The sequence below is a fragment of the Myxocyprinus asiaticus genome, chromosome 34, assembly GCF_019703515.2.
Source record: "Myxocyprinus asiaticus isolate MX2 ecotype Aquarium Trade chromosome 34, UBuf_Myxa_2, whole genome shotgun sequence".
In the NCBI taxonomy this organism is placed as follows: domain Eukaryota; kingdom Metazoa; phylum Chordata; class Actinopteri; order Cypriniformes; family Catostomidae; genus Myxocyprinus; species Myxocyprinus asiaticus.
Genome location: NC_059377.1, coordinates 3,436,853 through 3,508,941, shown reverse-complemented (window position 1 = coordinate 3,508,941; position 72,089 = coordinate 3,436,853). Strand labels below are relative to the sequence as shown.

Sequence of the window (72,089 nt, the reverse complement as noted above, 5' to 3'; positions counted from 1 at the left end):
AATTCAAACTAAGTAACTACTAGTTAGTTTGTAACTAATTGAGTGCTTAATTTGCTTGTACCACCAGTTCTTAATGCAAGACTTGGCTAGTAGGTCGTAAGCTCTCCGTAAAGTAATGCATAGTTGCAAATTTGACATTTAGCCTACCTTTATTGATCCCATAAGCGACCTTCAAATTTGTATACAGAAGAACATTTGAAAAGTCCTGAATTTCAGTGTTATCTTGGTACGGTTGATGTTCAGACCTTTTTTGTCTCATGCAACTGTCAGTGATAATAAATTACATTATATTAAAATACAAAATGTAAAAAAAGCAAATAATATTTTAATTGAAATATGTAAATAATAATATTCAGGAACTGTATCTTAAATTAGGGGCAATAAAAAAAAAACTAATACAACAGACAGGAAAAATTTATATTTATTCATTTTAATACCCTATATATTTTGTATGTACTGTATATTTTGTATGCCAGCTTAGATCGGTTTCATGCAGAAGAGCTGCAAAAATGTCAGTTTTTTTTACATAATGTTCTCTCTCATAAACGTAAACATGTAAATGTCAATTTCATCTTATACGGTAGGTCTTAAGAAATTTGTCATGCCAAACATGAGCTCATTGATGTCATTTAATCAGTTTACAATTTTATTCCAACCATTATTTCTGGTCAGAGACTTCTGTAAATGTTATCATGTACAGTTATGTTTCATCTAAGTTTAATGGTGAGATACTCAAATATTTAGTAGTGCATAACTGTGAACCCATTTACACTATACAATAAATAGTTTAAGTTGTTACTTACACATGGCTGGTGCAACTGACCAAAGAATATCATAGTGACTTGGGGGTGAGCTCTTTTGACTTGGGACAATAAGAAACCACCCAAAACACTTTAGCAACCACCTAGCAATGGCCTACCAACATTCTAGAACAACCTAGCAACTGCATAGCAATGATCATACTATAAAACAGACTTTAAAAAATCCAATCTACTTACAATGAAGGAGAGAATCAAGCCATCTAGAGACTTTTGGGCCAAATGGTTCTCATTGCAGAACAGTGCCATTCCGTAATGATCTGGGTTTGTTGACACAGTTACGGTTTCTTTCTCCATTGTGTGTGAAATCAGGACTGGAACAGACTGACTGAACAAGTGACCAATCATAAGTATCCACATCACTACAGGTGTTCCAGCAGCACTGTTCTCTGTCATGACAATGGTTATCTTACTATGCTGAGAAATTCGGGCCGGGAATGGTTTGCATTTCATACCATATCGAACCATGCTTAAGTGGAAATGCTACTGGAACCGTTACTCACCGGGCTCAGAACCGTTCAGCCTGATGATGGAAAAGTTCTTATAGAGACTTGAGGTGGGCAATTTTGAATTGGGCTAGTAAGCAACCACTCAGAACTCTTTAACAACCAGACACTAATTTCTTGGCAATTACCCACAACTCCTTTTCCATTGTGACAGCAACTAGTGCATGGGCAAGCAAAACTCAAATTTTCTTATATATAATAATATAATAATACTGTATAGTTTTTCTTCTTTAATCCCTCTGCCCTAATTAGTGTAATGACTTCATCTCAACTTTTCTTTGATTTGCTAAATACTCTATCTCTTTTATACACCTCCTCACCTTGGTTGTGTCAAAAAGGGAACCCTTGGGCTGGGAAAGTCTCACGAGAGTCACAGGGTTATGGTTACAGGTTCAGGGCAGGGGTACGTGCAGGGTTCCTGTGAGACTACAAACAAAAGCAATAAACACAGTGTATGAATGTTGCATGCAACTCTCATGATACTTTCCCCTGCCAGAGGGTTCCCTTACAGACACATCCCCTCTCTTTTACATTCAACTTAATATATTTTACATTCATTCTTAATATATTCATCACCCGTCTTCAATCTCTTTCTTAACATCTCTCTCTTTGACTTTCCTGGCCTTGTCCCATTTCTCTCTACATTACCCTCTGCGCTCCCTCTAATCTATCTTTTACTCGTCCTCTCTGACATGTCCTCAGTTGCCATCATCATTACCTAGTTCTCTGTCATTCCTTATTTCATCAACCCTCCTTCCTCTCTCACTTCCACAACCCACTTGGTGTTTTGTTACATAAGTCATTGTTTTTGATTGTTTGTCTGAGTGAGGCAAAGTGCAGGAGAGGGGGCGGTTGGGTGTTTCTTCCCCGGCAGAGCTGATGGCCATCCCAGGAATGCGTCTCCACCTCACACCTGGGACGCCGCCAACAATGTGGCCTCCCAATGTCACCACAAGTGAGGGAGGAGGGAGGGTAAAGCATTTGGCTCGGGGCTATGGGATTCTGTCCAAAGAGAGAGTGCTGGGGCTCGCTCCCTCTGGGTTGGCAACACAGAGTACTTTGACTAATACTTCCTGCTTGCGTGAGTCGAGTTCCAGTTTCTTTTTTTTCTTCTTAAGATGTGGAAACCACATTGAAATATGGCCTCCCACTTTATGGGGCTCACATTCATGATTTAGATCTGGAAGTGCACTTAAACTACAAGAATAATAAGGGTTGAGATGATAAAGGAGGAGAATTGAGGGGATCTCCTTCTCTGTGGCTGTCTGAGAGAGCGACTTAGCATGTACAATCCAACACAAGCGATTAATCCCTTTTTTAAATCTCACCCCGCAGGAGAGGAGGGGATTTTAAGGAGGAAGTGGGATGTCAATGCATGTCCTCTGTTTTGCCAACTCACTGTCACCATGATAATCTTCCATAGCTCAGTGACATCACTATATCTCAGATGGGAATCTAAAAGAGATGTACTGACAGTCACAGACAACCACGAGAGAGAGAGAGTAAAGCAGGAAACTCTACACGAGCACTCTACGCAAATACAGTGACTTTAAAGTTAGTTAAACTGTCAACATGTTCATAGCTGGCTAACTGAATAATAACATGTTCAGTTTAATGGCACAGAGATCTGAAGGTAACTCTAATCACCCCCTTGAGTACTGAGGTTTGTTAATGCCACAATAAAGGCCAATTCACACCAAATCAGAAACAAATTTGCCAGACGAAAGGTCCATTCACACCAGGAACGAGACGTTTTTCTCTCAGGCTATATGAAAAGAAAACTGGCTCCCAGAAATACAGTGAAACAGTGTGTAAGGGCCATAGATTGAAGAAGTATCGATTCTGGCCAAATTTTTTAGATCATCCGATAAAGATCTCGTGTTGCGCCAGGCGAGGAGCAAAGGAAAACTTTCTTGTAAGAATTACAATATTTTCTTGTTCCCGGACTTTGCGAACCCGACAAGAGAGAAACGCGATCGGTTTAGGGAATGCAAGAAACTCTTACATCAGCGGAAGATCACTTTTGCTCTGATATTTCCAGCCAGACTGAGAATAAACACCAAGGACGGCAGCAAAGTATTTACATGTCCCAATCAGGCAATGTCTTTTATTGAAACAATGGGTGAGTAACCATTGGGTGTTTTTCTTGTGAGTGCATTGACTCACTGTACATACATTTTGTTTCCTTTTGCGTTGGCTCTGCCGAGTGGTTGGAGTTTGTTTTGTTTTGTGGATTAACACTTTTCCTTAAAGAAACTTTTGTATTGATGGAACATCACTTTTACAATGAACGGATGACCGCAAAATATCTACATGCCCACACAAAGGATGTCTTTTATAAAGTTGGCGGACTGTGTAAATCATGGGATATACTTTTATGTGGCCTCCGAGTGAATTGAATCTTGACCATCCGAGGAACCGGGATGCGTGTTTCGTTTCCTTTTGTGCTGGTTCCGCCTAGCGGTTGGAGCTTGTTTTGTTAAATAACACTACTTCGGGGCAGTTATGGATGAATCTGTCAGTTCCTTGTGCTTATGCCTCCTGTTGGCTGGAGTATGATTCGTGGAGTATTTTCGTGGGACATTGGAATGATTATGTCATCAGCTGGCTCACTGAAGATTCATTTGTCTGACCGAGGAAACTGAACGGCTTTATATCGGCTGGAATTTGTCTTGTGAAGGAACACACCTTTGAGACAGTTCTGTGAATGAGTCTACATGTTCTTTGTGTTTATTCTGCCTATTGGCTGGGGTTTGTTTTACAAAATATTTGATGTTATGTAATTTTGCCTTACAAATTTGTGAGGCAAAATTGAGCAATCCGATGGCAAAGTTGTCGCGGGGGCTCTGTCGTGCGCGGGGTTAATGCACACGTTTTTCTTTTTTCTGTTTGTTTTGTTCAGGTGGAAGTTCGGGGTTTTATTGTTGCATTAATGTTGAAATGTGGTCTTCATAATTTTGTTTTTGGCACACAATTTATTTTTTCTATTATATCAAAATGTCAAATGTTAATATGAGTGTACTGTCTCTCTCCACGTGGAATGTGAATGGGTTGGGGCACCCCATAAAAGAAGGAAGGTTATTTCTTTTCTTAAACATAAGAAATATGATATAGTGTTTCTTCAAGAAACGCATCTTTCCCCGCAGGAAGCTGAAAAATTTGGGAAGATATGGGGTGGACATGTTTTCTTTATTGTTGGTTCAAGTAAGAGCAAGGGAGTCATTATAGTGATAAACATCTACAATTCAAATTTCTCAAACAGATTAAAGATAAATTAGGAAGAGTCATTATTGTTTTAGCAGAAATTCAGAGGCAAAGTCTGATTTTGGCTAATATTTACGCACCTAACACTGATGATCAGGGCTTTTTTATAGATCTTGAAGGGATGTTGCAAGCCACTGGCACCCCTCATGATATAATATTGGGAGGAGACTTTAATCTTTTGATGGAATCAGTCCTTGATCATAGTGAAGCAAAATTGTGCAAGCCCCCTAGAGCAACATTGATGCTTCACAGGATGTGTAAAATTCTTGGTCTTACAGATATTTGGAGACTTTTGAACCCATCTGGTAGAGACTATAAATTTTTTTCATCAGTCCATAAGATTTATTCTAGAATAGATATTTTTTATTTATTTTTTTATATCCAAATCCCTCATTTCATCTGTTGTTGATTGCTCAATTGGAAACATTTTAGTCTCGGATCACGCCCTGGTGAGTTTAGAGGTGTTGCCACATATAGAGAAAAATAAATCATATAGTTGGCGCCTTAATGTATCCCTTTTGCAAAATCCTGATTTCCAACAAATGTTAAAGACTGAAATCAGTGTTTATATGGAGAGCAACTGGTCCTTGGTATCCTCTGTAGGCGTTGCTTGGGAGGCACTTAAGGCGGTCCTTAGGGGTTGGATCAAACAGTATGCCTCATTCATCAAAAAATCCAAAGCACAAGAACTCATGGAGTTGGAAGGAAATATTAAAAGTGCAGAGGCAGAGCTGAAGCACAGTATGTCATCTGATGGCCTCAGAGAATTGACCCGATTGAAATATAGATATAATACTATTTTGTTGCAGAAAGCGGAATTTTAGTTATTCAGGGCAAGACAGTCATACTTTGAGTCAGGGGACAAGGCAGGGAAGCTTTTGGCTAGATATATAAAGCAGAGTCTTTTTCTACCATTCCTCAGTGAAATCTGCTGGTGGTGAAATTTTTACCTCAGCCATTGATATTAATAATGCCTTTAAAGAATTCTGTCTTGATCTTTATAGTTCCACGTCTTCGTCTACTGATGAAGATATTAGAAACTTGTGGAACTATTAGATCTTCCTAAACTGAAGACTGAGCAAAAAAACGCTCTTGATTCTGAGATAAACTTGGAGGAGCTTGGCTAGGTAATTAAGTCCCTACCTACTGGCAAGGCTCCGGGGCCAGATGGTACTGCCACAGAATTTTTTAGATCCTATGCTACAGAACTGGCTCCACTTTTGTTAGAAGTTTATACTGAATCATTAAAGAATGGAAAGCTTCCTCCAACCATGACACAACCCAAGTCTGATTCTTAAAAAGGACAAAGATCCAAGTGAGTGTAAATGTTACCGTCCAATCTCCCTGATCCATCTAGATGTAAAAATGTTGTCAAAAATTTTGGCTAACTGACTAAGTAAGGTTATGACATCTCTTATACATATAGATCAGGTAGGATTTATGTGGGGCCGCAGCTCTTCTGAAACTATCAGGCGACTCATCAACATCATGTGGTCAGTAGCGAATGATCAGTCTCCGGTCACTGCCATCTCACTTGACGCCGAAAAGGCGTTTGATATGGTAGAATGGGATTATCTTTTTAAGATTTTGGAAATGTATGGGTTTGGGAGTATATTTATTGGTTGGATTAAGTTACTTTATAAACACCCTGTAGCAGCGGTACAAACAAATGGATTAATTTCACATTATTTTACTCTGAATAGGGGCACTCGGCAGGGTTGCCCTTTTTCCCCATTATTGTTCTGTCCATTAGTAGCCGCGATAAAAAGGAGGATGATTTTCCAGGGGTGACTGCGGGAGGTGTGGCGCATAAGCTTCTGCTTTACGCAGATGATATTTTATTATTCGTCTCCGACCCCGCTAGATCTATGCCTTGCCTCCACAGAATTATTCATTCCTTTTCCAAGTTCTCAGGATAGAAAGTCAATTGGTCTAAATCCGAAGCTTTGGCTTTGACAGCGTACTGTCCAGTAACGGCCTTCCAGCCAGGCGCCTTCCAGTGGCCCAAACAGGGCATTAAGTATTTGGGAATTTTATTCCCAGCATATTTGTCTGATTTAGTCAGAGTTAATTTTGATCCCTTAATAAATAGGTTTTCGAATGATGTGGTCAGGTGGGCTTCATTACACTTATCGATGATTGGGAAGGTTAATGTAATTAAAATGAAATGTATTCCAAAATTCAACTACCTGTTACAATCTCTCCCTATAGATGTCCCCCTCCCTTATTTCAAGCAATTTTATAGCATAGTGAAGTCCTTCATTTGGAATGGTAAGCGTGCCAGGTTAAATTTCAATAAGTTACATAGGCCGATTGACAAAGGTGGGTTAGGCCTACCCAAGATTTTGTTTTATTATTATGCATTCGGTCACAGACATTTGGCTCATTGGTGCTTCCACCCAAGCGAGCCCCTCCCTGGTTTCTTACTGAACAAGAAGTTCTTGTCCCTATTTCTCCATGGCAAAGCCTTTCGATCAATCTAACCGGAGAAGTTAAGTCACACCCCGTTATTTTGCATTTGCACGTGGTTTGGACTAAAGTGTCCAGAGTGTTTAATTCGGACATTTATTTAAATGTTGCCTCAAGCATATGGCTGAACCCTAAATTACATATTAATAAATCCCCTTTCTGTTGGTCAGAGTGGATTGGGAGGGGGGTTACTACACTCGGTGACCTGTATGAGAGTGGAGATCTTTTGATAATTTGGTTCAACATTTTAAGATTCCTAGATCCCAGTTCATTAGGTTTTTACAGCTGTGCCACCTGCTCTGTACTGTTTTTGGGAGTGGTGTACACCCCCCTAAAGCGGAAGATACTTTGGAAATGGTGATTACTGCTTATGAGAAAGGTCATGAAGCTTCTGTGTATTACTCCCTGTTAATTCAGAGTCTGGGGGATGGAGCTTCGTCTTCTCTCAAGAGATTATGGGAGAAAGATTTAAACTTGGTATTGGAGGATGGAGAGTGGGCTAGGATCCTAAAAAGAATCAGGTCTGCATCTAGAGATACAAGGATCCGTCTGATGCAATTTAAGATTTTGCATCAGTTCTACTGGACCCCCTCTAGATTGTATAGGCTTGGTCTTAAAGACTCACCCACCTGCTGGCGATACCAGTCAGAAGACGGGGACACAACCCATGTTTGGGGTTGAATTAAGATTCAGGAATTTTGGTTGAGGATCCAGCATTTTGTGTGTGACATACTGGACACTCAGTTTTCATTTTGCCCCTGACTTTGTATTTTGGGTGATGGAGGGGTCCTGAATATAGGTGATAAATAAATGAAAAGCTGGGTCCTAACCAGCGTGATGATTGGCAGACAGCTAATCCTTAGGGGTTGGAAGTCAATTGATGCACCCTCATTTCGTGAGTGGAGCACCGAGTTGGGTAAAGTGACAGCTTTCGAGGAGTTGACTTCCAGATGGCTGGGGAACCTGCCGAGTTATGGCAGAAAATGGGGCAGTTATTTGTCTCATTTGGAGAGGTCCTAGTGTGGGGCAGTGGAGGGAGACAATTTTTTTCCCCTATATGTTGAACTTTGTCTTTTTATATGTACTTATGTATTTCTATTTGTGTGTCTGTTTATATGTGGGTATTTAGTTATTTTATATTGGGGGGGGGGGGGCTATAAAGGGTTATAAGTTGATTCCTAATGCATAATTTTGTGGTTACATTTATTTTTGTCTGTCTTGGAATCAATAAACAATGTTAATAACAAAAATAATTTATATCAATATATTTAAATGCATCTTGGGACACCTGCTTTCTGTTTCATTTGTTGCGCTGCATGACTTCATGTGACTGATATACTGTTAAACATGCTTCCAGATTGTTGTTCACCTGTCAAAGTTTCTGTGCTCGATGAATGTTATGCCAATGTTTTTTCCCTTTTGCTCTATTGAGCAAACAATTATTCCACAAGTTAAAGCTAAACCATTTAAAAATCCAAGCATCCCGAAGAGGGTAATAAACTGCAGCAATGTAACACCATGCTTTTGAAAATCCTAGCATTCGCTATCTCACGAAAATGTAAACCTGCCTGGGTGGAGCACATATATGGTTTAGCATTTAAATTACGTATTTACGGTTGGTTAAGAATACAATGTTGGAGGCAGTAACAGTTTAATTATTTTTGTTTGATCATTTGAAGATCTATGCTTTTTAAACTCATTGCTCACTGAAGACTGCTATTTTGAGTGTGCTTGACGAACATCCATAGTTGTTGGGATTCTGGAATAAAGAATGTTTATGGCAAATAACCATTTGTGAACCCTCGCGGTTAACCGAATATTAAAAATTGTGCACATCCTTATTTTGGACCACATTGTCTGGCATTGTATAGACAATAACAGGTGAGACATCCTTCAAACTATTTTCAGTTGTGTTCCACAGAAGTCATACAAGTTTGAGATGGCTACAGATCTACCCCGCCTGGGCAGGATGTGTCTATAGGCCAGCGATTTCTTCTTAGCTGATTGAAAATTGGAGAGAGTCAGCAGCTTCAAGTCCCTGAGGAACTCACATGGTCCGTCCACACTGAGGCCATTGTGAAGAAGGCTCATCAGCGCCTCTTCTTCCTGAGACGGCTGAGGAAGTTTGGAATGAACCGCCACATCCTCACACGGTTCTACACCAGCACTGTAGAGAGCATCCTAACTGGCTGCATCTCTGCCTGGAATGGCAATAGCACAGCCCACAACCGCAAAGACCTGCAAAGGGTGGTGCAAACTGCCAGACACATCATCGGAGTTGAGCTTCCCTCCCTCCAGGACATATACACCAGGCGGTGTGTGAAAAAAGCTCAGAGGATCATCAGAGACTCCAGCCACCCGAGCCATGGGCTGCTCTCACTGCTACCATCAGGTAGGCGGTATCGCAGCATCAGGACCCACACCAGCCGACTTCATGATAGCTTCTTCCCCCAAGCAATTAGACTTTTGAACTCTTGATCTCTCACAATCAATATACATCAGCACTGCACTTTATTAATCTTATTATCTCACACTGGACTGTCATAAATTATATTATCTTAACAACACACTGGCAACTATCAGCCAACAGCCTGAATGTCAATACAGTACAATACAACAAACTGTACATTTTATATATACTATATATCTTTTTTTTATTATTGTATTCTATATTGTGTGTATTGTATAATGTACACTGTATGTTATTATTTGTCTATTGTGTTGTGTGTAATTATGTGTATATTAGATTTTAAATTGTGTTGTGTAAATTTGATGTTTATTGTAGACTGGTATATGTCTCATCACTGTCACGACTGTTATGTTGCTCGGAACTGCACCCAAGAATTTCACACATTATTGCACTTGTGTATATGGTTGTGTGACAGTAAAAGTGATTTGATTTGATTTGAAATCTCTCAGTGAAAGCATAAATAGTGTCACAGGAGAGGCCCTGCTGACACACCAGGACATCAAGAAGGAAGGCCTTGTCCTGTTGCTTAAATGTAAGAAATTAAGCCAGATGTGTTGCTCAGCAGACACCAGGCTACCCATAGATCTGCCGATGACCTGAAGCTCAGAGCACCAAATCTGTGGTGCAACGCAGCTCTTGAAGGGACTCTGGGTTTGGAATATTCTCATCCAAGTCCTACAGCAGATCCGCCTGGTAGGCCTGCGTGATTACTCCGGCTCTGTAAAACCGTTAATCCAGCTGAGAGTGCTTGGACACATCAGGCATGGGCGCTCGAGCTGAAGTCTCTCCACCGCCCAGCCGAGAACCTCGATCAACTAAGTCTCTGAAACAAGTGCAGCGCTGTTTTCCACTGCTCGATTGGAAATACAGACACTCTGTTCATCAACTGAGTGTGATCAGGTCTCAGCATCAGAGGCCTCCAGTGATATAGCATATCTCTCTTTGCCCTTACTGCCAAATGGGATAGAACCATGTACATTGATTGTAGGGTGTAGGTCATCACTGGTGAACTGAACATGTGAAGATGCTCTATATGGAGGAAACGAGGTGTGCAAGGTTTGTGCTGGCAACAAATCCTCCCTCCATACTCTATATCCTCTCTCCGCACGGTCCTCCTTCATGTGGTCCCTTGGGTGGCACAGAAGGAGCGAAGCAGGAGGGAGGGGGACTGGCTTTCACTTTCTCAATAAAAGCGAGCCATGAACACAGTGTCCTGAGGCCCATCGGACATGCGTATCGATCACAAGGTGGAAAACACCTGCGAAAACATTGCTGTCTTTAAATAGATGTGTTTCAGCAAGTGACTCTTTTAGATTCTTTTCTTCAATTTACTCTTTTAGAAGTGCAATGTAAACACACTGCATACGCAGAAGTGTTTTGAAGATATGCCTCTTTAGTGGAGCATGCAAGGAGAAGAACAGAGTTCGTTCTTGCTTACCGGGTGCACATCAAACATCGAAGCGTTGGTTTTGGGGTTCCTGAGCACGAGAGGTGACTACGCAACCCTGGAAGAGGGAAATTCTGATGGTGTATGCCCATGATGACGTAAGCATGGTAAGTGCCAGGTGTCACCAGCTAATTAAATTCGTGTGATGGTATAGGGTTACAGGGTCACCGCCCCTAGGAGGAGCTCCTAAAGCATCAGATACTGATGAAGCTACTGACTTAAAAGGAAACTCCTGTTCTGAGTGATACATCAACTTGTGTGGGACACAGCAGAACATATAGATCGAGTGTGATATGCTGACAGCAGTATGTGTGCATAGTAAAAGCCGTGTAACCTTATGAGTGCACCCTGACGGCAGTGTGTATGACGTGAGGCATGGGGCCAGCGCAAGTGTCAGCAGGTGTTGTGCTGTGAGTTCTGCCTGACTGCGCCACACACTGAGTGAGTGAACAGGAGATAACAGGCCCTCACTGGCCCCTTCACTCAACCTGTCACGAGAGGTCACCTGCTGCCCCGGGTGCTCATCACTCTCTCACACACACACTTTTCATACAAGATTCATACAAGATTTTAGTGATCACATGAACACTTAAAGCAATATTCCAGGTTTGAATGTCTATACCATATGTGTGGAATACTGTCAATTAGCACAGACAATATTTTGTCCATTGAAAATTGATAGGATGATGAAAAGTGGTCTCTATATGACAGCTGGTTGTATGGGAGGCACTGAAAAATAAGAAAACTTGGTGATGTCAGCTGAAAAGTTGTTTCAGATGTGTAGCAAGTTATCACATTTTGATGAAAGATTAGAATTATTATTTATTTATTTTTTTTTAATAACGTGCACTCATGAATCATTCACAATATGATCAGGAACATCTATTAAGAGCTCAACTAACTTTTTTTAAGTTTTGGTTTCATTGTGAATTTAAACATTCCATGTGTTATCATGAGACTGGTGTCATGGAATTGTTTATCCACCCTGTCTGTGCAAAGTTAAATGCAATATTTCAACTCATGTCTTGACCAGCTATAAAGTAAACCCTGGTAACTTTCACTTAGTATCAAGCAAGGATACTAATATTGCTTACTAATTATCGCTGTCTTCGTGTCACAATGGAATGACTCGACTGGAATTACGAGATGAGTGCGTGAACGGCACCACAAAGCTGTAATAGAGTGTGCTCACCAACCTTTTTAGCCGTCTTGATTCCGGAAGAATTTTTCCCATTCATTTAATAAAATCCTACTAAGCTACCAACCAGAGCTGAGGTGAATCACAACATTACAAACTTTGACTTGAAGCAAAAAAGTATTTGAATATCAGACAAAAAGATGAAGGTACAAGACTTTCATAAGGGAATTAACCTCAATTCCATGAAGCATTGTGAATGAAGCAATCTAATTAAATATTATAGAACTAGGGGAGCCTGCGTAGCTCAGCGAGTATAGACGCTGACTAACACCCCTGGAGTCACGAGTTCAAATCCAGGGTGTGCTGAGTGACTCCAGCCAGGTCTCCTAAGCAACCAAATTGGCCCAGTTGCTAGGGAGGGTAGAGTCACATGGGATAACCTCCTTGTGGTCACGATTAAGTGGTTCTCGCTCTCAATAGGGCGTGTGGTAAATTGTGCATGGATCGCGAAGAGTAGTATGAGCTTCCACATGCTGTGAGTCTCCGCGGTGTCATGCACAATGAGCCATGTGATAAGATGCGCGGATTGACTGTCTCAGAAGCAGAGGCAACTGAGACTTGTCCTCTGCCACCCAGATTAAGTAACCATGCCACCACGAGATCCTACTAAGTAGTGGGAATTGGGCATTCCAAATTGGGGAGAAAAGGGGAAGAGTTTTTTAATTTTTATTATAGAACTATATAATAATGTTGATTCAAAGTTGTTTATAAGTATACAAACAATATATTTTAGGTTTATTGTAAAATATTAATATATGTACAAATATGTAAGTAGTTTGAGTTTGTAGAGAGAGCAACTTGACTGCGTCATTCACAGTGCGTCAAGCGAGAGGACAAGTCTCAGTTGCCTCCACTTCTGAGACAGTCAATCCGCACATCTTATCACCTGGCTCTCTGTGCATGACACCGCGGAGAAACCGCACATGGAGGCTCTTGCTATCTCCGCGATCCACGCACAACTTACCACACATCCCATTGAGAGCGAGAACTCCTAATTGCGACCACGAGGAGGTTACCCCATGTGACTCTACCCTCCCTAGCAACCGAGGAGACTTAGGAGACCAGGCTGGAGTCATTCAGCACACCATGGATTCAAACTCTTGACTCCAGGGGTGGTAGTCAGCGTAAATACTCGCTGAGCTACCCAGGCCCCCTGAGTTTTGCTTTTTTTAAAGAAAAGGATGGATGAGTCAAAATTACTTTTGGTGGTAATCAGTATTTTGCCACAAACTGCTGTCAATTGAGCTTAACTTGTATTGAACCTGGAATATTCCTTTAACAAGCACAAAAATGGCACTGTCACTTTAACAAGCAACGATCATCTCACAGACTCGCGCAGGTGCCCTGGCTTATTAACGAGAGAGAATTCTCTCTTTTTTTAGTGCATCCATACAATTTGTGATTAAAATTTATATTTGTTTTTACTTTTATATCTGGCTGTAAAGAACAGGAAGGATATTAAAAGACACATTATTCAATGAAAGTGAAGTGCACCTAATCTTTGATGGACACATTACACGTTTTAATCTCAAGCACTTTTCAACAAAAAAGGAGATTTTCCAGGTATTAAAGTACTTACATTTCTAAAAGCTAACTTTAAGCACTTCAGGGACCTTGTGCAAACCCTGTAACAGTGTAGAAAAAAGCACAGTAGGGGTCAAACCAAGTGATAGAGAGATTATGATGTTTGATGTTTGTTGCAGATTTCGCAATAACGAGTTTTGCCTCGATATGGTTTGTAATTTTTTTGTTTTGCGATATATCAAAATTTGATATATTGTCCCATCCCTAGTAGCTAGCTAGCTAACCCAGCTAACACAGAAAGTTAAATGCTACTCAACCATAGCTGACATTTAAAAGTTAACAGTCCCATCACACCTCTGTCTGTGGGTTTTCAGATGCCTCACAAAATTGGACATGGTTGATAAAGTGTAATTTTTGTACCGCAGGTTCTACATGTTGCAATCCTTTTGTTGCCTTTGATATTGTATTCTTTATATCCAAATGAAATTAGCTTTGGTATCATTTTGGCTGTGTCGCCCTTGAATGCGTGATCTTCAAACTTGGTCCTACTCTTGTGGAAGTTGATTGGTTGGTTGTCTAGTTGGTTGAATGTGGAGCATGGAAATGCAGATTTGTAAATAAAATTAATTGTTTATTGGGTAAATGAATCGTTGATTTGCTGCACATTTTTATATGTACAAATCTGATATTTGGTTTTAGAAGGTATCAAGTCGAGGGCTCGAGTACTAGTCAAGTCATTGTTGTCAAAGTCTAAGTCGAGTCACAACTCTTCTTTGATTATCAAGTCGCAAGTCATCAAGTTTGTGACTCGAGTCCAAGTCAAGTCTAAGTCATGTGACTCGAGTCCACAACCCTGATAGGTAGTGTAGTTCTCCACCAGGAATTCTGCTATTAAAAATGTTTTTTTTTTTTATTTATTTTATGAAGTTGAAATAACATGGACTAATAGCTTCAGGAGAAGCATACCATCAATTTACAAGCTCAGTTTGAGGTTTTACAATAAGGTTTACAAGTTATTGTAAATAATAAATTCCCCTATTGAATAAATTAATGGGATTTTTACTTCGGGAACCAGATTGTTGCACTCTATGACCAGTGAGAAACTTCTTTGAGCACTGACTTTCTGAGTTGGGGGCATGTCAATTAAAGAATTATGGTGAACGTAAATTGATATTTGTCAAATTAAGTTTTAATTGTGAATGTTACACAAACTGGTAATGTGGACACAAATGCAGGAATGAGGTAACTAAACATTTATTAAACAAAAACAAAGGAAGACAGAGAAACAAAACTCACAATGGAAAAAAAATAACTTCGATAAAACAGAACAAAATAACAAGCAGGGAACAAAAACAGGAAAACAAGGAACTTTCACTAACAACCAACTGGACATGAGGAACAAAACAATCCGACAACATAGACAAGACAAAGAGGGAATATAAAGGAAATGGATGGACTGAAACCAGGTGCTGCCCATAAACACAAGCAGCGCTAATCAGCATTGCCATGGAAATGCTGATTGCGCTGGGGAATGACCTCTGTGGACGTGGGCACTGGCGGTGACAGGGAAACGGCCTCCGTGTCCACAGGCGGTGACAGGGGAACGGCCTCCGAGGCCATGGGCACTGGCGGCGACAGGGAACGGCCTTCGTGTCCAGAGGCGGTGACAGGGGAACCGTGGCCCAAGCACGAAGATAGGACCAAAAACTCGATTGCATAATCCCTCACTGACATCCTCCCCTGCCGAAGCTCAAAGAGCCTTTCAGCCTGCATGGCTCTAAGTGATGGAGTGGAAGTTGGGACAAAAGAAAATAAAAAAATCATTCCTGCTGGGTCCAGTTGTGGTCGGATCGTTATGTCATGAACTGGTAATGTGAACAAGGACCCAAATGCAGGAATGAGGTAACTAAAAATGTATTAAACAAAAACAAAGGCAGACAGAGAAACAAAACTGTCACGATGGAGAAAAACAATAATTTAGATTAAACAGAACAAATTAATAACAGGCAGGGAACAAAAACAGGAAAACAAGGTACTTACACTAACAACTGACTGGGCACGAGGAATAAAACGATCTGACAACTCAGATAAGGCAAAAGAGGGAATATAAAGGAAACGGAAGGATTAAAACCAGGTGCTGCCCATAAACACAATGCCATGGCAACACTGATTATGCTGCTGAGCATCACCTGGGGAAACACGAGGGAGAGTAGAAAACACCAGCACATGGAACAACCTGAGAGATGGGTGGAGGAAACTGTCACGATCCCGCCAAAGCAAGAATAACACAAGATCAAAATGGCAGGATCATGACAGAATGTTGACTGTACAATTTAGTTTGTATGCATTTTATGTATTTTTTTTTTTTTTTTTTGTGATCTATAAAGCACAGATATGCCTAATACTATTCATTTAGTCTGTTTATAAGATGCTTTCGTGACAAAACTACATTTCCCATCATTTCTGTGGCAGGCAGCACAAGAATGATAAATACACAGATAAATAATCAATAACACACTTAATATGAATAATTTTATCTTTCTTCATCACATTAGTGCTAAAAAACCTTCCTATCTTAGTCTGTACATTTCTGCTTTTAAAGTAATAGTTCACCTAAAAATTTAAATTCTTCATCATTTACTCACCCATATGCCATCCTGGATGTGTATTACTTTCTTTCTTCAGAAGACCACAAATGAAGATCTTTTATTATTATTATTTTTTATTTTTTTCCTTTTTCTCTCAATTTGGAATGGCCAATTCCCAATGTGCTTTTTAAGTCCTCGTGGTCACGTAGTGATTCTCCTCAGTCCGGGTGGTGGAGGACGAATCCCAGTTGCCTCCGTGTCTGAGATCGTCAACCCGCGCATCTTATCACGTGGCTTGTTGAGCACGTTGCCATGGATACATAGCGTGTGTGGAGGCTTCACGCCACCCACCGCGGCATCCATGCTCAACTCACCATGTTCCCCACCAAGAACGAACCACATTATAGCGATCACGAGGAGGTTACCCCATGTGACTCTACCCTCCCTAGCAACCAGGCCAATTTGGTTGCTTACGAGACCTGGTGGAATCACTGAGCATGCCCTGGGATTCAAACTAGCGAACTCCAGGGGTGGTAGCCAGCGTCTTTACCACTGAGCTACACAGGCCCCCGCACAAATTAAGATTTTTAGAAGAATTTCTCAACTCTTTTGGTCCATACAATGCAAGTGAACAGGTGCCAAAACTTTGAAGCTCCAAAAATCACATAAGTCAGCATAAAAGTAATCCATATGACTCCAGTGGTTAAATCAATGTCTTCAGAAGAGATTTGATAGGTGTGGGTGAGAAACAGATCAATATTTCAGTAAAGTTTTACAATAAATTCTCTTCTCTGCTCAGTCAAAATCTTTTTTAGCAAGTCTGTCGGCCATCTTTGGAACGCTCTAGGGAGGCTATTTCTATTCATGCCAGTGCAGCTCCTATCTACTTGAATGGAGAAAGACCAAAATCTCAAAAACGGTTGGTCAAGATTACGATCAAAGAACATATTTCAAATCAGCAATAAAATCTGACAATATTGGTATCATAATTTGTGATTGTTTACCTCATATTACATTAAAAAAGCCATTTTCCTGGCTTGTATAGCTAATGTGCATGCACATTCTAGAGTTGATTGACAGGTGATGTCTGTATCTAAAAGGTGACTGGCTCTTTTAACTGTAAGGCGGGACTTCCTTTCTACATCTGTTGACCGTTGGGCGCTCAGAGCTCCTTGGTTGAGCGTTCCAATTTCTCCCATTCATTTTAATAGAAGTGGCCCATCTCTGCTCAATAATCCCTGTTCAAACTCCACTTGAAATTTCACTTTCATACTCTTATTCTTGTGTTTTTGATGATTCAGTTTCTTCATGCATACGCCCCCTACTGGACATGGAGAAGAATTTCTAGCAAAAAAGGACTTACATATTTATCTCTTTCTCACCCACACCTTTCATATCTCTTCTGAAGACATGGATTAAACCACTGGAGTCATATGGATTAATTTGATGCTGCCTTTACGTGCTTTTTGGAGTGTCAAAATTTTGGCACCCATTCACTTGCATTGTATGGACCTACAGAACTGAGGTATTCTTCTAAAAATCTTAATTTGTTTTATTCTGAAGAAAGAAAGTCATACACATCTGGGGTGGCATGAAGGTGAGTAAAAGATGAGAGAATTTTCATTTTTGGGTGAGATATCCCTTTAACTCTCACCTTGTCAACACTCTTAACTAAGGGATGAGCTGAAATTATGTACTGTGGCAATCAACAGCTTGCTACAGGTGTTCTACATAGACACATGTGTCACAAACCCACACTATTAGATAGATTTCTCTATCACCGAACACAATCTGGATGCTTAATTTAAAAGTAAAGCTGTACATTTCATCTTTCTTTTAACCATATCTTTTACACACCTGTTGACCTGGAAGTAAGATGCAGAAATGCAGAGCTGGAACAGGACTGCACTTTAATATCGGCTGGCAATCTGCTCCTATTTTCTTCTCGTAAAATGGTGGTCACGGGTTAACAGCGAGAGTGAACAGAGGAAAAAAATAAAAAATAAAGAGGGAAAAAAATCAACCTGAATTATAGAGAGGGAAGAAACAGAGGGGAGTTCATAGGGTCGTATATCATTAAGCAATTGAAAAAGTTAATTAGGCAGCTCTGATAATTATTGCCATGGCAACCTGAGCGCACTCATGCACATTTGATTAACGAGGTGCCATTTATTCGCGCAGTGAGACAGTACAGTCATAGAGGAGAGCGTGAGACCCATAGTGAGCTTCAAAGACACACTTCCGAAAAAGTGAAACCTGAAACTGAGAGCCACCAAATGTGTAAGAATTTTAGCAACACATTAATAACGATATCCAATATCTTTGATGCATATGGTAGAACTCAAATGCAAATTAGACGTGCTGCAAATAAATGCATTTTGAGATTTAATTTGCTTTGCTAGTGCATAGAAATGCATGTATTTATCTTAGGGAAGTTTATGGATTTATTTGGACAAACATAGAGCCATTATCATAAATGGCACGTACAATCTTGAAGAGACAGAATTCCCACATGCAGCTCTTTCAAATCTTGACATATGCCCACAGCATGTATTATAGTGGCGATCGAAAGCACATTGGCAGCTTTGTCACACAGCACCCTCTAGTGGGAAAAAGCATCACTAACATCTTGTCTACAGTGAAAGCCATGATGGATTTCAATTGATGGAATCATTCCGAGCCGCCCAGCTCTCATAAATGTCACCCTGACAAGTGGTGATTCAAAACAACATAACTCACAGAGTAAAATTTCAACCACAGTCCTTCTGGAATTTGTAATGTACAGTAGGATAAAACGGTACAACATTTTATTTTCACCTGAAATAGCAACAAAATGCACCACAGCACTTTCCTAACACCTGATTGTTGCTATGCACTGCAAAATTGTCCTTTTTTTTTTTTAACTTGTAGGCAATAGTCTCTTCAATGGGTTGAACAGTTGTTTAAAGTGTTTTTGGATAATTTAGCTGAATCACAAAACAATGAAAAACTATATTTGCAAGAAATTTAAGTAGACAAAAAACTCCAAACAGCATGAATTGTGGAAAATTAGATGTGATCTAGGAGATTTTTTTGATATAGCTTTATACAGTGCATGTCATTCATGTCAAAAAAGATGGCGCTACTGTGAAAGGTCAAGTCATTTTTATTTGTATAGCACTTTTCACAATACACATCATTTCCAAGCAGCTTTACAGAAAATTATGCTGTAATATCTGTAATGTCTTAGAGTCATAACTGTGCAGTTTAAAAAAAAAAAAAAAAGAAAAGAAAAAAAAACATGATTGTAAATTGTGCCTTAAAATAAATAATTAAATAAGTAAATAATATTTGTGTTTAGACCCCCAGTGAGCAGGCTAAAGGTGTCCGTGTCAAGGAACACAAAACTCCATAAGATGTTGGTTAATGGAGAAAAATAACCTTGGGGGAAACCAGACTCTCTGTGGGGGCCAGTTCCCCTCTGACTAAACAGCATGAATATAATGCCAATATTAGTTATTTGTGTGCAGTGCAAGTCATGGTTTAAAAATAGTAAACTAAGTGTTAGGGGTCAATGTTTAAACAAAAAGATTTAGTATGAACTGTAAGATTAACGACTAAAGTTTTGAAGTCCATTCTGAATTAATTGCAGAAGTGCACACAGATGACTTGTCCTCTGTTATTTGGCTGATGAAGGCTTTAATTGGTAATTAATTTTTTATCTATGTATTTCATTCTTTGACCAATGTGATGCAGGCAGAGGTCAGTGAGGTGCATTGCAGTTCGACTGGAAGCTTGTGGCAGTTCATTTCCAGTGAAGTCCATCTTAAGTCCAAGTTTTAGGCAGTATCCAGTGAAGTATCCCATGTCTTAATGTTGGTGCTGACATCAGTTCATCCTCTGTGAAGTCCATCATAGTAGACTGAAGTGATATCTGGCTGGCACAGGCTGCAGTTAGTCGTCATCACTCGGCAACACATGTGAGTCGGACATCAGGCAGGACCAGAGCTGGATCTGGCAGGCTCTGGTAACCTCAGGATATGTATCCCGAGGTTAAGACAGGGAAACAAATAGAATAATATTATCTTAGATGCCATTCACTAAAAACCACATTATAGAATATGGGAAGTGTTTCCGATTCAGGCAGACCCAACTAATGCAGCATAACTATGAGTTGATGGATAAATTAGGTGTATGCCTGGCTGAAAATATGAGTCTTTAGTCTAGACTTAAACTGAGAGAGTGTGTCTGAGTCCTGAACCATGCGAGGAGTTAATAATATTAAGAAGAGGTTCTGAGATTACAGGAAACACCTCTTTTTAGAGCTCGGTCGGTATTGGGTCTAACATACATGTGGTTGCTTTAATTAGCATAGCAATTGCTCAATGAGTAAAGCAATATAGACATTTTTTTTTTTTTTACTTGTACCAGTCCTCAACTTAAAATCAATCTTCACCATTCACTATAATGTTAGCCACCAAAACTCCAACATAACAGAAACTCTTCTAAATAACACAAAACATTAAACATTAATGTCTCCCCCTTTACAGTCATCTTGCACAAAGACATATTATATAACACCTAATTTTAACATTTACTCTCCCTATCGAGTGCCATGCAAAGCATGCTGGGACATAGAAATCCCCTGCCCAGTTTCAGTTAAATTTAAGTTCCTGTTAATTTAAAGAGCCAAGTTCATTGAACTCAAAACAATTAAACAATTCAGGTCACTTAAAAGGTGTCAGTTTTGTGAACTCAAATGAAAAAGTTCTAAATACTCTTTAAGGTTAATTTATTTGAACTAATTAGTATGATTTAATTTATGCCTACACAAACACTTTGAGCATTAGGGCTTACAGTGAACAAATCGCTAAATCAGTTCATCGAAATTGTTCATTAAAACAAACAGTTCGAATGAACCAGTTTGCTAAAATGAGTTGGACTTCCCAACGCTAGTTCCAATGATACTGGATATTCTTTTCGGACTATTCTTTTACTAAAACTGTACTAAACACCTAATAATATAAGAGTTCTTATATAATATTTGAATGGTTATGAAAAGACAAAAGAGATTATATACACAAACTTGGTACAGAAAGTGGTTATTTTACATCCTTTTAATGTTTACTAGGTTTGAAATCTCGGTTTTCAGTTTCTTAACAGTCATTGCTTTCCCAAAGTATGCCGTTTTTGAGAGCGTTTTTGGTGTCTCCATTTTTGGTGGAAGGAAATGTTGTTTCAGTGTGGATGAGAAAAACTGACTAGTGTGGCCAAATTTGACCATATCAAAGGGGGAAATATTGCCTCCTAATGGCAAAGTTAATATCTGACACTGCTAGCAACCACCCATCATTGTGGCAGTGAGTTTTGTCCATTCAAACTCCACTCATATCTTCAGAAAATGAAAAACCTAGTTATCACTGCACTTCATCATTGACATACGTTTCGAGTAAGGAATACCGTTTATTAGACAAATAATCCAACAATGACAGGAATTCCTTTCATCTTTCCACGTTAAGTACTTTCATGTGTGCTTTCACTCACAATGGGCAGCAAGATCCATTCAGATAAAAAAATATATATAAAATGCTAACAAAACAGTTCACATTGCCTTGGAATTACAAGGCAATTCCCTGCGTTCAGATTACATAAATCGCACTGGTCTCATTCTGCACAATCGGGTCAGATGTATGAAGTTCAGTTTCAGTTTCTCTCTAGAAAACCAATACACAGCCACAGTATTTTGAAATATTTCCAAAAAAATGTCCTATGTGTACTACAAACACTCAGTCTCATAACACACAAACATGTTACTTGAACCTACAGCATTACGGTTTAGTAAGGTAACACTTGGTTGAGTTCAATGGTTTGGTTTGTACTTCAAATATTTAATACAAAAACATCTTAAACGTACAGTGAACATTTTTCCAGAGGAATAAGCTCTTAGGATTTTGAAAACCAAAGTATTAAATACATGATGTTGTTAAAATGCAATGGCTGCTATTTACCATTAGTGTGGCTGACAACAACTGCTTGTATATTTAACGTGAGTGAGAATACATTTACTCAATCACCTGCTGATATCTACTGAATATGGTCCAAGCTTTTTAAAGTGTGTTCCGGTCAGGAAAGCCTGAAACAACCAACTAGGATGAGGTGCAATTCATTCAAACATCACTTCATCCTTCCTGGATGAATCTCATGAAACCTGTCAAGATCAGGCTTAGAAGATCAACATGTCTGTTTTATATTTTAGCCCAATATCAAAAGAAATAAAGGTAACACTTTACAATAAGGTTCCATTTGTCAACACATTAGTTAATGCATTAGATATCATGAAATAACAATGAACGATGTTTTTAAACAGCTGTCAATGTTAATTGATAAAAAACATTTTTGTTGTTTATATTGCATAATCTAATGTTAACTTTATTCAATTCAAGCAAACATGGGGAGAACATGCAAACTCCACACAGAGAGGCTCAGTTGACCTGGGACCTTCTTGCTGTGAGGCCACAATGCTAACCACTGAGCCACCGTGCTGTTAATAATCGAACCTTATTGTAAAGTGTTAATGAAATAAGACATTATTTGCATAAACAAAAAGAGTTTTTGCATTGCAACATTGTAAATTATTTATAAATCAAGGCAATATTTTTGTACTGCCTTTAAGTTAAAAAAGTAATTCTCATTGTCGTGATGTGGAAAAAATAGTGATATATTTTTTAAATTGAAACCATTTATATTTTTTAGGCCACATCCAGACTAATCCGTTTTCAGTTTCCTAACGCCACAATTTTCCAAATTATACGGTAACGGAGAGCGGTTTCAAAACAATATTTATGGTTGAGCAAAACGCCATTCTAGTTCAGATGTGAGGCATAATAGTAGTGAAATTAATGCTTTTTCAAAGGTCGTTTTGACTTTATGCAGATTCTTTTTTTAAATGTCACATTTTTACTGTATACAGTAATAAAATTAGATTTCTTTAATAAGTATTGAGGGATATGTGCTTAATTATTAGGAAAATAATGTTGAACTGCAAAAAATCCTATGTAAAAAATAAGCTTTATTTTCTTTATGCAAAATATAATTTCTTATTTTTCTTTTCTTCTGATTTTGGACCTGATTTTCACCAAATTCCAGAAACAACCACAGTTTTTGTAGTGTCCACTGCAGATGACTCACCTTTTCAAAATCTCTACTGTAATGCCTTAACAGGTAACATTTAAGTATCTAATCTGTTAAAAATATGTTGCATGGAAACAATATCCTCAAATAAAAAGTACTCCAAACTCCAAAGCAGATATTTGAAATAGTCATCTTCAGCTCTGTTGTTTGTAGGATCTGGCTGTCCTGTTTTACAGTTAAACATGTTAAATCAGCAGGGAAGGAGTGGGCTTTTTGCCAGGCCACGCCTCCTTGGCGTATTTTTTCTTGCGTGGCTCATTGAGGGGTTCGGCCGAGTAGGGTCCAGGAGCGGGAGTGGGGTTGAGCATAGCAGGGGGCTGCACTGCAGCGGGCAAGAGATCGACCTCTGGGGCGGGGTTAGGGAAGGGCAGAGGCATCCCGCCCAACATGGCAGAAGACCCGCCACCCTGAGCTCCACCCACTTGTCCACCTGCCTCATGACTGGTGGGCGGTAAGTCACCGTAGAGCCCAGCGCTGAGAGGGAAGTTCTGTAACCGGCGTCCTACGATGTCGTCCAGTCCCAATGTACCATGAGCCTCCAGTTTCTTCTTCTGTGGTAGATACGTGAAAGAGTGACAGTATTTTAGTAGGGAATCAAAAAACAGTTCTTGAAAAACTACTGGAATCAAAAGTTTTATTACATTAAATTTCATTAACAGTTATTAAACATCTGCATTCTTTCCCCAGTGCTGTGAAATACAATCCTTTTATATTGTGTTGTTTAATGGTTGCATGTCACAAGCAGCATACAAACGACCAGTGCAGTATGATTCGCAAACTAATGACTCTTATAAGCCGGTTATTTTTAATGAATTGGTCAAAATGAGTGTCAGTTGGAGTGGTTAAAAAAAATTATAGGCTTCCAATATTTTTGGACAAATTATTTTCCAAGAGCTTTCCAGTCATTTGTAATTGCTGGATAAGGTTTTTGTTTTAATCAATTTTGATTCAGAAGAGTTCAGTAAGGAATTTTTAAGATTTGTGAACCGATTTGGCCAACTCATTCAAAAGAACCGATTCTTAAGAACAATTAACTCACCAAAAAGATTTATTTTACACAAGAGCAATATGTAGCTGATAAAATATTTGAGTCAAGTATAAATAGACAAAATCATATACATAAAAATACGCCATGGGTTTTAAGTTTGTTTTTTAGGGCTGTCAATCGGTAACTTTTAAATCGAATTAATTACATGGTATGCCAATTAATGAATCAAATTAATCACATATATATTTGCTAAGAAAGACCTTCAAATAACAATAATTCAATTGATAATTACTAAAAAATTACAAATACTTACATTTAAATAATTATAAATAAAATACAGAAAATATTCGAAAAAATAATACAGATAATTCAAATGCATTACATTATTGTGGCACACGAGTAAAGCATTAAAAAGACGGTAACACTTTACAATAATGTTTTATTTGTTAACAGCATTAGTTAACATGAACTAACAATGAACAATACTGTTACAGCATTTATTATATTTATAATATATACAAATACATTTTTAAAATCAAAAGTTGTTTGTTATCATTAGTTAATGATAACAAACATGAACTAACAATGAACAATTTATTATTAAGTATTTTTATTAACATTTACAAAGGCGAATAAATGCTGTAAAAAAAATATTGTTTATTGTTTGTTCATGATACCTAATGCATTAACTAATATTAATGAATAGAACCTTTTTGTAATTCAAAAAGTGGCTTTAGAATGCAATATATTGTTTATTTCCATATTATTGAACATAAGACTCATTGGCCTACAGTTCACAGCAATCCATTTCGCAATTAAATTAGTCTTGATTCCGTCACGTCATAAACACTCCGTTTTTAGGTCGCAGTGTCAAGTTAAACGAAGCTCGTTTTGTCTGCTCTCTGTGAGTGTGGTTTGTTCTCTGTATAAGCTGTGCTGCCTATACAGCTGGAGTTTTGCTTACTGCCCCCTGGAGAAAAAGGTGGAACTACAAGCTTGAATTACAGTCTGGGGATATGAATAATTGCTTTAAATTTTTTAATGCCTGATTTTTTTATATAATTAATTGCACTGAATATACGCTTTAAATAGACAGCACTATTTTTTTTTCTATAGCTTTTCCAGTCTTGAAAAATACTTTTAAAGCTGCACTACGTAAGATTTTTTTTAATTAAAAATGAACAAATTGCCATTATTGATTGATTACATAAACAATCAGTGTTCAAAATAATGTCCTTACCTTACCCCGATTCACTACGATAAGCCTATACAAATTATTTGTATTTTGAGCTGTCGGGTCAGATTTGGCGCAAAATCGCTGGCTTATGTCATTCATCCTTGCGTCATTACATCATGTCCGTAAACACAGGAAAGAAGTACCAGTTGTCTCGTGTTCTGGCTGGAGAAACTACGCTGTTCAGTTCGGTCTGTCACATTCACAGAGTTCAGGCTGGATAGATGTTTATCTGTTATCCGTTTGGCGAAGTTGTTTACCTGCTATAATGCTTTGAATTGTATACAGTATGTTGTCTGGTAGGGTTGTCATGCTTTTATGAATCGAACATTACTTGTGCGTTTACCGATCGCGATCCGTTGTCAGGGGAAGTTACTGTGCATGTTTACTAATATGTATGACTTCTGAAATTGACTTCTTGTACATATTATTTTCATGTTTAATAAAGTATATTTTATCCCCATTATTGCTCATTTTGTTTTTAGTTTACAGTGTTATTAGGCTTACAATTTCACTTGCTTCACTTGTTCAGTTTGTTCAGTTTTTCGTTTTAATCACGGTTTTAGTCTTTTGACAAAAAAGTCCTTTAAAAAGTCAATATTTCGTTGTGTTATATTCATTCATTTTAGTCAGTTTGACAAAAATGACAAAAGTTTAGTCAAGGAAAATAATATATTTTACTTGATGTGCAAATTGGACAAAAAGTGTCAAACTGTAACAGACCAAACTTTAATCAAATATTTAGAAAATAAATTAAACATTTTTTAATGTAAACGTATTAAACATACAGTATAAATGTACATACTGTCCTTGTGGTGAAAAACCTGAGCTCCTGAAATAATAATGAATAGACTGAAGTATTAGCTACTTTTGAGAAGTTAGCCTGTATTCTAAATTGTTCATGATTTAGAGAATTATTAGTTTTCTGTGAAAAGATATACATTGCGTGTAGCGTGTTTCTTATGGAAACAGTGTATTCACAATGCAAGTTACGCAATGCAAATGCATATTCTGACTAGCGCATCATTTAATTCAAGTTCAAATGTTCATTCGTTTCGTTGTGCAGATGTAAGTTGCTCCATAAATGTTGTGGATATATTGATGAATCTCATGTATAAATAGGATGCGTTTGAATGAGGTATTTACCCCGTTTTCAAGCGGTTCATTTTGCCGGTGTTAGCGCAGAGAAATGCCCAATATCTAATATCTTCATCTATTTACAGATTCTCAAGATGTTTCTTCTGTTTATATCTTGCAGTATAATTTGTATCACCATATTTTCATCAACAGTATACTTTAATAAAATCATTTAATAATCTTCATGATGCACCATTTTCGTCTCTTCATTATCGCTGACGAATTCAAAAAACCTTTCGTCAACAAACATTTTCATCATTGATTTCGTTGACAAGATTAATAATGTATATTGAACTTGAATCAGCAGTATCACGAGTTTCACCTCTTAAATTGATAATACAAAACAAACATTAATAGTCGATAAAACACTTGAATAATCATATTAAAATATACTTGTAACTGGTGGTGTTTCAGGAGAGTCCCCTGTTTTTTACTGTTGATTCTTCAGCATCTTGCACAGGACTGCTGCATTTTTAGACACTGTGTCAAGTTAAAAAGAACTTCAAATTTAAAAAACACATGTCGAGACACCTGTTTCATTTATTGCACTGCGTCTATCATCTTGTTTTTAGTGCATGTGTCACAAAGATTCGAAGTTGTGAAGTTCAGGCTGTAAAAGACTTCCTTTGACTTACATTGTTACACATGATTCCAGATTTTTCTGCACCAAGCAAAGTTTTGGCACTTGATAAACAATAAGCAAATGTTTTTCCCTTCTGCTCTGGTGTGCCGAGGGGCAGCCGTAACTTGTTAACACTATGTATAATGTTACTATACTGTTTTAAATGTTGCCTATGATGCTTACATAAAATATAGCTTATTGCAACAATACTTGCTTGGAGAAGAAATTATAAAGAGAGTGAGCGATTTTGGGTTCGGGCTTAAAATCTGACGGATACCATTCGGGTCGTGTAGTGTTTGCTCATAAGGTCTCGGGCATGGGTTGGGATTCGTTTTAAGGCCCGTGCAGACCTCTAATCCTCAAGTTATACCTTTATCATATCCAACTCAAAATAAACCATGAATTGTACTGTGTTCTATGTGTTAAGGTTTGTGAGATTTAAATCAGTGCAGTCCTGACATGTTGTTTACATGTCAATATGTAGTTCAAGATACATATTCAGAACAGGTTTATTGTAATAAATATGATTACCAAACAGTCTTTTTGTTTAGCATGCATGTATATACAAAATATAATATAGTTAGGATCAATTATTTGGTGATTCCTTGAAAGTACTAAAAGAATCATTAATGGAATCCTTAAAGAACCAGAACTGCTATGTGGAATTGGAATTCACAACATGAATTAAATTTGTAATTATTCACATCCATAGTTCTGTAGCATGGAGTTGAAACACACTCTCTGAACAGGAAGACTACTGCAAAGAAAGATGACCAGAGGCCTGAGTACAGACAGGTAAGGGCAGGGGATAGTATCTTTACATTAGGAGCGAGAAATTACGTTACTGAGGCAGCCTTTTAGAAACCATTATTCCCACATTATACAATTTCCTGTTTGTGAGCCATGCAACAAACAACTTTAATTGCATCGCGAGAACGTCAGTTCTCAAATCCATTAAAATCAATGCAGACACTGTGAAACAATGGAGGAGGCCAATGAGTTTACCTTAATGGGGACCACAGCTGTCTGCACCATGTTTCTGAAGCGCCCTACAGAGGGGTCGACATCCTCTGTGAAAAGAGAAGAGCTACTGAACACTGCTACAAGTCATAACATGACAAAGAATGAGAAGAGACTGTAGGAATTTGGAGTAACAGCAGAAAGATGGAAGACTTCCATCGGAATACTACCATAAAGCACAGTATATACTGTATACTATTTTTTTTAAATGTTCAAAAATGTACATTTTCGTACATTCACTTTCTATACATACAGGTGCATCTCAATAAATTAGAATGTCGTGGAAAAGTTCATTTATTTCAGTAATTCAACTCAAATTGTGAAACTCGTGTATTAAATAAATTCAATGCACACAGACTGAAGTAGTTTAAGTCTTTGGTTCTTTTAATTGTGATGATTTTGGCTCACATTTAACAAAAACCCACCAATTCACTATCTCAAAAAATTAGAATACATCATAAGACCAATAAAAAAAAACATTTTTAGTGAATTGTTGGCCTTCTGGAAAGTATGTTCATTTACTGAATATGTACTCAATACTTGGTAGGGGCTCCTTTTGCTTTAATTACTGCCTCAATTCGGCGTGGCATGGAGGTGATCAGTTTGTGGCACTGCTGAGGTGGTATGGAAGCCCAGGTTTCTTTGACAGTGGCCTTCAGCTCATCTGCATTTTTTGGTCTCTTGTTTCTCATTTTCCTCTTGACAATACCCCATAGATTCTCTATGGGGTTCAGATCTGGTGAGTTTGCTGGCCAGTCAAGCACACCAACACCATGGTCATTTAACCAACTTTTGGTGCTTTTGGCAGTGTGGGCAGGTGCCAAATCCTGCTGGAAAATGAAAGCAGCATCTTTAAAAAGCTGGTCAGCAGAAGGAAGCATGAAGTGCTTCAAAATTTCTTGGTAAACGGGTGCAGTGACTTTGGTTTTCAAAAAACACAATGGACCAACACCAGCAGATGACATTGCACCCCAAATCATCACAGACTGTGGAAACTTAACACTGGACTTCAAGCAACTTGGGCTATGAGCTTCTCCACCCTTCCTCCAGACTCTAGGACCTTGGTTTCCAAATGAAATACAAAACTTGCTCTCATCTGAAAAGAGGACTTTGGAACACTGGGCAACAGTCCAGTTCTTCTTCTCCTTAGCCCAGGTAAGACGCCTCTGACGTTGTCTGTGGTTCAGGAGTGGCTTAACAAGAGGAATACGACAACTGTAGCCAAATTCCTTGACACGTCTGTGTGTGGTGGCTCCTGATGCCTTGACCCCAGCCTCAGTCCATTCCTTGTGAAGTTCACCCAAATTCTTGAATTGATTTTGCTTGACAATCCTCATAAGGCTGCGGTTCTCTCGGTTGGTTGTGCATCTTTTTCTTCCACACTTTTTCCTTCCACTCAACTTTCTGTTAACATGCTTGGATACAGCACTCTGTGAACAGCCAGCTTCTTTGGCAATGAATGTTTGTGGCTTACCCTCCTTGTGAAGGGTGTCAATGATTGTCTTCTGGACAACTGTCAGATCAGCAGTCTTCCCCATGATTGTGTAGCCTAGTGAACCAAACTGAGAGACCATTTTGAAGGCTCAGGAAACCTTTGCAGGTGTTTTGAGTTGACTATCTGATTGGCATGTCACCATATTCTAATTTTTTGAAATAGTGAATTGGTGGGTTTTTGTTAAATGTGAGCCAAAATCATCACAATTAAAAGAACCAAAGACTTAAACTACTTCAGACTGTGTGCATTGAATTTATTTAATACACGAGTTTCACAATTCGAGTTGAATTACTGAAATAAATGAACTTTTCCACGACATTTTAATTTATTGAGATGCACCTGTATATTCATACAAAATGTATTGTCTTAAAAAGGAAATGAAAAAGTTAGCACATTCAGTAGACACCTGTACAAGTAAAGGATGTTAGCAACTATATTTTTTAAAACAGTGTACTGCTCCTATATGACCATCTGGTTAGTCTGTGTAGTGTACCAGGGTTGATGATCTCCTCCTCTTCACTGAAGGACACTCGTGAGCTCCTCCTCCTCCTCTTGGGTCTCTGGATCTCCAGGTTTCCCTCCTCGATGGTGAGCGTGGAGATGCGCTTGTTATGAGCCGTGTTGAACTCTGTCAGGTTCTGTGTTAAATTAATACCATCAGATTAAAGGATGTCCACTCTGCTTTGAGTTCACACATACTTTTTCAGTGGGGTCATTTTCCTTTCTCTTTTGAGATGTGCAGTTGTGCTCAAGGATTTTTGGTTTACTTGCTAATAATTGTCTAAAGCAACGTTCTTTATTTCCTTTTCAATGATTCGATGCCATGAACCTCACAAACAGGACTAACAAACAAACACATTCAGGGACACTACTGAAAATGAGTGGTTACACTGATTAGTGAATCAGATTTGCAGAAACCCTGAGTCTGTGTGAACTAGTAGTGGGTCACATGACATCAGCTGCACTTGTTCTATACATGGTGACATCAGGAGGAAGAATTCTCTGTCCAAAAACTGTCACAGTGTTTTTATATGCCATTATTTTGATTAATAAACTTTAACAGACAAATATATTTGGAATAACGTGAAAATGAAAAGTGAACACGGAGAGCTTTGCATTTACAAAGCACGTTGGAAGCAAGATGGTCTGAGTTTGTTTAAAAAGTTGTGTATTGTCTAATCAATGCTGTACTTGTCTGGCACAACAATACAATGTATATTAATTATGTGAATTATATTTATTCTGTATACAGTTGTGACGAGGAGGGTGGCGGGGCCGGGCCGTGACTACGCACGCCCGGCCCCCAGTTGGGCTAATCAGCCGAAGAGAGGGATAAATGCAGCGGAACGCAGCAGTTCGGGAGAGAGAGAGCCACACACAGCTGCCGTGTGTGTGTTTGTGTTTTGTGTATTTTTGTTTAATTAAATATTATTTTGACTGTTCAGCCAGTTCCCACCTCCTCCTCTGCCATCCTTACATTGTTACATTGGTGCCGAAGCCCGGGAAGTTGGAGGGATGTCCTCGCCACTGCCATCCACCCAAAGGAGCAGCCGCGGCCATCCGCTGGGTGACGGAGGAGTTGCTACCGACCGCCTGGACGCGGAGGAACGGCCGCCATCCGCAAGGGGAAGGGGGGCTCGCTGCCGGCCACCTGGAGCGGTGGAGCCGCTGCCAGGGGTGGAGGAGTTCCCTACCGGCCGCAAAAACGCGGAGGGGCGTTCCATCCGCCAGGGGTCGGAGGACTGGCTCCGGTCCGCCCGGAAAGGAGCGGCTGTTGTCTGCCAGAGGGTGGAGGAGTGATCGAGGACCAGGCAACAGCGTGTCTGGGAACCAGCTGAACAGTCAAAATAATATTTAATAAGAACTTAAAAAGACACAGAACACAAACGCACACACTGCAGCTGCGTGTGGCTCTCTCTCTCCCGAACTGCCACGATCCACTGCATTTATCCCTCTCCTCGGCTGATTAGCCCAACTGGGGGCCAGGCGTGCATAGTCACGGCCCGGCCCGGCCCCACCCTCCTCCTCGTCACAACAGTATATACACTTACCAACCACTTTATTAGGAACACCTGTACACCTATTTATTCATGCGATTATCTACAGTAATCAACCAATCATGAGGCAGCAGTGCAATGCATAAAATCATGGAGATACAGGTCAGGAGCTTCAGTTAATGTTCACATCAACCATCAGAATGGGGAAAAAATGTGATCTCAGTGATTTGGACCGTGGCATGATTGTTGGTGCTAGATGGGCTGGTTTGCGTATTTCTGTAATTGCTGATCTCCTGAGATTTTCACACACAACAGTCTCTAGAATTTACTCCGAATGGTGCCAAAAACAAAAAACATCTAGTGAGCGGCAGTTCTGTGGATGGAAACGCCTTGTTGATGGGAGAGGTCAATGGAGAATGGCCAGACTGATTTGAGCTGACAAAGGCTACAGAAACTCAGAAAAACCCCTCTATACAATTGTGAGCAGAGTAGCATCTCACAACATGTCGAAACTTGCGGCGGATGGGCAACAACAGTAGAAGACCACGTCGGGTTCCACTTCTGTCAGCCAAGAACAGAAAGCTGAGGCTGCAGTGGGCACAGGCTCACCAAAAATGGACAGTTAAAGACTGGAAAAGCATTGCCTGGTCTAATGAATCTCGATTTCTGTTGAGGTACACAGACGGTTGGCCCATTGCTGCCTCAGTTTCTGTTCTTGGCTGACAGAAGTGGAACCCGACGTGGTCTTCTGCTGTTGTAGCCCATCCGCCTCAAGGTTCAATGTGTTGTGCATTTTGAGATTAAATTCTGCTCACTTCAATTGTATTTGGATGTTTCTTGTTTTTGGCACCATTCTGAGTAAACTCTAGAGACTTTTGTGCGTGAAAATCCCAGGAGATCAGCAGTTACAGAAATACTCAAACCCGCCCATCTGGCACCAACAATCATCCTTGCAATTATCTAATTAGCCAATCATATGGCAGCAGTGCAGTGCATAAAATTATGCAGACACAATGTTCACATCAACCATCAGAATAGGGAAAAATGTGAACTCGGTGATTTGGATCGTGGCATGATTGTTGGTGCCAGACGGGCTGGTTTGAGTATTTCTGTAACTGCTGATCTCCTGGGATTTTCACGCACAACAGTCTCTAGAATTTACTCTGAATGGTGCCAAAAACAAAAAAACATCCAATGAGTGGCAGTTCTGTGGACGGAAATGCCTAGTTTTTTTTTTATTTTGTTTTTTTTATCCCCTTTTCTCCCAATTTGGAATGCCCAATTCCCACTACTTAGTAGATCCTCGTGGTGGCACGTTACTCACCTCAATCCGGGTGGCTGAGGACAAGTCTCAGTTGCCTCCGCTTCTGAGACCATCAATCCGCTTATCTTATCACGTGGCTCGTCATGCATGACATCACGGAGACTCCGCATGTGGAGGCACATGCGACTCTCCGCGATCCACACACAACTTACCACGCGCCCCATTGAGAGCAAGAACCACTAATCGTGACCCTGAGGAGGTTACCCCATGTGACTCTACCCTCCCTAGCAACCGGGCCAATTTGGTTGCTTAGGAGACCTGGCTGGAGTCACTCAGCACACCCTGGATTCGAACTTGCGACTCCAAGGGTGGTAGTCAGCGTCAATACTCGCTGAGCTACCCAGGCCCCCCTGGAAATGCCTTGTTGATGAAAGATGTCAACAGAGAATGGCCAGACTGGTTCGAACTGACAAAGTCTATGGTAACTCAGATAACCGCTCAGTACAATTGTGCTGAGAAGTATAGCACCTCAGAATGCTATTCTGAAATGTGGGTTGGTGCTGTTTTGGCAGCATGAGGGGAACCTACACAATATTAGGCAGGTGGTTTTAATGTTGTGGCTGATCGGTGTATACATATATATATATATATATATATATATATACACACAGATGAAGTCAGAAATGTACATACACTTAGGCTGAAGTCATTAAAACTCATTTTTTTAACCACTCCACAGATTTCATATTAGCAAACTATATTTTTGGCAAGTCGTTTAGGACATCTACTTCATGTATGACACAAGTAATTTTTCCAACAATTGTTTACAGACAGATTGTTTCACATTTAATTGACTATCACTATTCCAGTGGGTCAGAAGTTAACACACACTAAGTTAACTGTGCCGTTAAGCAGCATGGAAAATTCCAGAAAATGATGTCAAGCCTTTAGACAATTAGCTTCTGATAGGATAACTGGAGTCAGTTGGAGGTGTACTGAATTGGAGGTGTACCTGTGGATGTAATTTAAGGCCTACCTTCAAACTCAGTGCCTCTTTGCTTGACATCATGGGAAAATCAAAAGAAATCAGCCAAGACCTCAGAAAACAAATTGTGGACCTCCACAAGTCTGGTTCATCCTTGGGAGCAATTTCCAAATGCCTGAAGGTACCACATTCATCTGTATAAACAATAGTACACAAGAATAAACATCATGGGACCACAAAGCCATCATACCACTCAGGAAAGAGATGCATTCGGTCTCCTAGAGATTAACGTAGTTTGGTGCGAAAAGTGCAAATCAATCCCAGAACCACTGCAAAGGACCTTGTGAAGATGCTGGAGGAAACAGGTAGACAAGTATATAAATCCACAGTAAAACAAGTCCTATATTGACATAACCTGAAAGGCTGCTCAGCAAGGAAGAAGCCACTGCTCCAAAACTGCCATAAAAAAGCCAGACTACAGTTTGCAAGTGCACATGGGGACAAAAATCTTACTTTTTGGAGAAATGTCCTCTGGTCTGATGAAACAAAAATTAAACTTTTTGGCATAATGACCAACGTTATGTTTGGAAGAAAAAGGATGAGGCTTGCAAGCCGAAGAACACCATCCCTACCATGAAGCATGGGGGTAACCCCATCATGTTGTGGGGGTGCTTTGCTGCAGGAGGGACTGGTGCGCTTCACAAAATAGATGGCATCAAGAGGAAGGAAAATTATGTGGAAAAATTGAAGAAACATCTCAAGACATCAGCCAGGAAGTGAAAGCTTGGCTGCAAATGGGTCTTCTTCCAAATGGATAATGACCCCAAGCATACCTCCAAAATTATGGCAAAATGGCTTAAGGACAACAAAGTCAAGGTATTGGAGTGGCCAGCACAAAGCCCTGACCTCAATCCGACAGAAGATTTGTGGGCAGAACTGAAAAAGCATGTGCGAGCCAGGAGGCCTACAAACCTGACTCAGTTACACCAGTTCTGTCTGGAGGAATGGGCCAAAATTCCAGCAGCTTATTGTGAGAAGCGTGTGGAAGGCTACCCAAAATGTTTGACTCAAGTTAAACAATTTAAAGGCAATGCTACCAAATACTAACAAAGTGTATGTAAACTTCTGACCCACTGGGAATGTGATGAAAGAAATAAAAGCTGAATTAAATCATTCTCTCTACTATTATTCTGACATTTCACATTCTTAAAATAAAGTAGTGATCCTAACTGACCTAAGACAGGTAATGTTTTCTACGATTAAATGTCAGGAATTGTGAAAAACTGAGTTTAAATGTATTTGGCCAAGGTTTATGTGAACTTCTGACTTCAACTAAACATATAATTACATTTTATATATAATTTTTTTACATTATTTAATCACAAATGCTAGAAAAACGCACTGTCACACTGTACAGCGTTTTCATTTACATAAAGTAACCATTGTCCCGCCAAGTAGTCCACTAATTTTCTGAATGATTAGTCAAACAGTAAAAACGAGTAGCTGTGCAAGCCCTACCTACCACCTACTAAAATTCATCAGATGGTCTGTTAGCCCATTAACACACACACACACACCTCGAGCTCTGTTTCTTCCTCTGGCAGTCCCAGTAACCCCTTGAGCTCCTCATCCTCCACTCCTTTACTGTCTCCTGCAGCAGAGCTACTCTGTGTCTGTGGTTTCTCTCTCAGCGTGTACACTCGCGTCGATGCTCCAAACGACATGGTCGAGTCGATCGGCACCTGCTGTGGTTTGTGAGGCTCAAGGCGAATTCTGCCCAGAAATGTGCCATGGGCTGAAGCGAAGAGAGATGAAGATCATGAAAACGGCACCAATGCTTCACATGTACTTTAGATATCAAGCATTATTAAATCAACTAAATCAATGTTGAATAATTCTGTTCTGATTAGCACTGCACTTCCATGGTATCTGGGTGAACCTTAAGGAATCTTATGGAACCTGTCAAGAACATGTGCAGGTCATATTTCACACCAAAATCAAAACAAAGATATAAGAAATTTGATTTTTTTTAATTAAATAAATGATGCCTGTTTTAAGGACCCTATTACTGTTCAGTTAAGCTCAATTAACAGCATGTGTGACAAAGTTGATTACCACAAAAATATTTATTGACTCGCCTCCTGTTTATTTAAAAAAAGAAGCAAAAATTGCAGTACAATGGAAGTAAATGTGGCCAGTCCATAAATGCTAAATACGCATCGTTTTAAAAGTACAGCCTCAAGAAGTAAACACACATGTTAATATGATTTCAGTGTGATAAAATCGCTTAGTGACAACAAATTATCATGACTACAAAACCCTGTAATTCTGGTATTGGATATAACTTTACACAGATAAGGTTAGTAAGCGATTTTATCACACAAAAATCATGTTAACACATATAATGCTTACATTTTGTGGCTATAGAACGCAACAGTGACCGCCCACTTTTCAGCCATCTGGGTCCCGGAAGTATTTTCCCCTTTCATTTCTTCCATAGACTTTTAATAAAATCCTTCATTGAAATGGAAAAAATCCTGCACACTACCCTGGCTTGCAAAGAGTATCAAAATCTTTTCAGCAACTTTTCGGTCACTCAACCTTAAAATAAAAAAATATATAAAAATAAAAATTTGAATATGGTCGGCACAGCCATTGACCAGGAAAATGAAAAAAATGGCACTTTGTGTCAAAAAGGTTGCCGACCCCTGGTCTACGGGATATAAATGAATGGGATTTTTACTTCCGGAACCAGACTTTTGAAACAGTATGTATTTTAATGTTTATGTACTGGCCTCATTCACTTAAGTGCCTTAAACTGTAACTTCAATTTTTGCTTCTTTTTTTATAAACGAGGGACGTCTTTTTTTTTGGGGGGGGGGGGGGGGGTAATCAACGTTATGCCACAATTGCTTTTGATTGAGCTTAACTTCCTTAAAAAAAAAAAAAAAACTCATTTTACAGTATTACATTTTAATTTTTCAGCCCTGCTGTATGGTGTTTTAATAACCATTAGTAACCATTGTCCTGCCAAGTAGTCCACTAATTTTCAGAATGATTAGTCAAACAGTATTTTCATTTCAGTTAAGCATTTGATCCCTCAATTCTAATTACCGTAATGCAGAAAAGTTAAAGTTGTTACTGTAACGCAGGAAATATAATAAAATTGTATTAAAATTATCTAAAGTATTTATACATCAAAGTAGTATTTGGGATGTGTGTAACTGTCGTAAAAATGTCACAATGTAAAAAATCTTAATGATCCTAAATTAAGGCTTCTTTTTCTTTTATGCAACATAATTAAGTACTTTTTTTTTTTTTTCGATCTTGGGATGAAATGACCCAGACATGTTCTTTACAGGGTTCATGAGATTCACCTATAAAATTATAATGGAGAAAAAAAAAAAAACTCCACAGCTATTGCTCATCTACAATAAATACATCTTCTTGTCAAATCATGTCTGATTTGAACAGAGCAAACAAATAATAAATGTGTTTTTTGTAATAGTTCTGCAGGGCTGCACTCACTGCTGTTGAGGTCGATGAGAAAGACTCTCTTGAGGTGTCTGTGGTAAACCAGCGCTGCATGAACACGCGAGCAGGACTGATGGTCTATTGTGAAGTCACAGTGATCAGGATTCCTCCCAAACAGATAGAACTTCTTTTCATCGATGATCAGCTTCTGCAGACCATAAGAAGTGTGTAATATCTGGGTTATTATTTATGACATCTACAACATTGGCATATTTCAATACAGCTTATTACTTTATTCATGGGGTAATTACAGCACACATAGACATAAACTATATTCAGAACAAGCCAAATCTTTTACTTGACACATTATCTGATCGATCAGCCAAAAGTTACGAATTTTTTTTATCTAAATATATATGTCAAATGATAGATTTTGGATTAATTTTTTTTATTATTATTATATGCAGTATATACTGCAGTAACTGTACAGTACAAACATACCTAAAGCGGTGTTAGGTCAAAGTTCAAGGGTCAAAAATCTCCCCATATGAAATGACTGTTCATTTAAACAGGTCTTACCTCTATTAATTTGTCTCCTTTAACAACATCCAGATGGAGGCCAGGTGGAGGCTTTCCCGCCCTGAGATAACATTAAATACACATAATAAAACAATTCATTCATTTAATTAATCTGCTGACTATTAGGATGCGCCATAAATATGCTCCATGCAAAAATAGAGGTGTGCATTTCACAGTAAGATTCAGTCGTGTTATGGATTAAGGCTTCGTTGAAAATGCTTCCTGTAAATGAGAATATTACTATTCAATAAAATCAGATCAGTCATTATGATTAATGTGTGTTCATGTTCTACACTAAATAATGGAATCCACAAAGCACCACTTAAATACACCTGAAAATATATTATAAATCTGACATAAAGAAACCGAAGACAAATTCTTAACAGAATATATGAAGTAAAAAATGAATGAGCCATGCATGCTTTTATTGCAGGTGTGTATTAAGTTACTGTACACGCCTATACACAATAATTATCTTCGTGCAGTTGGTATTCATTTATCAGTTCCACACACATGCATGCAGTACTTTTATTTTCTGTACAATAATATAGTGATAAAATCCTCGTCTCACCATGTCGGACAGTCAAAGCCAGCAATGTTTGTGCTTGCGCTCACCGCCATTTTGCACTGTGACGCGGAATGTTGGGAAGGTAGCGGAAGTCGCTAAGGATTATGGGATTTGTAGTTTCAAACGCGCACTGAACGCCTCATGCAGTTCATGTGCTAAGCTAACTATTTGAAAGCATTTTGTAGATTTTTTTTTAATAATTATGCCTTCAGCTTTTATGACCTCTTTTCTTTTATGATTAATAGAGAGACTATATGGAATGTTTGTTATGAAAAATGTAAACGATACTCGAGCACCATTTAGGCTTCTTCAGCTGCCCACACAGGTGGAACCCTCTGAAGATCCTCCTGACACCCTTTAAAAGAGCCCAAGATATCATATTTATATGCTCAAGGAATTTCAAAATATGTTCCAAGAGCCTCGAAGCCTTTGCTTTGTGATGGGGTTACTGACGGAACTGTTGACAGTCCTTAAAGAGTTCTTGTAGGAACTAAGAGTAAAGGTTTCTGAAAGAACTGAAAGGATGTCTGGAGGATCTCCAGAGGGTTCTGCCAGTGTGGCAGCTGAGGAACCACAAATAGTGCCTCAAGTATCTATTAATTTTTACAGTATACTTTTAAAAATTCATGTCACACAGGCGCAGTCATTTAAAATTGTATTAAAATGGTGATACACCTAAAATAAATGGTGACTGGTAAAAGGACTGAAGATATACAGTAGCTACACTTTCCACTGTTTATGTTTATACTGTACAATTTCATGTACAGTAGATTCAGATGTTTGTACCAATTAATGTTTTGCAATAAAAAAGTGCTGACCCTGTGCTCCTGGTCAATGGCTATCCCTGTCGTATGGATTTCTTCATTAATGCTTTTGAAACTGGGACTGGAGTTGTTAAACGTAAAGGAATATTTCAGGTTCAGTACAAGTTGAGCTCAATCAACAACATTTGTGACAATGTCGATTACCACAAAAATTTGTTCCGACTCATCCCTCCATATCTTAAAAAAAAAAAAAAAAAAAAATCTGGGTTACAGCGGAGACTATTTAGCCCGAGACAGGGTACTGGTAAAGAGGCACTGAGTTTGCTTTAAACCCTCTAAAAATTTGACCCATTCATTTCCATTGTAAGTGCCTTACTGTAACATCAATTTATGCTTTTTTTTTTTTTTTAAGAAATGAAGGGACGAGTCAAAATACATTAAAAAAATGTTGACTGAGCTTAACTTGTAGTGAACCTGGAATATTTATTTAAAGAGTGTGCTCCTAATGGCACATTGCACTAATAGAAATGTATCATGGTACTGTATTATTATTTTATAAAAATAAAAAACATTTGTTAACATGGTACCAAGGTAATACCAAGATTTTCATAACTTCTCAACCCTGGTATTTTGAATACATTATTTTACAGTAACCAAATGGTTAACTTACCTCCATCTACAGCCAATCAATTCAGTTAATTTACATTCCGCTGATGCTGACATTACTTACTTTGATCCAACAAACTCTCCACTAAATGCAAAAATAATTGGCTTTTCATTCCTCTGATCTAATGTTTAATTACATTTGGGGCATTTCAGATCAAACTAGTTTTTAGGGGATCCCTGAAGAGAGCTGTAAGACAACTCAACACTGGATAAAGTGGGCTGAGTCTGATGAACACCTAATGTAATCTGTACATGGTCAATACACACATTTTCTGTAAATGCTCCGTAATAAGTAAATGCTTCAATAAAAAAAAACAAGATTCAAGTGCAAGGTTTTTTTTTTTTTTAATAAAGCCAATCCCAACAATAAATTACACATTCACTTTGAAGATTCCTTCTCATGAACTTGTTTATCTCAAATTAATTTAAAGGAACACAAAATGTCGAAGGAAAACAAAGCAAAAGTCAAAGCACTTTTCAAGTCACAGTGCATCACCACAGCTCCCAGTAGCTGATGTTGAGTGTAAATCAAGTCAAACGGTTGAAGGCTTGAGGAAAATCTGTGAGCTGGTTGACACTGAGGGAAACATTTCGTAGTGCTTTTCTGAAAAACATGATTTTCTTTCTTACAAAATTGTAATACAGTTGTGCTCCCACAACTTAACACACTTAACAGGAACTTCACCCGTAGGCCAGAAGATCAGATCAGTATACACTCTGACACTGCACAGAAATCCAGAAACACACATAAAGTCATGTGATCATGTCAACATGCTACTTATTACAACCAATTTTTAACCCGAGAATGTCAACAGCCCTGTTCACAACACAGACTTAACAATCACTCACACAGCACACATCACAGCCATCAGACATTCCTCTGTGCATATCAGGTGTTCAGACGTTCATGTACAGTATGTACAGAGCAGCAAAAAACTTGCTTAAAGAAATTAAATGTGATCTTACAGGTATATCTTCCTGTAAGATCAAAGTAAATGGCCAGCTTATTGTGATTTTGTAGATGTTAGGAAGGGGAAAACTAGTACTTGTATAAGTAGGTGAATTATCTTTCAAATGCATTTAACTGATATGCTGTTGTCTTTCAAGGACACCCAAAAATGAAAAGCATCATCGTTCTCTCTCTGTCATATCATTCCACCAGAAAAGTAGTGCATTCGACCTGTGCACTACTATCCTAATCTTTGATTGCCATATGATAGCTGTTAATTTAAGTCATTAATCATTGACAATCTTCCCCTCCGCCACAGCCCTCAAATATCTTTCACACTTGTTACATATTCAAATTTGTCGATTTGACATTAATGGCATCAAATGCCATTGTTTCTTGCATGTCTATAAACTTGAATGCAATGTGAAAGTTTGAAAATGCACAATGCAAATAAGAGTCCCTTTGAGTTCCCTCACAATCGTTTGCGGAGCCTCACAATAAGTTTTGCATTTCCTTGCAACACCATTATTTATCCCTTACTAAAATGAACCACGGTTTTACAACAGTGAAAAAAGTGCAATTATGGTATTTAATAATGCTGTAATATCATGGTTAAAATATGGTAACTATAGTAAAACCATGGTCAATTTTGCGGTTATGGCTTTAATACAGTAACACTAACCATAATATTCGTGGTAAAACCATAGTAATAATAAAGGAAAACCAAAACTATAGTAAAAATGGTTAGTTTTCCTTTAGTAACACCATGGTTAATTTGTGGTACATGCATCATGGTTTTTAAAAGCATTGTTCCTACAAAAAACAATTACATTGTGACTGCAGATTTACTATAGTAAAAACCATACTTGTACCATAAATTAACCATGATATAGTAACCGTGTTTTTTTGTTGTTGTTTTTTTTTTCTTTTTGGGGTTTTTTGCAGAATGATTATGATTTTTATTACCATAGTTTTGGATTTCCTGTATTACAGTTTTACCATGAATATCATGGTTAAAATTTGGTTACTGTTGTAAAAACATGTTAAAGTTTATGTAATACAAATACCATAGTTGAGCTATAGTTACTGTTGTAAAATCATAGTACATTTTATGTACTATGGTTTTATTACAAAATAGTATACCATAGTTCAACTACGGTTACTGTTGTCAAACCATAAGGGATGGATAAAGGTATTGTGAGGGAACGCAAACTACTGCAAAGGAGCGCAAAATTTATTATGAGGGAACCGAAAACTTTTGGTGAGAGAACAAACTTTTGCAAAGGTAGGCAAAACGTTTTGAGAGAAAAAACACAAATTATTGCAAAAGGAACGCAAAATGTACTGAGGGAATGCAAACTATTGCGAGGGAACGCAAAACATTTTGTGAGGGGATTCACACTATTGCGAGGGGAAAAAATGTTTTGTGAGGAAACGCAAACGATTGCAAAGGGACGCATAAATGTACTGTGAGAGGAATGCAAACTGTGAGGAAATGCAAACTGTTGCGAGAACAAAAACAATTTGCGAGGGAACGCAACTTATTGTAAACGAACGCAAAGCTTCTTGTGGAGGAACGCAAACTACTGCGAGGGAACTCAAACATTATTGTGAGGGAAAGCAATGGAAACTAGTGTACAGGGAATGCAAAACTATTGCAAGGGAATGCAAAATATTTCATAAAATGAATTCCCTCGCTGTCCTCTACGGTGCTCTGTAGATTTGACAGCTACTGCAGAGGGGAACATTATTAGTGAATAAAGACTTGCACATCAAACGAAGCTATCATCTGACTTGCGCATGAATCATTTGGACAGTAAATGGTCACTATATGCGTTTGTTGTATGGAAACATACAAAATGAACATTTTGCTTGACATCTCCTTACATGGAATAAAGATGGTCACAAAATTTTGGAACAACAAGAGAGTGAGTAAATTACAATTTTCACTTTTGGGTGAACAATCGCTTTGAGATACTCCACAGGACTCCACCTGTGATTTGCTCATTAAAAAAAATAATATTTTGGGCTTGCCCCCAATCTTACATTCCAACCAATGACATTCATATGCATGTCGGCTGTTCACATATTCAACGTTTGCACCGTAAACTTCAGCATCGCACTAGGAGGGCATGTACGCCCCATCAATGACGTTCTCCTATGGACTTATTAATACTGACAAACTGCAACAATTCCAAATCAAGCAATCGTTTCTAACCAACACCACCAAGTGCTTTTCAGGTAAATGTAGCTTAGTCCTTTGAGAGAACTCCCGGTTGTTGTTCAGGAAATAGATGGACGAATCAAGTGCTCACAAGGTCAATGGGATTTTAAAATAAGGCATAAATTATGGTAATCTCAATGAAAAGGCTAATTAAACAATATTTGGGCGATCACAAAGTTGTGGCTCTGAGAACAAATGATCCTTTTATCCTTTATTCTTGCAATAATATGGATTATAGGATAATACCACAGTTGGAGTGATGCTTTTATAAAAGCAGGGAAAAAAAAAAAAATCTTTAAGCGGGATGATTTAAGCCATTCCTCGGAATTAAATATTTGCTGGTTCTGTCATTTAAAAGAATCCCCCACTTGAAAAAGGGTAAAACGCCAAAGAAAAATAAACACACAGCATAATAAATGTAAATATTACTGTCCCTTGTCACTTAAAAAAAAGGATATGTTCTGTGTTTAAAGGGACAGAGATACTACTGCCACAAAGGTTCTTGTCAGATATGCCTGTAAATTCGTACAAAATGACTAGCAGTTTCTGTCCCAGAGAATTCATTTTTCCTCTGATGCCACAAAAACATAACAGGCTTAGCGCAAGTCTGTCAGGAGCGTAATGGAAAGGATTACCGGTAAGATTCAGCATTATGAGGCTCCAGGCAAGAATGACACAGAGGCAGAGATCAAATTCACCTCACTGGTATTGAGTGTCAAAGACATGAGATCCCTGACTCACAGAGTCTTGTGGTTGTGTGTGTGTGTGCCTTTTTTGTCCCTCAATAACATACAGTACCAATCAATGGTTTGGACATACTTGATTGTAATTGTTTTTTCATGATCTTAAAAACCTTTTGATCTAAGCAACCAAATTGGCCCGGTTGCTAGGGAGGGTAGAGTGACATGGGGTAACCTCCTTGTGGTCACTATAATGTGGTTTCCGCTCTCGGTGGGGTGCGTGACGAGTTGAGCATGGATGCCGCGGTGGATGGCGTGAAGCCTCCACACGCGCTATGTCTCCGTGGCAACGCGCTCAAGCCACATGATAAGATGCGCGGGTTAACGGTCTCAGACGCGAAGGCATGAAAGAATAAACAGAGCTGGAATCTACACAAAGGGTGACGACTTTGAAGAAGCTCATATTAGTTCTGATTAGGGATGTACCGATCCGATACCTGGATCGGTGTTGGCTCCGATACTGATGTTTTTAGATGGTTCGCGTATTGGTCCGACGAGCCCGATCCAAATCCGATACTGTGCGTTAGTCATGTTCATTACTGTCAAGCTCCAACACTGACATAAAAGAACCATAAAAGCATTTTTATTCAAAGCCACTTATACTATAGCTTTGTGAATCGCAAAAGTAAATGTATAGTATGCATACAACAGCACGTTAGTGAGTGGCGCTGCTCTGTTGACACGCATACATAGCACGCGCAGGCTGGTGAAGTGGTCGTGGCTATTTTCATATTTGAGTGCTACTCATGAACAACATCTCAGATGTAGATGCTCAATAGTTCGGTTCACTTATAAAATGCATTTAGAACAGCACCAGGGGAGCATTTGTCCAGAATTCGAATAAGAAGCCAATTAAACCTCTGTGAAGTAGCCTCATACAGACACTTGCAGGACTTCCTGGAATATTCCGATCGTCCAAATAAAAACCAGAGGGTTTTCAAGTTAAAGGTGCATGACTGAAATATATTACTGTTGTATTTTAATAATAATAATAATAATACTTTATTATTATTAAAGTGTACCCCAATTAGTTACACACAATGAGGCAAAGATTTTCTAAAGTGATTATGCAAAAAAACAACACTGGTATCGGATCGGGATTGGTATCGGCCAATACTGAGATTTCTGATATCGAAATTGGAAGAGAAAATGGCATCGGTGCATCCCTAGTTCTGATTTCACTTTTTTTTCCTCAAAATAATTCCTATACTACCAGTTGTTATTTCATAGTTTTGATGACTTTTCTGTTATTTTATAGTGTGAAAAATAGTTATGATAAAGAATGTGTAGGTGTGTCCAAACATTTGACTGGAAGGGTATGTGTAAATCATTTTGTAATTAGCAATGAATAGCGACACCAACTCTTAATATGATATTAGGCATTTAATATTATTTTTCTTTCTTTACTGTCAACCCTGATACTTACATGATCAGCATATTGGTCAGTTAATATTTATTAGATTTTAATTTATTCCTATGACTTAAATTTCATAAATTATGACAAATGTCATTTGGCTACATTCTAGAGGAAAGACAGTATACCTAATTCCTCATTTAAGGGCATTGTTTACATCACATTAAACCTGGTCTCATTAAATCATGTTACTATACCTACATTTTTCTGCCAAATGAGCTTTACTTGGCTTGTTGTACGTATCACGGCAGTTTCCTTGTGAAATAAACACTAGAGGCGCTACAACAACGACTTTCACGCAAATCACGAGTAAAATAGCAGATTAACAGTTCATAAACACTTTTCACACAATGCTATCTTATGACATCTAAACACTTTCACTATTGTGCATGACTTGTAAGGTGATACAGTTTAACATTAGCAATACATAACCAACTACATTTATGAGTTTGTTCAAATGCAACCAAATTGCAGAGTATACTGACAGAACGTTGCCCTTGCAATGCAAAGGACCGGGGTATGAGTTGACACATAAGCTGAATGTGACATAAAAGCACCACGAAATGATGTGGTTGCTACAGCAATTGTGTTTTTCATCTCACATTTGCTTTTCTGACACTATCGGTTAGGTTTAGTTTAAGTTTTAGGGTAGGGATTTCGGTTTTATTGATTTAAAACTCGATAGAGCATAAACCTTCAAAACCTCATCTGTTTGGGAGAACATTTAACTCACTTTTAGCACCACACAGTGGACATTTCACATAAGAACTGCATGTAATGCATGTTATAAACCACGTAATGTCATTTCGCAAAAATGTGTCACAGTCATGTAATTTTCATGAGATCAGGCTGATTATGTTTTGGTTGAGCCAGACCTAAACAACAGAGAAATGCACAGAAAGACACCCATCCTTCACATGTGCCCTAAGCCTTCTATTGCACCAAAATCAGAGAATTTCTAGCAGGAAGCTAATGCTAACTTTTTTAGAAAGAATTGCCTTAACTTTTTTTTCCTCAATTAATTACTCATGTTATTTTATTGAGGGTAATCATTGATTATTCAAGCTTATTTATTTAGTAGGACGACAGAATAATTTACCGAATCACTTTTGAAATATTGACTAGAAACTATTGCCTTGTGAAGTACTTTTTAGAAAATATGACAAAACACTGTTTTCAAATTGAGCGATACAAATACAACTCCCTGAAGCCCTTTTTTGAGCGAAGTGCTGAAAAACAGTTATTGATCCCATTGTACAAAAGCTGTTAAAATTGACCATGAAAATATCAAGGTGTGCATTAGAAGTTGAATTAGCACCGGGAGTGATGTGGGACGAGCTGTCAAAGAGAACATAATGGAAAGACACTGGAGTTACCAAGAGAGATAGAGGCCATGAGTTTGTTGTGCTCTATCAAATCTACATTAGGGATGGGCGATATATCTAAAATATTTAAGATATAATCAATATTACATTGTTGCTGATAAAAATGTAACTGAAATTTTGAATACTGAGATGAGTTTATCATGAATACTGTGAATAAGCATGCTAAGACAGGGATATTTTAGTTGTCCGATTTCAATCTCGGTAGCAATAAACGCAGTTAGAGTTGGTATGTTCAATTCATTGCTGCAAATCAGTTCTTTCTAACTGTCTGCTTCAGTGAATTGGTCGAAAACACTGACAGAATGATTTGTTTCCACCACTAAAAAAGGTTCACAGAATTCCTGTGTGGAATTTGATATGCTTTAAACAGTTTTAGTGAAAACCTTTTTTTTTTTAAATGTCGGTAAAAATTGCTATTTATTACTGTGCATTATATTGCTGCATATAAATGAACAATTTTATTTAGTGAAAAAAAATTCACTGCTTGTTGTTAACTAGACTTTTACAGCATTTTACTCAACCAGAGGCCCCTGGTTCAACATTTTGTTATTGATAATTTTTTCTGATGAAATACATAAATGATGATGAAAGTCTAAATATTATATTATATACCATGGATCTATATTTACAGAGTAATCCATTATTTTGTTGATGGGGTCAAAAGTCTCAGTCAGCACGCTGTCAGACCACCCACAGTCTGTGCTCTAACGTCTGATGCACATAGCACACAAAATTGGAAAACGCTTTTAAACAATGTTGCAGAAAGTAAAGTGGAAATCCACATGCAGACTTTTATATTCTGTATTGTTGTCTATGAAATTCTCTGTGATGAGGTTTTCTGTGCTGTACTTACACTCTGTGCAAATCATGGAGACAGCAGCGCTATTATAAAAATTATTTCTTCCACCATGTCAGTCTTTTATTATGGTATCGTATATCTCCGATAACCCTGCCCCTAAACCGCACGTAATGGCAAAACTGACTGTGATGGATCATTTTTCCTGTGTAAGTGGGCAGTTCTTGACCAATTTAAGCTGCTATATTGTTCAAACCCTTGCCGTTTTAGTGAAAGGTCTGGCTACGCGAGACTAGGTTCAAAATGAAAATTTTCGCTTTCGATTTGAGCAAAACTACTTGGTAGACCATCCCACCAAGTTTGAGATCTCTAACACCCAGACACTTATACAACTGATTTTAGTTTCAATATATTTGTACTTCAGGCCTTCATTTTGTTGGACATGAAAAACTAGCTTCATACCATCTAACCCACATTTGGCTTTCAACAATAGAAAATTGGTAGAATTTAGCAAATTTACGGATGGAGCCACATTGAGAGCCCCATATATCTGAGACTTAACCATTTAGCATCTTAAAAAATAAGATACAAAAAGTAAACTTTGTTCTGAACCAGAAACTAAAACAATATAAAGATATCTTAATATTATTTCTTGTGCTATAGGCACTCCAACTTCAGAAAAATAACACCAAATGCATTTTCACCATTGGCATAGAATGCAACAAGGGGTACTGAAGTCAACTGATTTTAGTAATAAACCAACCTATGTGTAAAACTAAAATAATGATGCAGACAGCTTTTTAAGATAATTTTTTGAGCTATGCTCCAAAATCCTAGGTGAAAATCGCCGCAGTTAATATTGATCCAGGACATTTAATTTTGATTTTCATCATCATTTATGTTTCTATTCAGAAAAAGTATTAAGAAAATCAAAACTTTCATCAGGGGAAGTTTCTGAAATTTGGTTGATTTGACATTTGAAAAAACATTAACGTTTTGAATTTACTTGGCAAAGACGGTTTCTACGATTAAAAAAAATATTTAAAGCCTCAAAGTATCAAACTCCACTTTTATTATAGCTATACCGCCCAGCCCTACATGCTGTCTGATTTCTTAGTACTGGAATGTTCTGGCACCACTAAACATGATGTGGGTAAATGGGAAGTCATCAACAAGTGGAAATCTGATGTTTTTCCTTAATGACACCAAAGTCCCTATGTGCTTGTGGAGAGTTGAGACATTAAAAGAGCATTTAACATTGCTGTAAAGGCTATTTATCACCAATGGATGTGTTGTACTACACCTTTTTTAGAGTAGAAAAGACCAAGGACCAGTGTAATCACCCCTTAAAAACCCATTTCTGCCTCCAAACAATGTGTTCTGATGCTCAAAAGAAAGAGTCTTCCTAGATGGCAGGAAATACAAAAAAGTTCACCCCTGTCCAAGACGCCGTACTCTCACGTGTCCCAGTCGAGTTCCCTGCATGCGATCCGAACCAGCCTGAGCTCCAGCTCGACAGCATCGGGTCGCTCCTGCGGATTGGCAGACAGCATCTCTCGAATGAGCTGCTTCATGCCAGCGTTCATGCTCTTCTTCCGGGCTGGGATGTGGAGCTCCATCTTGGGGTTCTCTAACAAAGCTTCCCCCAATGGGACAATATCCTCCCCCTGCTGTACGTAGCTTCCCAACAGTTCCTTCTGCGTCTCCACGTCCACAAATGTGATCCGCTCCACCATGGCCCATATAATCACCCCCAGCGCAAAAATGTCCGCCTTAGCGGTGTAGTGGCCCTCCCAGACTTCCGGGGCCATGTAGAAGTCCGTCCCACAAGCTGTGGACAAGAAACACTTGTTGACGCTGGCTGGTTCTTCAGGGTTCAGACCCGAACACGAGCAGACTTTGCTGAGGCCGAAGTCGGCCACCTTTAGAGTGGGCTCAGGCGACCCGGCCGGGCTGCGGCCCTGCGAGATGAGAATGTTGTCAGGTTTGAGGTCTCTGTGAATGATCTGATTGCGATGAAGGAAGGCAAGTGCGCTGCCCAGCTGCAGCATGAAGCTGGTGTTTGTTTTGCGGCTGGGTTTGCGAGACAGCAGATAGGCATTCATGTCTCCACCATCACAGAAGTCCATAACGAACCACAGGTAGTAGGCGCAGTGCGGGTCAAATGTGATCTCGCCCTTTAGGGAGGTCTCCACCAACTGAGTGCATATAAACAAATACAAAGTTAGAACAATTGCTGTAATTGTGTAGCACATACTTTAAATATTCAGTAACCCCTTAAGTATTTGGACACTTAAACCTGTTTGAATTTCATGGCATGAATACAGGGTTCACCAATGAATTTCCATGACCTTTTTAGTAGTTTCTGATTGCAAAACAGATTTTTGTTTTTTTTAATAATTGACATTTTTGCAATTATTAATTATAATCAATACCTTACATTTTATAAAGCACTTTCTAGGCACTCAAAGTGCTTTACATTGTAGCGGGTGAATCTAATCCAGAAGTGTGCAGCATCCATCTGGATGATGCAACGGCAGCCATAGTGTGCTCTCTCTCTATAATATATATATATATATATATATATATATATATATATATATATATATATAGGATTATTAGGAAGCCATGATAAATAGAGGCCAATGGGCAACTTTGACCAGGACAATGTGGTTGCACCCCTAATCTTTTCGAGAAATGCCCTAGGATTTTTAATGATCACAGAGTCAGGACCTCATCCCCATCACTATACTGGGGCATTAGGACCCACACAGACTGCAGGGTGAGCACCCACCTGCTGGCCTCACTAATACCTATTCCAGTAGCAACCGTAGTTTTCCCCAGGGAGGTCTCCCATCCAGGCACTAGCCAGGATCAACCCTGCTTAGCTTCAGTGGGTAACCAGGTGAGAGCTGCAGGGTGATATTCCTCTGGTTAATCAACTAATATGGCAGTGATTTTTAGAATATGTATGAAGTCAATTTACCTCAAGTTCACACAGGTGTCCTAACAGAGTAACTACAGGTGGCATTTAGCACAAACTATGAACAAGTTCCACTAATTCTTGGAAATTCAAAAGTCTCACAATCAAGAATTGAAAGACGTAATGAAAACGAACAAAATGTTTTGCAGAACGTAACCGAAAATGGGATCGAAGTCCCTTTCAATTGTTCTGGAGTGAAAACTTTACTTTTAAATGCTGGTAACTGGTTAATATGATCCAATTATTTTTTCATGGAACCAAAGACCAAAGAGTTCATCACAATACATTTTCAGAATAACACCACTTCTTGTAGGCCAAAAAAATTAGGCTTCACTTTTTTTTAAGTTGAAGATCTTTTTAACAACTATATATAATTACTACATATACATGCAAAGATAATCCAGAAACAAGGAAAAATAGTAGAGATAAAAAATTTCTCAGTTTTTTCCAAGTCTTCACTGAATTATTTGTAGAAATTCTGCATTAATAAAGATTTGATGTTGCCAGATTTTGACTGAGAAGCAGATCTGTAATTAAAATTAAATGATTCATTCATTTTTTTTTATTCAGGCCTTTGTCATAATGTTCAGTTTCATATGGCGTATTACAGATAAAAGTTCCAAGAGCAATAAGTCTGTTTAACCATACTGTTGGTTCTTAAATCAATATAAAGTTTATTCCAGACTTCATAAGCAACAGTGGAACATTGTATCCTCTCTCTGTGGGTACACCAAGGTTTTAAAAAAACAAAAACAAACAGGCTCGCATAAGGTGATGCTTAATCCAAGTAGTGTGCATGCTGGAGAGAGAGATTTAGGCTAATCACTGGTTTTAGTTGGCCAGATGTATATTTGAAATATTTTTGGGGATATATTTAATATTGATACATTTATTGAAGACATTTATTTTAGGCTATTTTATATAGGCTGTATACTATGCTTGTTGTAATTTCTATGCTGATAATTCCCCCACATGGTAAAAAAATGTAATTACTTATCACATATTTTGGGTTAGGTCCCTTATTTTGAGTTTGCTTTTTAAGACCAGGTCCCTTGTTTCTCCTGTGAGATCTGGTAACACTGCAAATGGTACACTCACTGAGCACTTTATTAGGTACACTTGTACACTTTCTTATTCATGCCATTATCTAATCAGCCAATCGTGTGGCAGCAGTGCAATGCATAAAACTATTCAGATATGGGTCAGAAGCTTAAGTTAATGTTCACATCAACCATCAGAATGGGGGAAAAAAAGTTTCTCAGTGATTTTGACCATGGCATGATTAGGGCTAAAATAATTAGTCAACGTTATAGACAACGTCGACAATAAAAATTGCCGACAAAAATTTTCCTTGTCAAATAGTCATTTGATCTCATTTAACGTAACATAAGATCACATGAAACTCTAACGATGGCACGAGCGGAGCACTTCAGCTTGCACCTGATTGAGGTGAGGAAGACGACAACTCACAGAAGCACTACAAACTTTCTAAACAGCTTCAGGTGATGTAAAGTATGAGAAAATTATACAAAAATACAAAATAAGTAAATTTAGAAGCACTCTCATTGTGAAATGAAGCGGAGTCGGAGTTGTCATTCCGCTTAAGCAAAACTTGCGTGTCGAGCGTCTTTAAAGGAAATACCCCGGCGTTATATCTTTAAAGGTGCAGTATGTAAGATTCATAAACCCTTGTTATTAATGACACCTGTGGCCATTAAGTGAACTGCAGCCAGCTAACTGTTGCTCGTGCTCTCGCTCGTGCACATAATCCATAGGGACGTGAGCATTGGCCAAAACAATGATGTAACATACAAACTGAACTGAGACTGAACGTGATTCACTGGCATCATGCTGACAGATGAGGTAGCATAATTAAAATTACACAGTTATGACTCTTTTACTACAAACTTTGAGACTAAACTAAAACTACTTATCAGCTAACATAGCACACTGATACACAAACACAGCTACACACTATCGAACTATACCAGACAGTTTACTGTTGCACTATTGTTTGTCATATGTTGTACTACGATCAAGAAACCAGCGTATCTGCTTAGATGTATCCTGTATAGCTGACTTTTAGTATAAAGAGAAGATCGTTGAAATTATTTGAAAGTTACAAAGCAAAGTAGCTTGCAATTCATCAGCGTTAGCAGGCAAGATCAAGTTAGCTAAAATTACACAGATCAATCCTTATGGCACTATATTTCACACGCTTTGCAGTTACGTAAGCTTACCTGTCCAATAAGAACGGCAATTCAGGGTCAGTTTTGATCCCCAAAACCAAACGAAGGTCCCTCCAGGAATCAAATGCCCTGCTGATGTTCACTCTAGTTTTCGCTCGACCACGATCACCTTCCCACTTTGCCAGATGGGATTTAGTAGATAAATGTTTTGTTTGTGTGTGTAGGAGTCGGTGTTGTGCTGGGAGCCGGACGATTGCTGGATTCCATCTCTAAGATAACGTTACCTAGTGTTGCAGACTCTCTGTTGACGCTGTTGTATAGTGGAAGCACTGAGGCAAGGCTAATTTTTTAAGTTGCGTTACAAGCCGTTCACACATTGGCAAAAAAAAAAGTTGTTGCATATTGCACCTTTAATGCATCCTTTATTAAAGTTCAAATAATAAAGCAGTTCATGTAAATTAGTATAAACTCCAAAACTGCCATTTCTCTGTGCAGTCAGCGCGATTCATCGAGTCACGTCAAGAGACCCGATCTAAGGGGGAGAGAGATTGAAACTGAACCCGGCTGATGCACACACTGAGGCGGGCACGCTCGTCCCTTGTGAGCGCACTCGCTGCAGCTAGATTATTATGTGATGGCTCATGAGGCATTGAATCATAATATACAGTAAGTGTCACTGTGTGTTTCTTATCATAAAGCAAATCGGCAATAGGAGGCTTTATTAAAAGGAGTATGTTTTTTTGTGAATTAAAGATGGATCGAAGTGAACAAACTCATGTACTGCAACAAAATACATTTTTGATTTGTTGTTGTTTTGGCTAGTTTTCCAAAATAAATATCAAAAACTCCTTTAAAACAACGTACATTTACTTTAGGAGCTATGCTGGAGAAGAAAAAATTGTTATCTGAGAATTTTGAATATAATATGAAAAAAAATATAATATTTTAAAATATCTAAAAATAAAAAATAAATTAAAAAAAATTATGCATTCACCTGAGAAGCAGCATATAAGATTGCAGAGCTTTCAGAGAACATATCTTGAATGTAAGTATATTTTGTCTTTGATGCACTCGCAGAAGTATAAACGTGCAAAATACACTTATATTTAAGATACATTCTCTTAAAGCAATTCTTAATATCATACTGTATGTTGCTTCTAAATTAAATGTATCTTGTTTTAAGGATTTTTAGACACTTTTAAATGGAAAACAAGACAAACACTTGATGATAATGATTTTTTGCAGTGAATATTTTATTGAATTAAACGGAATTAAAAAAAAAAATCCTTTAATTCAGTGAATATCATTAAGAGGTATTTTTAAATTATGATTTTGTCCTCTTTATTGTTAGTAAGCATGTTTAATACAACCTTTTAACTCGGGGCACAAGCTGAATAGCCGGTTAAGAGCTAATGATTAATCGTAGCAAAATTCGCCCGAATAGACGAATAATCATCGACAATAATCGTTAGTTGCAGCCCTAAAACATGATTGTTGGTGCCAGATGGGCTAGTTAGAGTATTTTTGAAACTGCTGATCTCCTGGGATTTTCAAGTAGAACGGTCTCAATTGTTTACTCAGAATGGTGCCAAAAACAAAAAAACATCCAGTGAGCAGCAGTTCTGCTGACGGAAACGCCTTGTTGATGGGAGAGGTCAACGGAGAATGGCTAGACTGGTTTGAGCTGACAGAAAGGCTACAGAAACTCAGAAAAACCCCACTGTACAATAGTACTGTAGTGAGCAGAATAGCATCTCAAAATGCACAACATGTGGAACATTGAGGCGGATGGGCAACAACAGTAGAAGACCACGTCGGGTTCCAATTCTGTCAGCCAAGAACAGAAAACTGAGGCTGTAGTGGGCACAGGCTCACCAAAACTGGACAGTTGAAGACTGGAAAAACGTTGCCTGGTCTAATGAATCTCGATTTCTGCTGAGGCACACAGGTGGTAGGGTCAGAGTTTGGTGCAAACACCATGAATCCATGGACTCAGCCTGCCTTGTGTCAACAGTCCAGGCTGGTAGCGGTGGTGTAATAGTATAAAGAATGTATTCTTGGGACACTTTGGGCCCATTAATACCAATCAATCATCGCTTGATCGCCACAGCCTATTTAATCATTGTTGCTGACCCTTCATGGCCACAATTTACCCACCTTCTAATAGCTACTTCCAGCATTATAATACACCATGTCACAAAGTAAAAGTAGTCTCAAACTGGTTTCATGAATATGACAATGAGTTCACTGTTCTTCAGTGGCCTCCCCAGTCACCGGATCTGAATCCAATAGATAACCTTTGGGAAGTGGTAGAACGGGAGCATGAATGTGCAGTTGACAAATCTGCACAAATTACATGATGCAATCATGTCAAAAAGGACCAAAATCTCAAAGGAATGTTTCCAACATCTTGTGGAATCCATGTCACAAAGAATTTAGTCTGTTTTGAGAACAAAGGGAGGCCCTACTCAGTATTAGTGTTCCTAATAAAGTGCTCAGTGAGTGTATATCACGCACCCTTAACATAGAGTACCGTCATTTTAAAAAGAACATTACTAACAAAAACATTTCATTTTTAGTCCCTTGTCACAATAATTTCTTTATTTTGAACACTATACCAATGGTTTTATCATTTCAAACATTAACATCTTTTTGTGAAAGTTAATGGTTCCCGAATGTGCAATTCTACAAATTTATTAACGAAATCTGAAATAATCTCATCATTTGGTAACAGGCTACTGACAGCAGTAAATTCAGTGAGAACTGCATTTCTTAAATAAAAATTAAAAAAAAAGAATCATTAAATGGAGCCATTAAACATCAGTAATCTGAACCAGAATGAGAACCTGAATTCCTCTAAAATTCCCATCCCTATTCTTAAGTGTGGTTTAAGTGTCCAAATACTTTACATCATGTATACATTTACACACTTGCATCCTGCAATGTCAACTAGTGCAGTATCAAAACAAAATATTTATAATTATAATTAATATATATATATATATATATATATATATATATATATATATATATATATATATATATATATATATAAAAATTATAAATATATATTTTTTTGATACTGCACTAGTTGTCATTGCAGGATACAAGTGTTTACACATGATGTATGTATACTGTATGTATTTGTTCAGGCAGCCAATCACAGCACATCTTATCTGAAACACAACACCACCACTGTCCATAGAGAAGCACTGCTACATGTCATGTGTTGCTACATTTCACCACATCCTTCCTCTGATAACCTCTGCACTGGATTCATGTGTGGCATGTCAAATTAGCCCTGCTTTCTCATAAAACACTGTGGTTAATGACAGCAGTCTTTCTGATCACAACGTAAGATAGCTTTCTTTAGAAGCTAAATAATTCAACAGAGTGCAGACTGAAAGTACAATCTCTTTAACTAAAGGGTTAGTTAAAGAAATGCACTCATCTATTTTCCAATTCGTTTCAGCCTCAGGTTGCATAGCCACAGTCAGTTTGGTGACCATCTGATGTTTAATGTACACTAAAATGTCAAGAGCTTTCTTGATCTAGCTCTAATCTGATTGGCTGGCTTTTCACAACAACTGGGAGTCAGGCTGCACACGTTTTTATTAGTACTGGGAAACAAAGTAGGCTTGTACGAGGCTGTTACAATGGCTCTAAGGAAGAAATAATTACTGGATTGGCAAATGTATAGCGTCAAATCTTAGAGTAGCAAGTATACTAGATATACACAAGAAGAACATTACATCCATTAATCACAAGCACTCACATTTAAATGAAGACTCCAGACATATCAGTAACCTTATAAAAGCTGTTTTATTCTACATGGAGAGGGTCCACACAAGGGGGCTGCCATGTTAGAATCACATGACCAGCCGAATACTACTCACTTAATCTCAGTAACCGTCCTGTTATTTGACACTTTCACTCATTTATTAAAGTAATCATGACTGACTGTGAATGCTAAATTTCTACAATGACATTTGAAAACTACTGATTTTAAATGATGCTGCATCCAAGCCGCTAGGTGTCAGTGTAAGTCCAAGATGACACAAAGACAAAAGTTACTGAGTGCGCCTTCAGTAACTTTGACTGGTCAGTTTACATGCAACTCAAACAAACTTTTACTGTCTAAAGCCCAAGGACGCATAGTGTAAATTTCGTCATCAGCAGTGTGCTCGAGCACTGAACACGCGCACCACCTTTTTTCTAACCGTGCGTACTCGAGCAAGCAGTATGCGCATGAAATTGTTTCCACTATTTAGTGAGTCCACAAGGGTGCAACATTCACATTTGAGTTGTTGCAAGACTTTGAAAGGCTAGTGTTCGACTGTACGCAGATGCCAAGCATTCCCGTCAAAACCTGAAGTATATTCTGGGCTTTAGGGTCCATTTTTGGCTAGAATAAGCTGCAAGTGGCCCAGACTTTGTTTATGCAGATTGCCAATTAACAATTGCACTAAGTGAAACTTTAAAGCAAAAATAAATGAATAGCATTCTTGAAAAGTGTTTGAAATGAAGTTCACTCACATGATAAAGACTCATATTGCACATTCATGAATATGACCAGCCAAATATTTCACTGGGGCTGAACAATTTGGACATAATTGCCATTATTTTGAAAAATACTGTAACTGCGATGTCAACTGTGATATGACAAAAAAAAAAAAAGAAAAAAAAGTGATTCCTTCTGACCAAAATTAAGTCATGGGCAAACATACCTGGCTGTTAAAAGTCAATTTCATTTTAAACTAAAGTGGATAAATAAATAAAATAAGATTTAAGTAAAAAGTAAAATGAGAAAAACGCTTCAAAAGACAGTTCAATATTAACTTAGTCCCGCATGGTACACTGAATGCTTTTTTGCATGTATCCTCACTTTTTTCAATCAACTTTCACTGTAAACATGCCTTAGATGGATGTCTTTGACAATTGGGCAGAGTCTTGCCGTGATTTCAGGTTCTCGTGCAGAAGTGCAGTGTTTTTTTTTTAGATGCAGTGTCAAACGCATCTCAAAAACCTGCTTTCAGTTATATTCGTTCCACTGCATCTAACTTTTCTGACACAAGAACCTGATCAGTCAGTGACCGTCAGTGCTTGGCACACATCCAAAATTCAAATGCACCGCTTTATTATTTGAATGTACATTTTAATCTTAAATAAAAAAACATTAAAAAAAATCCAATTTCAAATTTTTATTTAACAGCCTTATAGTGTAGGCTCACTATAAAGCTGTCAAAAAGATGTTTATTATGTTTCAAAGGGTTTTGTGAATGGCACACATGGCTTTACTCAAAGATCTTGCTGTGCATACTCTTATGAGAAAGCACAAGGATATTTTTGCAGAGTGACAAATGGCTGTAACATTAGAATGAGGGCAAGAACAAATTTGTTTGTACGCACCTATTCCAGTGGAAATTCTGCATGAGGATTTTTTTCTGTGCTTGTATGCATTTTTAAGTGAACAAGACCCACTATTAACCTAAAATGTATGCCCTTTGTGTTCATTGTCTCAGCTGTGCGTTGTGGGAAATGTACCTCTAGGTACAGTGAAGAGCTGGAGCCGTGGCTCATCCTCTGAGCGAGACCGTCTCTCTGCAGGACACATTCCTCCAAGTGAATAACGTTTGGGTGCTGGCTCTGGATGCTGCTCAGGGCCCAGAATTCCCTCAGGGCCAGCTCCACGTTCTCCGGAGAGTGACAGCGGATCTTCTTTACAGCCACGCGAGCGCCAGTTTGCCGTACAGCTGCCTCGTATACCACACCGTAACTGCCCCGGCCCACCTCCTGGATCAGCTCGTACTTTGCCTCACTGCTCACCATCCTCTTCTTCCTCACCTATGTTGCAGAAAAGACAGCAATGACACAAACAAAAATCATGAATGGAGTGATAAAGGTATTTGTTGGAACAATGTTTGAATAACTTTGGGACGCAGGCAGGTCGCCAAAGCAAATTTAACGTTGGCATGAAATAAATGTGTGTGTGTGTGTGTGTATATATATATATATATATACACACACATACACATACATACATACATACATACATACATACATATTTTTATTTTCCTATTTATGTTCTTAATGCACATTACTAGTCTTATTGTGAATGATTAATCGATGCATATTCTTCAATCATTTTCAGGAGACATTGCTGGTCTCACGCATCAAGTGTCTGAATGACTTTTGTCTCAATTGCAATTTTCTAAAAATGTTAAACTGTAGATGCTGCTGACCGCAGTAGCCTACCACTCCGCTGGTGTTCGCGTTTCATGCTGGTGTAGCAGTACATTCCATTAGGACTAGGTGATATGGAAGGAATGCGTTATATTTTTATAAAAAAATTATTGCTATATCCGATTACATCAACCACCCGGCCAAGGGATCGTGAATATTCTTTCTTTATTGATTTTGCTTTCAAAATTAAATTATTTATTGAAACATGAAAAACTCAAACCAAAGATATTTTTCTTTTTTTAATCGGATATAACCACCCTTCCATTTGCCGTTACACACTTACCCCTCTACAACAGGTGCAGAATTACTAATACAAATTAATATCTAAAGACAATTATAAATGTAAACAATCATAATAATTGAAATATAAATCAATTTTAGGTTCAGGGTGAATTTGTTTAGGTTGTATACACATGTACCTGCAGAGTTGCGTTCAAATTGTATGTTAAGCGCAAACTGGCGTGAACGTGGAAATAAAGCGGACTAAACTTCGAGCACCTCCTGAGATGGTCTGAGGTCATTTGGAGCATTCTCACAGATGACACTATTCTTGCAAACAGTTTCCAGACAATTGAAACAGAAGAGTGAGAACTCTTAACATGCGCATGTTCCACGAGACATGCTCCCGCTGCTTGCCTCTGAACAAATATAGCATCAGAGATGCGCACTGATGCAATCTGACGGCTTTTCTTTCATCTGTTCTTAAAAATATAATAAAGTGTGTTTCTTAAATCAGTGATGTGTCATGATACGTCTTATAGTTAGCCAGCCACAGTGGCAGGTTGATGAGCAAAATTACCTGCCATATAGGCTAACCGCATTTGGCGGGTGCTAATTTCATAACCTGGGTTACTATTTAATATGTTTGGCAACTTCTAAACTCCTTGGTTTTGTAATTTCCCAATATTGTTGACTGTCATCTGTCAATAAATGTTGAAATCGGCATCGGGACATTTGTCAGATATCGCCCAGCCCTACAATCCACCACATAGAGAGTGCAAATGACTTTTGTTAAACGTCCCATCCCACACACACACACACACGCACACGTGAGAGAGAGAGAGAGAGAGAGAGAAAACGAGGGAGAAGTGGTGCTGCTCTGATTTGATCAGTTTTTTGTAAATCACACGGAACAGAATGGAACATTTTGATGTCAAATTGAATATGGGTCCTTATTAATCGGAAGGCTTCAGCCTCATTAGGCTGGATATCTCGGCTGCCACATCATCAAGCACCAAAAGCCATCTCAATTGTGAGGACCCTTGGAAAGCTGCCTCGTTTCACATCCTTCATTTACCACATTTTGTAGGATGCATCAAGTGCATTCTTCATGGCCTTCAATTATCCACAATCCCTTCAAACATGTCTCAAATTATTTGTAAAAAAATGGCGGATTACGAGTCGTGTGACCGGAGGCGGAAACCTTCACTACGCAGTCATGCATGCGCACTTTTTTTTTCTATTAAAAATAAATAAATAAATAAAAAAAACTCTCTCTTCAAGTTTTTATTTGCATTTGCAGCAATGACATATGTAGAAAAATAAAAAAGGACAAGTAGTTTAGACCAATGGTTCTCAACCCTGCTCCTGGAAGGCCCCCCTACACTGCACATTTTGTTTCTCTCTCTTTTCTGACACTTCAGGTCCCAATTCAGGTCTTGGAGTCTCCACTAACATGCTGATGAGTTGAATCAGGTGTGTTTAGTAAGGGAGACATCTGAAATGTGTAGTGTTGGGGGGCCTCCAGGAACAGGGTTGGGAATCACTGGTTTAGACAATACAACAAAATAGAAGAATATTTGAAAGAGTTTCGACATCAATTCTAAGATCAGTGTTGCAAAATGTAGTATATAAAGGCTTTTCTTTTTAAAAGAAAGAAAAATGGCAATTTCAATCTTATTTCTATTGATCATGCAGCCTTGATGAGTATTATAAATGTAATATAATATATTTCAGAGGTTGAAGTCTGCAGATTTCAGTGTTTTGGATGGTTTCCCCTCATGATATAAGTGCTGCTTTCACAAATGTAACGTCTGTAACAAAAAGATGTCACATCCGTAAAACCGTTTTTTCACCATTTATATGAAAACGACAATGAATAAAAAATAATTATACCACGGGTCTGTTGAATGCTTGATTCTGATTGGTTGACGGACGTTCTAAGGTGTGCAAGTAAACGCACAGCTATGAAGTAGTTCCAAGTCTTGACCATATAACGGTTCCATATCACCAAATTATTTCACTTATTTTAAAGAGCCGTACAGGCTACCACAACAAAATAACCAATTAAAACAAAGACATTGGTTAAAGTAAATCGGTTAAGAACATCAATGTCTAAAATATCCTACATTTATTTCAATTTTAAAAAGAGCCCTCGTGCTCCCTCGTCTCCCCTGCACTTACATACACTCACACACACACCGAGACTCCAGTCGCGACCAACAAATAGAGCCGCACCCCCGCGACTTGACCAATACAACAATTTATATTATCTGAAATAACTTTTAATGTTTCAATGTATTATCAGCCTCGCATAGCTATAGTAGAAAGCACCACGCTATTATTATTTCTGGATTGTGCATTTCAATTCACGGAGTGTTTACAAAGTGTGTGGTCTCCCAAAAACTAAAAATTTCCAGAAAAAAAAATTCCAGACTGAAACTTTTCTGATGACTGGACTCTATCTGCAGGGGTCTATGATTATATATAAAAATAGTTTGATATACTGGTAACGAATGTTTCCTGCACCGCTATTCAGCAGCGGTGCTCTGCCACACAACTGACCCTTCACTTAGCCCGCCTTCAAAGTGTTTCTGCCCAATCCTATCTTAGCAACTGTTGCCACCTGCCATTAATCTGACAAGCACTTGCTATTTCCCAACAAGAGTCTATGGGAGTAATGTGTGTTTGGTAGTTTTATGCTGAATTTTATAGAAATGATCCAAAAACAAAAAATGTTAAACGTTGTTGCATGGGTAACTTGTAATATTGACACGAGGCACCTAGAGAGGATACACAGTGTTTTTTCTTTCTTTATTAAAAGTCTTCAAATAAATATTGAGAAGAGCATGCTATGGACTAAAATGTGTCAGTCCTCAATCCCAAATGAACATGTATAACATCAGCAAGGACACCTATATTCGCTCCAAGGTAAATTAATTAATGTACTGATTCAGGTCTTAGTAAAGGCGATAGTAAATAGAGTTTTCAGCATCATAGTGAGTGTGTCATGAGGCGTTATGAGCAGTTGATCACTTACACTAATGTTATCATATCAGGTGTGTAATTGCCATGAAATTACGCTTTTCTCTTTACTGTGATTTAAGTGACTGATAAAATGGTTTGCCTCAATTTTGATTCACTGTCTCCACAGTTTTTAATCAAATTACTGTGTAATTTAATTTCTTTAAAAAAAAAACCTAAAAAAACAAAAAACATCAGATACATATACTTTATAATATCTCTTCATCCCAGCCCATGTAAGAATATTAAAAATTCAGTTTATGAGAATATTTAGCCAAAAACCACGCCTTTCAAAGCACTCACCCATTCATTCCTTTTTTTTGGTGCGGACTGTAACTTCACACAGGCTGTTGAGTCATTTTTTTTTTTTTTAATGAGCTGCCACATTTCTGCACATCTGTGTCTAATATTGCAGTAGCACCAGTTTTAAGATTTATGTAAAAAGCAAACTATGGTTGGTCGCTTGGTCAGATGGTTTCTTGCTGTCTTAGTGGGTGTTCCTTGGACACAATAAGCTAAATTATGAAACAGACTTGTCATTAGTCGAATGTCTGGCTCTTTGAGATAATACAACAACACGCTTTATCACCTTTTTATCATACATTGAGAAACCTTGAAAAAGACTGTCAAACAGTTGTCAGTATAAGATTGTGTTAGTACAGTGGTTAGAACAGGACAGCTTTAGAGGGTTTCAATTTTAAGGTTAATGTTTATATTAGGCAGTCAAATAAGTGGCTTAATGGACTTCATTAATATCTGTGTGTACATAGGGGAGACTGGAGCTGTCACACTTTTTACTCCAGTGAATAATTCTCAGGGTTTGTTTTATTATTGAAAGTCAGTTTCTGTATAGGCCATAAAAAGCTTGAACATTTCCGCCGTTATTGCCCAGAATAAAATATAAAGTTCATTTAACACACTTTTACCTTTTGGGGTATGTTATCACACTATATGGGGTAAGTTGACACATGGAACCTGACATGAACAGCCTAAATGCAGTACAATTTAATGCCTTCTCAGTAAAATGTATGGAGTAAAACAATTTTGAAGCATACAACAGCAAAAACTGAACAGGTAACATACATAAATATCAGACCATTGCTTTGGCCAACATGCTAATATGACAACCTGACAATTTTGAAAACTTTGTGTAACACTTCAATATAGTCACCTTGGCCTGAATGTATCCACGTAATGATATTCTGTTTTTCTGTGTGCGTGTTCACTATTACATAGCCTAAATATGATATTGGATTTAAATGTTGGACATAATTCACAAAAAGAATGATAATTTAAGACATGTTAAGCGTTTAAAGCAACACTGAAAACGTGCTACAGAAAACAAGCATTTGTGTGGTTGGACTTTTGAATCAAAATCTTATAATGAAATATCCCCGTGTGACAAGTTGCCCCACGCTACCCAATGCGCGCGCGCACACACACACACACACACATTTTTACATAATGTATCATCTGACAGTACCTATATATGTTCCCGAACATTTTTACAGGAAAACTATCGCTTTTTGAGTCGGACTGACCTGAAACAAAACCCCGCCGTTAGTACAAAGGTAAACAAACGTTACTGCGCTGCCAACACACGTGTGTGTGTGTGTGTGTGTATGCGGAAGCAGCTTGACATGAGGCAGCGATCAAAGGCCACAGTCAAAATGACACACTCACAGATTGAATATTGAACGCAGGACAGCGCCGCACACGAGCAGAAAACACTCGACTGTTGTGTCTGAAATGCAGTCGTGTGCTTTTGTTGTGTAAAGGCCTGTTGGTTCGGTGTCTTTCCGAAACAGCGCCGCTGTTTTTCGCCTTTCCAGCTGGATACCACTGCCTGTACTTTACATGATATTACACATTATAACAGCTCAACACATACTAGCAGCGTGTATTTCGATGTGTATGGTGCTCATATGCTGCGTTGGCAATATGAGTAAAGGTCTATTTCATAACAAAACCCCACCAGCAGCACATGCACCTGCGCAGCCGTCCGACACAGGCTCAGACAATGAGTGCCGCTACACGCGCACAAACACAATAAATATTTACCTGTGCAAGACGAATCTTATTCCCAATGTAACTGCTTTGCCACTTCTCTTTTTCGGGCAGCCATTATAAACGGAGGCCGCCACACTCCTTCTACCTCTCTTCCTTTCTCTCTTTCGCAGAGACTTGTGTGTCCGTGAGCGCGTGCCCGCAAGCGCGCGTCATTGTCGCGAAGATTCCTCCTCCTGCGCGCACCCGCCGCCTGTCTTTTTAAAATTGGGAACTGAAGTGAAAGGAAGAATCACCGCCCCTCTTTCTTTAGCACATCACGCTAAGACTTCGTCCTGATAATTATAGTTTCAAAAAAGTACAGTTTTATATATATATATATATATATATATATATATATGTATTGTATATTTCTAATGCATTTTCTGCTTTGTTTTCTTAGCTATGTCTGTGAAATTCTCTATAATGAGGTTTTCTGTGCTGTGCTTAGGATCTCTACACATTTTATGCTCTTCTCCTGTGTGTTTTCTGTGTAATCGCTCGCGGAGACTCGCACACCATTATATCAATTATTTCTTTTCCCATGACAGATTTTATTATGGTATGATACATCTCTGATAACCCTGCCCCTAAACACCCCGCAATTACAAAACCGACTGTGATTGATCAATTAACATGTCAGTTAGAGGGCTTTTCCTGTCTAAATGGGCGGTTCTTGGCCAGTTCAAGCTGCTATAGAGTCCAGACCTTGCTCCAAAAAGGGGTGGGAGCTCCAAACCTCCATTAAAGAGACAGGGAGCCTCTTACCTAACTCTTTCCCTAAACTTAACAGTGAGTGGAAGTGACGCTCCCTTTTGGAGTTGGTGCAACCCCCTTTTGGAGTAGCCACGCCCCTTCTGGAGTAACCCCGTCCTCTTTTGGAGATCCCGTTCCCATTTGGAGGTCTCCAGCCTTTGCTTATACCTACTTGGAGACCTTTGCCATAGTTATATTTCTGGCTATGTGAGGCTAAAGAAGCCCCATGATAAAAAAAAAAAACCTACTGGATGTTATTTTCTCCTATGTCTGAAAGAAACACTACAGCACCTTCCTAAACCCCTTTAACGCTGCAACAAATTGGGAAGAAATAGATTGTTTGCAATGGATGTGCAAAGTGAGCCCATTTTGACTGCTGGAGAGGTCGAAAGAGATTAATTTGTGAAATAAGCATGGACTTAAATTGTAACTAAAATGTACACTGTTCATTTTCTAAAAGTAGAATAAATCTATAAGTTGTTATATTAAAGTAAATTACTGATTAGTGATTGAAATAAATATAACACAAGACATCCTTTGCCAAATTTTGCCAAGTTTTTGAACTTAAATTTGCGAATTTTTCCTTACAAATTATGTTACTCCATTAATATTCAATAAACTTCATTTTTGCTCTATTATTATACACTTTGGGACAACAATAAAACAGATTTTCATTAAAGTGGAGTCTTTCACAGTTGTACACAATCAAGAATTTATGCATTTTGAATTGTCTTTAAAAAAGATGCGAAGGACAAACGTAGAGTGCGATTTCTTACGACAATAGGAGGGTTCATTAGTGCTGTTCAATCATTGTGATTTTGGTATGTGCAACAAAATTCATGAGCTTTTCATGAAAACAAATCGTGCTCCATCCTACACAACAACCTTGATCAATTAATAAATAGTTCACTGCATTGGTCAATGTTTTTAAATACCAAGACAAGCAAAGAGAGTAAAAAGTATACAGTGTCACAAAAAAAAAAAAAAACATATTTATTCACTAGAAAGCAGTGGTCAATGTTAACAATAAAACACATCTCGGGCACAGCATTCTTTGCATGCTTCATCACAATTCATTGAAAATGGAAAAGTTCTCATTAAAATAACTGCAGAAGACACTCCACAAACATAGTCAATGTGGCTACATTCTTTGGTCACTCAAACACAAAAACACAATGGAACACACAGCCTTGACCATAGTGTAGAACCTTCAAAGGAAAACATAACAAAAACCAACATGAACATGAGCAGGGCTTCATGTTTGTACAGCATTTGTAACCCTGAGCATCAGTGAGCAAGACCGAACTAAAAATTAGATTGATAAGCAATAATAATACTTATAATAATAAAAGGTCACCAACACTGATTATCCTCGTGATTAATTAGAAACACAAACACAAAATTCTTATAACATATTCCTGAGTTGTCAATCTCTAAAAAAAATTTAAAAAACAGCAAAATGATAACTGAAGCAAAATTGCAGTTGCACCTCTCAGTGATAAAAAAAAAACAATTCTAATAATAATTTGCCAACATGTAAACCAAAACTTTGATTACTTTTTACCAATACTGAGTTTAAACAGTGCAGCTACATTTGAAACAATCACACCTCTCTCTTAAATTAAACATATTAAACCTAAAAAAAGACAGACATACACATCACATTTAAAAGGACAATGCCCTGGTGACAATATCCATTTAATACATTCCAACACATCCTGAGGTAGATTTGTATAGATTTAAAACAAGTTGCATAACTTGTTCTCATTTCAGATAAAAAACACACAATACACAATATGGAAATGATAATGTAATATGTACAATAATGGCATGAAATAGACTCAAGAGATGCTGGACATTGTAAAATGGCTCAAATCTCAGGCTGATGGAATACCATCTCAATGAGAAAGAAACCCTCACACCCCTTCTATTAAAAACATCATGTTTCAATTGGTTGTTTGATGCAAAAACCTATCCACCCATCCCTGACTACTCTACTCTAACACCTACTACCATGCAATAAGATAATACAAACAGGATTACACTGTATTTGTTTGGGAGGCAAAGCTGTCTCTGTACAGCAAAAACACACTTGTTGAGCGGATGAGCCATTTTGAGGTGATTGATGTGGTTTGACTCCAACAATTTTTTTAGTAACACTTTATCTGTGCTCAACACAAGCAGTGCTTTGATTGGTCAACCATTCTCATCACATCTTGTTTGAGTTTGGAATGCCGCTAAACTCACCCTAGTCAGTTTCCTTGAGTTGAATGCAAATTGGTTTGTGTTATGCTGCAGTACTGGTAATCCATATAGTTCAAAAGGACATTTTAAAGGTGAAGTGTGCCATTTCTAATGGACAGTGTTCAAACATGTTTTAAACACTCACCCTGTTTTTCATTGGACAGACAAACAGAGTTACACCCCAAAATCATGCTTCTATGTCTGGCACGGTTGAACGCTGACACAACTAATTGCAATTTCGTTTGGTGCCACTAATGTTGCAGAAATCCCAGATTTTGCCTGTTCTCCCTCTAAACTTAATGGGATAGTTCATCCAAAACATAAATGTTAAGCAGAATGTTAGCCTCAATCACCATTCACCTTCATTTTAAGGAAAAAAGAAGATGCAATGAAAATGAATGATAACTAAGGCAAACAATCTATTTTTCCGTTCCACAGAGGGAAGTTAGACATACAGGTTTGGAACAAAATTAGAGAATTTTTATTTTGGAGGTGGACTATCCCTTCAACCTTTCCTATGAGATTTTGAAAGCTTGAGGACCTTCAAGGAAACAGAGCACACAATTAATTATGCTTCTATTTGGCAAATGCTAGCCTTTTCCTCAAATGTGGTGAAATTTGAGAACCTCCCTGTCCAGAAAGAGAACTTTGACTGCATTCATGGGGATACATATTCAACATTGAATTACTTTGCAATAGAGGTCCACAAAAAATGGCCTTAAATAAACAGTGCATCAGAGTATCGTCATTTTTGGCATGGTTTAAACACTGCAATCTTCTCTCGATCCCCCATTGTCCCTCGATCCCCCACTGTCAACTGATATGTAAATTACTAGGAAAAAATGAACCTACAAAAAACAATTAGCTCTTGTTGTGACTAGGATCGAACAGAGTCTGTCTGAACTTCACAAGTTTAGTCTGAGGTCAGCTTGTGTGGCTACAAATAAATAACAGTGGTTTACAAAGATTACAATAGTTATTTACAATAAAGTGAGGTCAAGTTGGTCAGTATCTCCTCTAGAAATGGAGTAAATGTTGAGAACCTTGCCACGTCATTGGAGTTTCTTATAACTTATATAAAAATAAAAAAGAATAAAAAAATGAAATGTCTTTTAACAAAGTACAACAAGTGATTATCATAAAAACGTGCTATTGTTCTGGCTCGAGTTTTCAAGTTGAGAATATGGTATATTCCTTCAAGAAGATTCCTAGAACCCCCTAGTTTTTTAAATGAGGACGAGCCTTCCATTACAATCACATAGCATTAAACAGTCCAGTAAGCCCACTGTGCCTTGCCCTTAGTATCTATCCAGTAACCATGCAACCAAATAATCAAAGATGACTGACTAACAATACTAAAAGGCAGAAATTTGATACACACAATTACAATCAGCAAAGATCTTATGCCACATTCTTTTAACATCCACATTTTCCTTCGGAACGGAGGTAATAGATTGAAAAAATAAACAATGAGAAAATCTTGATACGCTTAGAAAACAACAGCAAAAAAAGGGAAATTTATATGATTTTTCAAATGTACTTGTTGATGTCAATACATTCCATCATCAGTAAGAAAGATAATGTACTTTAAGCCAGATAGATAGATTTGCATTTCACCACTGTAATATCCAGGCTTATTGCAATTTGTAAACATGATGTGTGTTGATTATTTCAGTACAAATCCAAGACACTTTACTAGCAGAGAAAAAAATAAAATAAGTCTCTCACACATAGACATGCTAAACATTTCCAGGGTGTGTCTCACAAAATCAGTCAAGAACATGTCTAGGTCATATACCAGCCAATTGTGTGTGTGTGTGTGTAAAATGGGATTGTTTTATATTAATTATTGTGCGCATATATATATATATATATATATACATAGGCAGCCAAAAGTTTGGAATAATGTATAGATTTTGCTGTTTTGTAAGGAAATTAGCTTTCAGCTAATCACAAAGTATAGTCAGGACATTACTGATGTAAAAAACAGCACCATCACTATTTGAAAAAAGTCATTTTTTGATCAAATCTAGACAGCAGCCATCACTCCAACACCTTATCCTTGAATAATCATGCTAAATTGCTAATTTGGTACCAGAAAATCACTTACCATTATATCAAACACAGTTGAAAGCTATTTGGTTCGTTAAATGAAGCTTAACATTGTCTTTGTGTTTGTTTTTGAGTTGCCACAGTATGCAATAGACTGGCATGTCTTAAGGTCAATATTAGGTCAAAAATGGCAAAAAAGAAACCGCTTTCTCTAGAAACTCGTCAGTCAATCATTGTTTTGAGGAATGAAGGCTATACAATGCTTGAAATTGCTAAAAGACTGAAGATTTCATACAAAGGTGTACACTACAGTCTTCAAAGACAAAGGACAACTGGCTCTAACAAGGACAGAAAGAGATGTGGAAGGCCAGATGTACAACTAAACAAGAGGATAAGTACATCAGAGTCTCTAGTTTGAGAAACAGATGCCTCACATGTCCTCAGCTGACAGCTTCATTGAATTCTACCCGCTCAACACCAGTTTCATGTACAACAGTAAAGAGAAGACTCAGGGGTGCAGGCCTTATGGGAAGAATTGCAACGAAAAAGCCACTTTTGAAACAGAAAAACAAAAAGAAAAGGTTATAGTGGGCAAAGAAACAGACATTGGACAACAGATAATTGGAAAAGAGTGTTATGGATCTTAACCCCATTGAGCTTTTGTGGGATCAGCTAGACTGTAAGGTGCATGAGAAGTGCCCGACAAGACAGCCACATCTATGGCAAGTGTTACAAGAAGTGTGGGGTGAAATGTCACCTGAGTATCTGGACAAACTGACAGCTAGAATGCCAAGGATCTGCAAAGCTGTCATTGCTGCACGTGGAGGATTTTTTGATGAGAACTCTTTGAAGTATTTTAAGTTATTAATGTCCTGACTATACATTGTGATCAGTAAAATGCCAAATTGGTGAATAAAAGTACCAATTTCTTTCCATAAGAGCAAAATCTGTACATTATTCCAAACTTTTGGCCACCAGTGTATACATACCCTTTGTATAGATCCATTTCTTCATCCATCTTGGTGAACTAGCCAGGTATATTTTGGATTTGGAATAACTCCAAATAAATTCTGTGGAAATATGCAAGGATCTAAAGAAAATAGGTTAGGTCAAGACTGTTTTATATGGAGCCCCTTAGAGGACAGGGCGGGGATTTTTGTATTTATTTATTTATTATAATTTTGCGTTCCTTCGCAATAAGATTTGCATGCCCTCGCAATAGTTTTGCGTTCTCTCACAATAAATTTACCATGATTTTACTAAAATAACCATATTTTTTTTATTTAATTTTTTATCCCCTTTTCTCCCAATTTGGAATGCCCAATTCTCACTACTTAGTAGGTCCTCGTGGTGGTGTGGTTACTCACCTCAATCCAGGTGGCGGAGGACAAGTCTCAGTTGCCTCCACTTTTGAGACCGTCAATCTGCACATCTTATCAAGTGGCTTGTTGTGCATGACACCGCGGAGACTCACAGCATATAGAGGCTCATGCTACTCTCCGCGATCCACACACAACTTACAACACGCCCCATTGAGAGCAAGAACCACTAATCGTGACCACGAGGAGGTTACAGCATGTGACTCTACTCTCCCTAGCAACTGGGTCAATTTGGTTGCTTAGGAGACCTGACTGGAGTCGAACTTGTGACTCCAGGGGTGGTAGTCAGTGTCAATACTCACTGAGCTACCCAGGCCCCCAAAATAACCATATTTTAACCTTGATGTTTGTAGTAAAACCATAGTACTAATACAGGAAAACTAAAACTATGGTAATAAAAATCCTAATTTTGTGGTTATTAATTTTACTACAAATATCATGGTATTTGTGGTAAAACTATAGTAACCACAAGATTAGCCATGGTTAATCTATAGTAAAACCATACAGTATACTGTATTAAAACCATGATTTCCATCAAAAAATAAAAATAAAATAATAATAATAAAAAAAAAAACTGTTAGCCTAAAACAATCATGGTTACTACAATATTACTATAGAAAAAAAAAAAGAAAAAAAAACGTTTTCCGCCAAAAACTATGGTTACTACAGTCTACAATATTGGTGGCACTTTATTATAATGTTACATTTATTAACATTAGTAAAGGCATTAGGTATCATGAACTTACAATGAACAATATATATATTTTACAGCATTTATTAATCTTTGTTAATGTTAGTTAATAAAAATACAATTGTTCATTGTTAGTTTGTTAGTTCATAGTGCATTAACTAATGTTAACATGTAGAACATTTGATTTAAAAAGTCATATGTTGAAATTAACATTAACCAAGATTCATAAATGCTGTAAATGTATTATTCGTTGTTAGTTCATGTTAACTAATGTTGTTAACTAATGTTAACAAATGGAACCTTATTTAAAAGTGTTACCATAATATTACTACAGTAAAACCATAGTTAAACTATCGTATTTGCATTAGTAAAACCATGATACCCACAAAATTATGATTTTTATTACCATAGTTTTCATTTTCCTGTATTATCATTATGGTTTCACTACGAATATCATGGTTAAAATATGGTTACTGTAGGAAAACTACTGCAAGGGCATGCAAAACTA

General features: G+C 38.1%; 2 protein-coding genes across 3 annotated transcripts; both read right to left on the bottom strand.

Moving 5' to 3' along the window:
* Positions 1–19,422: 19,422 nt before the first annotated feature.
* On the bottom strand, positions 19,423–38,871 carry LOC127425710 (nuclear inhibitor of protein phosphatase 1-like). Of its 2 annotated transcripts, XM_051671963.1 has the most exons (7): positions 38,821–38,871; positions 38,250–38,310; positions 37,725–37,878; positions 35,774–35,991; positions 30,444–30,588; positions 28,441–28,505; positions 19,423–24,005 (listed from the first exon to the last, which is right to left on the bottom strand). In XM_051671963.1, exons 1-7 carry the CDS (start codon positions 38,868–38,870, stop codon positions 23,640–23,642), a joined length of 1,059 nt encoding a protein of 352 aa, XP_051527923.1. In that variant the 5' UTR covers position 38,871; the 3' UTR covers positions 19,423–23,639. The 2 variants fall into 2 exon arrangements, with proteins under 2 accessions (XP_051527923.1, XP_051527924.1); XM_051671964.1 differs by lacking the exons at positions 35,774–35,991; positions 37,725–37,878; positions 38,250–38,310; positions 38,821–38,871 and adding an exon at positions 34,248–34,380.
* Positions 38,872–40,575: 1,704 nt separating this feature from the next.
* LOC127425712 (serine/threonine-protein kinase pdik1l) lies at positions 40,576–64,624 on the bottom strand. The gene is made up of 3 exons (XM_051671968.1): positions 64,475–64,624; positions 58,472–58,771; positions 40,576–49,953 (listed from the first exon to the last, which is right to left on the bottom strand). The coding sequence occupies exons 2-3, from the start codon at positions 58,754–58,756 to the stop codon at positions 49,213–49,215; spliced, it is 1,026 nt and encodes a 341-aa protein (XP_051527928.1). The 5' UTR covers positions 58,757–58,771; positions 64,475–64,624; the 3' UTR covers positions 40,576–49,212.
* Between the last annotated feature and the right edge of the window lie 7,465 nt (positions 64,625–72,089).

Excerpts from the sequence above, each read along its gene's own strand:
- LOC127425710 (XM_051671963.1), bottom strand. The coding sequence starts at position 38,870 with ATGGCGGTGAGCGCAAGCACAAACATTGCTGGCTTTGACTGTCCGACA. Across the intron at positions 37,879-38,249 it reads AAGGAGACAAATTAATAGAG|AAGCTGATCATCGATGAAAA; the intron begins GTAAGACCTGTT and ends TATGGTCTGCAG. Across the intron at positions 30,589-35,773 it reads AGGAAGAAACAGAGCTCGAG|AACCTGACAGAGTTCAACAC; the intron begins GTGTGTGTGTGT and ends AATTTAACACAG.
- LOC127425712 (XM_051671968.1), bottom strand. The coding sequence starts at position 58,756 with ATGGTGAGCAGTGAGGCAAAGTACGAGCTGATCCAGGAGGTGGGCCGG. Across the intron at positions 49,954-58,471 it reads GCTCTTCACTGTACCTAGAG|TTGGTGGAGACCTCCCTAAA; the intron begins GTACATTTCCCA and ends ATATGCACTCAG.